General features: G+C 43.1%; 1 long non-coding RNA gene across 2 annotated transcripts; it reads left to right on the plus strand.

Annotated features, from left to right (window-relative positions):
• The first annotated feature begins 575 nt into the window (after positions 1-575).
• LOC134473674 (uncharacterized) lies at positions 576-43,327 on the plus strand. 2 transcript variants are annotated; one of them, XR_010044047.1, is made up of 3 exons: positions 576-940; positions 20,081-20,185; positions 39,939-43,327. It is a non-coding gene; the product is annotated as an uncharacterized LOC134473674 (long non-coding RNA). The 2 variants fall into 2 exon arrangements; XR_010044046.1 differs by lacking the exon at positions 39,939-43,327 and adding an exon at positions 21,007-25,093.
• The last annotated feature ends 28,762 nt before the right edge of the window (positions 43,328-72,089 follow it).

Raw genomic sequence — 72,089 nt, forward strand, 5'->3', positions numbered from 1 at the left:
AGAGTGTTGAGATGCTAAGTAGGAGGCTTGTCTCAATCCACAGACCTTGCTGAGGGTGACAGATGAACTTTTTCAGCAGTTATTTCTTCCCCGCTAAGACTTAGAGCAGCAAGATCTTTGTTCCTATTTCAAATCTCTCTCTGAAAAGTTTCAAGAAAACCCCCTCTCCTTCGTGCTAGAGGATGAAAGAAAAGTGGCGCCATGTTCCCTATCAATTGGCTGGGTCATTGCTATCCTTCTCTTCTGTAGAGAAAATTTTCCAGCTCTGACTGAGACCTCTTGGTGGAAGAAATCATGAATTGTCACGGTCCTTCAACAATGAGAGGGTTATAGAGTCAGATTTGGGGAACTACACAGACTCCATTTACAGGTTGTGCTCAAGGTCAGCATGGGTTGAAACATTTCTGGAATCTGTGGACTGCCTGGTTAATCAGATAAAATCTTCAGAGGTAGAATCACAAAGGAAGTTTCTCAGGGGATTTCAAAGCCTCACTGTAAACAGCAGAGGAGGCTGTAGCTGCCCTGAACTTCCCCTTGACCCTCTCTGAATGTTGTCTTTGGGATAAACACCAGCCTCTCCTCCGACTTATCTCAAAGGACAGAGAAGGACTTCCTTGCCTGAAGAAGAAAAACGAAAGCGGTATAAGCTTTTTTTGTAGCATTTAGGATCTGGATTTCATCATATAATAAATTGAACAATTTTCTTTTATTTTGCCTGAAAAGTCAAACCAATCCAGGTCACGATTCTTAATTATGAACTAGGTTCAAACTGAAACCCAGCTGGCCATTACCGGCATCTATGACACATTATGTCCTTGTGTGTATACTGTCACGTTTACTCATGTTCATCTGCACAGCAAATGAGTGGAAGAGGAGTCACCAGTCATGCTCTGGAACTGAAGACTATCCTACTCTGACTGTACAGTTTGGTAGACCATGGGTAAGTCCTCTACTCAGGCCAGCGTCCAGTCTGCCCACTCTCTGAATCTTGTTCCAAGCCTGCATCCCGCAAGCCCCTTCCTGACCTAAGTCTCCTCCCTGTTTTCCTTTTCTCTGGTCCTGGGTGCTCAGATATCCAGCTAAAAGTGATTTGCAGTTGTCTTTTGATAGTTTGCCTTTTTAATGTGTATGTGTGTATGTGTGTGTGTGTGTGCGCATGCGTGCGTGCGTGCGTGTGTGTGTGTGTGTGTGTGTGTGTGTGTGTGTGTGTGTGTGTGTGTAGGGGAGAAATGGCCATGTGGGTATATCCTAGTGACCTAAGCAGCCACCAGCAGAATCACTCAATAGTGCTCATTCCTATCATTTCACCCCAGTTTTTCAGGAGGAGCCAAAAGAGATCAAGACCTCGTTACATGGCCTCAGAGCCAGTCACCTCTGTGTCACCATTCCCCAAGCCTTTTCCAGCACCAGTGGCTCTTCACCTGGTGCATGTCAGAGTCATCCTAGGAGACCAGCCAGTGTCTGGACCCTCATACCCAGACAGTGTGGTTATGATTATCACTGCCATTATTATTATTTTTATAATATGGTGCTGGAGATCAAATCAAGCCAAGGACCTTGTATGGGTTAGACAATCATTCTACCCCTGAATCCAAGCCCATGATGTCATTGTTTTTATGAGCATTGCACTTAGATTATTGTCTCTTTATTCCCTTTGCTGTGAATAATACTAAAAGATCAAACACTCTCATTTGATCTCCCATCGGTCTCAGTTATGGAACTTGGACCCTCAAACTTTGCTATGGTTTGCACTTAAACTTACATCTCTCAACTGTTGTAGATTGAGCTCGGGCCTATGTATTTATATAACAAAAGTGCGGATGCAGCTACTGAGAAGTGCCAGTCTCACAGAAGTGGCGTCATATCCTGCCTTTCTTGCATGAAAAAAAGACTCGGCAATGAAAGTGTTTTGGTAACTTTGCCCCCTAAGTTTAATTTATTTCGTCCTGCTTTCTTTCTGAACTTCCGGCTGCAAGTTACACGGTATCCGGGAACTTGCTTCTTCATCTAACTTCACCTCACGGACTCTCCTCTTTTTCTGAGGCAGCACAAACTCAGGCTAATGTTGTACAATTTGTTTTCTCTGATCAGTGCGTTCGTCTTCTCTTTTAGCTTCCATTTCACTCTAAGGATTTGGCTAATTGTATCCCCTTTCTCTTTTGCTTCACAAAGTCTTGCTCATTAATACAACTTCCACAGCTACTAATAATCTTCATTGGAATTCATCTTGGCTTCAGTACCTTTCTGTGTATTTGAAAAGAACTTTTTCCAATGATAAAATGTAGGAATGGGGAAAGGCAATACCCAGGCCCTAGGGAGGCTCATGGTGTTGGATCTCAAACCTGCAGTACTTGTTCAGGTTGGGGATTTAGCAGGAATTCTCTGAGCCTGCAGAACTGCATCCTGCTGACCCTCATGGAGAGAAGTGAGGTTTGTAATAGAGAGACAGCAGGAGAATGGGAGTGGGAAGGTGCCTTGCTCTCTAAGGATAGCGAAATTCGTAGAATACCAGGTATCCAGAGCTGGGAGGGAAGGCCAGTTCCTGACCTGAATTTTAGGCCCTGCCTCAGACTTTATGGCTGAATTATCATAGCCAGTGACCATTTGGTCATGGCCAGTTACCATTTGGTTGAAGATTACAAGCACAGCTGAATTTTGGAGATGTCTTTGGAAACATATTTTTGATGCTAATCTTTTTTTTAATGTTTTTGAAACAGGATCTCACAATGGAGTTCAGGCAGGCCTTGAACTCACTTTGTAGGTTGACCTTGAGTTCTCAGTAATCCTCCTACCTCAGCCTCCTAAGTGCAGGGGTTATAGGTATGCACCACCATACTCGGACAAAATTGAGTTTTTGTAATAAGCATATTTTCCTTGCTGTGAAAAGGTATAGTAAGAAAGGATTTGGCAATTTTGAGAGGATGTGTCATCATCTCACAAGTTAGAATGGTTTAGAAATTTGGCTGCAGGGCTGGGAATGTGATTCAGAAGTAGAGCACTTGCCTGGCATGCAAGAGGCCATGGGTTCGATCCCCAGCACTGCTGAAAAACAACAGGAAAAAGAACAAAGAAAGAAAATTAGACTATAGGCTAATGATCGGTTTTAGGGTTACCTACATGTAAATAATGACAGTTGCCCCTGGTAATCTAAGGAAGCATGAATGTCTGCCCTCAGCCATAAGGGCTGCCGACTTCACCCTGAAAGACTTCAGGAGAAAGAGGGAAAGGCACCCCAGTGCTATCGTACTCGTGAACAAAGGATGAGTTCTATCTTTAGCTCACGTAAGTGGCAGCTGCGAGGCTCATTTATTTGGCTTTTTCTGGTGTTTGTACAAACGGAAACACCCTCCAGGGATTTCAAACAGCAGATGTATTAAATATCAACACTGAAAACTTGTTGAACCAGGAAACAATGAGCATTAAATGGACAAAAAGTACAGAATAAACAGGATTAGGGGAATGAGCAAACCTTGGTCTGGAAAATGAGCCTCCATCAAGGTCATGGGTAGATTCAGGGACTCACATAGGGAGGACAGAAGACCCCACTCATTGCTTCCCCATGAAGTTGGGCAATGGAAACACTCCCTGCCTGGGCCTCTTGGACCCCTCTGGGGTGATTTTAGGACTCCCAGCAGCAGCGCACATGGGCTTGTGCTTTTAGGAAGGCTGTGGGTAGAGAGACCAAGGCTCTCTGTGCTGTGAAGTGCTCAGGACCCTACTGCCACAGAGCGCATCTTGGAGGACCCAAGATCCAGGAGATCTCTGTGCTAAGTGCACACACGGTGGAATTGTACATGGCAGCCCTGGAGAGCTTAATTACCCCCTCTAGGTGTGGCAGTTAGGTCTTAGAATTCTGGGCCATCCTGTTGTAAGTCACAAACTCAACAGGAATAGACATCACTTGGAAGACAAACCATTCCCAAAGAAGGCCTTGCTTGTGCATAGATGTTTGGGCTCCTACTGCATGTGGAGCATTTGGCTGGGTATGGTGTATGGCTCCCTAGAGCCTTGACATTTTCATGTGGTTTGGGGGTAAGGAGGGTAGTCTTGTGGGGCTGAACACTGGGGACCTATGAATGCCAGGGGGTCACAAGGAGAAAGGACTGGTCACTGTTTTCCAGTGTAGTCAGAGAAGGTTGCCCTGAGCATATGAGTATCAAGAAGAATGGAAGAATGGATAGAAAGAGAAGACAGAGGCCTGGAGAGAGCTGTTCCTTGGTGACCTCAGTGTGTCAGAGTGGGAAGTCACCAACCTGGGTTTCCACACCCTGGGTTTGCTCTCTGTGGGTGGTGTCCATAGAGGGAAGGATGTGAGATGTGTCAATGTGTCCTCCACCTACATAGTGTACACACAGTTTGGTGACAGGTTCCTGACCTACTGCTGCCACACACAAAGCACTTCTAAATGTTAGGGATTGCAGCTGGTAGGATGAGTTTACAGTTAACATTTACTGCTGTGCAATTCCATCCAAGATAGCAGCTTTAGGTAACAAACACTCGGTTATCTCCTGTGGGTTCTGAGAGTCAGGAGCTCTGAATCCATGGCTGGGCAGAGGTGGCTCTGGCTGTCCTGAAGTTGTAAACAAGACACTGGCCAGTCTGTGTCACTGAAGTCTGTTCGGGCTGAAGAATCTCTTTCTAAATTAGGAGCATGACCTCTAAAAGATCGTGTCGCCATGACATGGCAGCTTTCTGTGCTCTTGATGGGAGCAAAGGAAGAGCAGACAGAAAGCTGCGTCTCCACACGCCTGTTCCTTCTGCTATATTGTGTTGGTCACTTATTGCTTGCAATCCAATGAAGAAGGAAATTACACAATAGAGTAGATCCTAGCAGGTGTGGACCACGGGGGACCATCTCAAAGCCTGGGTATATTTGAGTTCATAGTTCAGATAGATAAGAACGTCTGTTTATTTTCTGGTTTCTGGAGACAAGGTCTGCTACGTAACCCAGGCTGACCTTGGATTTCTGACAATTCTCCTGCCTCAAACTCATGAGTGCTGGGATTATCAGCATGTACCACTATGCCCACCTCTAAAACAACCTTTTAAAATACATCACAGTGTTGACAAGAAAGCAAGGAATAAAATGAACAAATGAGGAAGCAAGAAGTCAACATAGAAGTGAGAGTTTCAGTGGAAGTTTTCCTGGGGCACCTCTGTTTATCCTCTTGTGCCCCAGAGAACTAGGTTTAATGCCTACCAACCAAAGCAACCTTGCCTGGTCCAAACTCGGCTCTGGATGGAGGAGGAAGAATTTGAGAATTTACATCCATGGGCTGGCTTTCCACAACTGGCAGGCAAATTATTACGGTTTGTGTCTAGATGTTCCCTCCAAACCTCATGCAATCATGGGTAGGACAGGCTTTTTACTGAATCTAGAGTTTGGACTGGTTCATTGTCTAGTGCTAAAATGCAGAGTGTGATTGCTACACCTGCCCTAGGGTGGGTATCTTGCATACAATATATGCTCCGCATCAGCTCTTACTGCTTTTGCCATCTTCTGCTGCCATGAACAGTTGCTTCTCTGCCACATGGCACGCTGACTTGGAGACAGCTGATTGAGGACTGAAACTTCCACAAACTGTAAGCTAAATAAACCTTTCCTTCCTTAATTTTGGGCATTAGTAATGAGAGAAAAGTAACTAATACACAAATGAACACTTTGAAAACATGGGACTGAAGGTGTGCTTAAAAGTGACCAAGAGCTGGGTTTCTCTCCATTTGGACCCACATTCCCTCCTTGTGAAGGAGCCCCTGCTAACTCAAGCCTCAAAGACTCTTGGGTAAGCAATCCCATTGAAGTGAAGCTCACTGTTACAAGAAGACTCATACTTGAGGAAACGGCATCCCAGAAAAACCAGAAGAGTGAGGGATAGTGCACTACACAGGCTGATGCAGTTTTCAGACATTCACTAACTGACTGGAAATCAGTGTTAGCCTTTTTAATATACTTAACATGAGAAAGACATTATCCAATGGAAAAGTAAAAAACTAAAACACTTGAAAACCAGAAGGCCTATTTGAAAGCCACATAGAATCTCAGCAAGTGAAAATTAAAATTGCTAAAAGTGAAAGTGTATGCTGGGAATGACGGCATATGCCTATAATCCCAGAATTTGGGAGGATGAGGCAGGAGGATGGTCATGAGTTCGAGGCCAGCCAGCGCTACATCATGATTTCAAGGATACTGTGAACTATGTAGTGAGACTCTGTCTCAAAAACAAAACAAAATGATAGCAACAACAAATCACAAACCAAAGCAGAACAAGAAAAAGCTCAATAAAAATTTTAAAATATATATTTAAAAAGATCATGTAAATACCCACACAATATCTTTCATTTTGCATCTGGGCTCAAAAAGCCTAAACTATTATCTGGCCTGTTCATGGAAAACCTTTGCCAGTCTCTGCTCCAGGGAACTTGTTCAACCTGGGGTTGGGTCCAGGGAACCCCAAAGTGGTTCAATCTCTGCAGAGCAGGGATCCCTGCTGGACACAGTCTTGGGCCTGGCAAGAGAAAGGAGGCTATTTTTAATCCACAGTGCAATCAGATGAACAAAAGGATGATTCCAGAGGAGGCCTTGTCTTCTATTACAAGGTAGGGATAATAAATCATCACAGCGCCTTGAGAATTTATTACCTGCTTTAGGGAGCCCTGGAGCCTAAAGCTATTGGCCCCTGCTTGTAATTGTTATGCAGCTGCGGATGGCACAGTACAAAAGAGCAAGACAAGAAGGGCAGGAGAAAAGGGGATCTCTGGTTCTGAGTTACATATCTTAGGGCCAAGTGACACTTAGCGTCCACTGTTAATGCAAGATTGGGCTCCCAAAATGAGTTTCTGAGGAGAGTGTTACCAGGTTCCCTCTGGTAGTCTGGGGTGGGGGGAGGGTTGGGTGGAAACAGAAACCTCAGTGATCACCCCGGGTGGGAGGAGCTGTAGGAAGACAACGGGGTCGTTTAGGGAAGGAAGGCAAAAGACTAGGGAGCATGAGCTTCTTCCTCTTCTTCTGGGGAGTGGGGGCGGGGGAGCGCACCTTGTCTGCTCTGGCTTTCTGGATGGGGTGTGCCCACCTCCGTTCTCTCTTCTAAGCAGGATTGAGTTGTGAAATAGTAGTTGGGCTGTGAGAAACCAGGTTCTTTTTTTAAAAATTAATTTCATTGGCACATTTTTGATAGACTTAGAATCACATTCGTCTTAGGGAATGTGCACCTGTACATGATATATCTTGGTTTTTCTTATTTTCCCATTCTCTTCCTCTCCCTTCTTCTCTTTCTTCTTTAGGAAAGTTTTGTTTCCATGTTTTTCTTCTATTCTTTTTCCCCTCCCCCTCTCCCCCATCTCCCTCATCTCCCTGCCCATTTGAACATTTTTTTTTTTCTTTTTTCCGGTACCGGGGATCGAACTCAGGACTGCCTACTTGCAAGGCAGGTACTTATGCCACTGAGCTAAATCTCCAGCCCCATTTGAACATTTTCTTACAGATTCCTAATACGATCCATTTTGTGCTTTCAGTTGCTCACACAAGAGAAACAATGCAATATATATTTTTTTAATTTTTATTTTTTACAATGCAATATTTAAACATGTGTGTTTGATTTATTTCACTTAAAATTATAGTCTCAAGGTGTGTCCATTTACCTAAAAATGTTTCAAGTTTATCCTTCTTTATGGCAGAATAGTACTCCATTGTTTATAAAACCACATTTTTTAGCCATTGATCTGCTGATGGACATCTGGGCTGTTTCCAAGATTTAGCTATTATAAGCTGTGGTGTTATAAATATAAGTGTGCAGTATCATTGTAGCATAATGCTTTTAATTCTTTCAGGAAAATACCAAGAAAGGGATTAACTGGGTCAAATCAGACTTCTTGCCCTAGTTTTCTGAGAAAGCTCCACACTGATTTCCACAATGGCTGCACCAGTATGCATTCCCACCAACAGTAGAGAAGGGGTCCTTTTTCCCCACAGCCCCTCCCATACTTGTCATTGGTTGATTTCTTGATAATAGCCATTCTTTCTGGGGTTAGATGGAATCTCGGTGTTGTTTTAATTTGCATTTCTTGAATGATCAGTGATGCTGAACATTTTTCATATGTTCATTTTCTTTTTGTACTTCTTCATCTGAGAAGTATCTATTCATTTCAGATGCCCATTTTTGGATTGGATCTTTAAATTTAAGAAATGTCTAATTTTTTTGAGTTCATTATATATTTTAGATATTAGTCCTTTGTCTGAGGAATAGCTGGTAAATTTTTTCCCCATTCTATGAGTTGTCTCTTCACTGTTTTTGGTGATTTTTTCTTGCTGTGCAAAAGCTTTTTAATATGATGAGATCCCAGCTATTTATTCTTTGTAGTATTTCTTGTGTGATCAGCGTTTTGTTCACAGTCATTGCCTAAACCAATGTCTTTGAGAGATTTACCTATTTTTATCCTCCAGTAGATTCAGTGTTTTTGTTTTAATATTTAGGTCTTTTAATCCATTTCAATGTTAGTTTAGTGCATGGTGAAAGATATGGATTTAATCTTTGGCATGTGGGAAACCAGTTTTCCCAGCAGCATTTACTAAAGAGGCTATCTATCTTCCAGTGAAGGTGTTTGGCTCTTTTGGCAAAGATAAGGTAGCTGAGTGTGTTTGGAGTTGTTTCTGCCTCTTTTATTCTGTTCTACTGATTTTCAGATCTGTTTAATTTACTATTATTATGCTGTTTTTATCATGGAAGATTTGTAGTATCATTTCGAGTTGGGGATTGTGATGCTTCCTGCCTTGCCTTTGTTGCCCAGAATAGCTTTTGCTATTTTAGGTCTCTCTTGGTTCCAAATGAATTATAGGATTGTTTTCTCTAGTTCTGAGAGGTATGTTACTGGTATTTTAATTGGGATTGTATTAAATTTGGATAAGAGTTTTTTGAAAGTGTGGACATTTTTCACTCTATTAGTTCTGCCTACCTAAGAGCAAGGGAAATCTTTCCATTTTCTGATATCCTTTTTGTTCTCTTTTTTCAGAGTACTATAATTTTCAATGTAAAGGTCTTTTACTTCTTTTATTAGATTTACTTCTTTCATTAGATAAGTATTTCATTTTCCTGGGTGCTATTTTGAAAAGTGTTATTTCCTTAATTTCTCTTTCAGTGAGTTTGATATTTGTGTACAAGAATGCTATTGATTTTTAAGTGTTGACTTGGTATCCTGCTATGCTTCTGAATTTGGTTACTAAATCTAGGTGACTTTTGGTAGCATTTTTGGGGTCTTCTACATAGAGTATCATGTAATCTTCAAATAATAATAACCTAATTTCTTCCTTTCCTTTACTCTCCTTCTTTCATTAATTTCTCTTGTCTAATTGCTCTGTCTAATGTTTCCAAAATGATAGTGAGTAAAGGTGGTGACAGTGGACATCCTTGTTTTGTTCCTGAGTTTAGAGTAAAAGCTTCTAGTTTTTGACGGTTTAGAATAATGTTGGCTCTTGGTTTGTCATAGATGGCCTTTATCAGATTGAGATAAAGATCTCATTCCAATTTTCTATAGGGTTGCTATCATGAATGGGTATTGGACTTTATCAAATGCTTTTTCTAAATCTATTGAGATGATCATGTGTGTTTTGCCCTTGGTTCTGTTAATATGGTTTATTATACCTATTGATTTTCATATGTTGAACCACCCTTGAATCTCTGGGATGGATCCTAATTGGTCATAATATATGATCTTCTTGATGATTTGCTGCATTCTGATTGCCAGTGTCTTATTGAGGATTTTTGCATCTATGTTCATTAAAGAGACTGGCCTGTAATTCTCTTTTTTGATTGGGTTCTTCTCTCATCAGAGTAATGCTTGCTTCCAGGAATGAATGTCACTTTCCTATCAGTTGCATTAAAGTATTTGAGAAGTAGTGGCATTGCATGTTCTCTAAATTTCTTATAGAATTTAGCAGTGAATTCATCAGGACCTGAGCTTTTCTTTGTTGGCAAGTTTTTAATTTTCAGTTTCATTGACTGGTATTGGGTTATTTAGAATTTTTATTGATTCAGCTTGGATAATTCATATATATCAAATAATCTGGGTATTTATTCTGTGCTTTCCTTCTTATTTGTGTGCAGGTTCTTAAAATAGGTATTGGTGGTCTTCTGGATTTCTTCAGGATCTGTTGTGTATTCACCTTTTTTGTTCATAATTGCGTGGACCTGAATCTTTTCTTTCCTATTTTTTCATAAGGTTGGCTAAGCACTTGTCTATTTAATCTTTCCAAGAACCAACTCTTGGATTCATTGATTCTTTGTATTGTTTCCTTAGTCTCAACTGCATTAATTTCTGTTCTTTATAATTTCCTCCCTTGAATGTGCTTTGGGTTTAACTTGCTCTTCTTCTTCTAGATGCCCAAGGTTCAACACAAAGTTATTTATGTGAGCTTGCTGTTTTTTTGATGTGGGTATTCAATGTTATAATTTTCCCTTGTAGGACTGCTTTCATAGTGTCCTGTAAGTTCTGGTGGCAGTATCATTAAATTGTGTATATTTTCTAGTTTATTTTTTAATTTCATCTGTGACCTTTTGGTTAGTAAAGTGTTATTTAATTTCTATGTGTTTATGCATTTTTTATTCCTTTTGCCATAATTTTTAATTTTACTACACTAAGATCTGATAATATGTATGGGATAATTTCAGTTCCTTTGCATTTACTTAAGCATACTCTATTAGCTAGTATGTAGTCTATTTCAGAGAATGTCTCATGTGCAGCTGAGAAGAATATTCATTATACTGTGCTGTGGAACACTCTATAGAGTTCATTTGTTCAAAGGTTTGGTTCAGCTGATATTTCTTTGGTGATTTTTTCTTTAGTTGACCTGTTTATTTGTGACAATGGATATTGGGATTGAGGTCTGCTATTACAAGTGTACTAGTACTTTTGGTATTTTTCTTTTTCTCTGTTTGTTTGTGTGTGTGTATGTTCGTGTGTGTGTGTGTGTGTGTGTGTGTGTGTGTGTGTGTGTAAGAATGGGTCTCTATGTAGTTCAGATTGGACTTGAATATGCTATGTAGCTCAGACCGATCTTGAACTCACAGCAATCCTCCCAAGTCCTGAGATTACAGGTGTGTGCTACCTATAATCTAATTTTTCAGGTCCATTAGTGTTTGTTTTATATAGTTGGGTGCCCTGATATTTGGTGCATATATATTTAAGATTGTTATCTCTTCCTTTTATATTGTTTTAGCAAATATGTAGTGACCTTCTGTCTCTTCTGATTAGTCTTAGCTTGAAATGCACTTTGACTGCAAATAGAATAGCTACCCCTGCTTTTTTCCAGGTTCCTTGTTGGGAACCAGGTTATGTAAGATTTAAATTGCTGACCACAGTGCTCTCTAGCTATAGAAAAGAGATCATATTCACAGCCTCTGAAGGCAAGATGAGACTGCAGCTGAGGACATTTGGCTCTCATTCTTATTCCAGGGCAATAACTGCTAACCTGAGAGATAAGACAGTTCTCTCAACTAGCAAGATGGACTGCTTTGAATGTCTTTGTTCTAACTTCTCAAGGCCTGCTCACTTTGTGGGCTTTTGCTTTGTGCTCTCCACTTCCTGCACCTCCCTGAATTGTTAAGCACCCAGTAAGTATGGAGAGTCTTGAGAGGTCTTTGTCTTAGCTTCAACACAGTTCTGACTTTCCTGGAGCCCAAAACCATATATTTTGTCTTTTTAAAAATTTAAACCTTTGCTGTACACTCATTTTAGGAGATTGGTGGCTTGGCCAGCTCCTGATAGTTCATGTCACATGCAGTACTGTTTTCTACCCTTTGATTTTCAGTCTATGAATTTATTTTTGAATTAAATATGTTTTTTTTATATGTAGCATATTGTTGGATCTTGTTTCTTGATCCATTCTGCCAATCCATTTCTTTCAGTTGGTGAACTGAGACCATTTACATTGATAGTCATAAATGGTATGTATTGTTTATCCTTGTCATATTACTTTCCTGTTGTTGGTTCCCTTTCTTCCCCTGTGCTTAATTGCTTGCCTTGCCTACGGACTCATTCTACTAGGAATCATTGAATTGTTGTCTTTTTTTAGAATATCTTTCAGAACTTTTTGGAATGCTGGTTTGGCTGTCAAGAATTTCCTTATTCTTGTGTTATTTAATGTGGAAATATCTTATTTATACATCAGTTTAGAAAGATAGTTTTGTGGAGTAAATCAATCTGGGTTGGAGTTTTTTTTTTTAGCTTGAAAACTTTATACTTTCCTCAATTTAAGGATTTTGGTTGAGAGTTTGCTATGATTCTGATGGGCTTTTGTTTAGAGTTTAGTTGTTTCTTTCCTCTGACGGTTTTTACTATTCTGTATTTGTTTTTTTTTTTAATTTTATTTAAAAGGAAAAAAGGGAAAAACACAAAACAAAACAAAGCGGTGTAAGGGTACAACTAATACAGAACTACAAAAAAAAAAAAAACAGTAAGAAATCACCAGTTAATAGATTACATATTATCATCTTAGAGATAGTTGCTCACATCACAGTATCAAAGCATACAAAGTGGACATTCAAACAGTGAGCCTGCAAACAGTTGTGTTCAATGATCCAACCAAAAACATTAATATGGTCAGCTATTTAACAGCCCTAAACACACTTGCTGTTGTATCCTTTAGAGCTCTTTTTTTCCCTCTCTTTTTTACAACAAAATTTACACATTTTGGGTTTTATTACTCCTTAGTTCTTATTACTTTTTTGGGGGGGGAGAGAATAAAGTCAAATATGGCAAAACAAAGCTGTCAGTCAAAACCAAGGATAGACATAGCACATGATGTAAAACAGAGTACAAAGTTATCAACAATGGTTATCAACAATGTCTCTTGTTTCCTTAAAAAGAATTGTCCATCTCATTAGATATTACAACGTTGAACAAAACAGTAGAGAACAAGACCAATAAAACTTAAGCATTGTAAACATTACAGGACTTCCAAAGGAGACAATAGTCAAACCAGAATGGGCATCTTAGTGAATCTTTTTGCCTTCAAAGTAGTTGCCTATACCCTCAAACTTGATACTATCATACAGAATGGAACAGAGTCTAATCAGTCAAAACAAGATTGTGGGAGTATTACAGGACTTCAAAACAAGTTGATAGGAAATCAAAAAAAGTTACTATTATATATCCTGCTAATTTAAAAAATTTTTCCCCTTAATTAAAACAAACATAAAAATAACTAAATATTTTTTTTAAAGAATAAGGGAGAGATTGAGATAAAATAGGACATAACAATATAACAATACAGGTCAAAGCATGACTGTTTCAGCAACCTAGTGTTTCACCACCAAATAACCCGACTTAATAGTAGTTATCATAGTGTCTGTCTTTTTCCTTGAAATATTTGAATAAAACTTCATATACTATAGCTTCAAATATTTCCATATCAAGAAGCCCAGAATAAAGCCTTTCCAATTAATAAGTGAAAACTTTATAAGGCTTCAAGGCCACATAATGGGGAATCATGATTACCACATATTTTTATATATTTGAATCATTACTTACATTAGGAAAACTATTCGGTATTCACACATGCGAGATTGATTTATTTCACTTATGAGTATGGTCTCAAGCTGCGCCCATTTATTGATAAATATCTCAATGTGATCCTTCTTTATAGCAGAGTAGTACTCCATTGTATAGAAATACCACAACTATTCTGTATTTGTGTTGTATTTCTGGAATCTTGACTATCATATGCTTTGGTGTAGTTTTTTTTTTTTCTGATCATGGCAAGTTGGAATTTTTTATGCCTCACTTATATGTGTGTCAAATTCTTTTTCCATGCTTGGGGAGTTTTCTGCCATTGCTTCTTTTTTTAAAATATCATTTGTGCTATCTTGTGGTTTTTCATTGATTCTTATCATTTTTATATTATTCTTCTTTTCATCATCTAGCAGCTGTTGGGTTGATTTTTCATGGCTCTTTGCTAATTTTAAGAAGTCTTTCATGATGATCACTGACTGCAAACTTGTCTTTTAGATATGATATCTTGTGAATCCAGTTCTTTCCTGTGTTGGGCATTCATAGTTTCTTTCACTTCTTGAAGCTCTTCTATGTTTTTTTTTTTTTAAATCTGTAGATTCACTAATCATGTCCTATATTATGGTCATAATCTCTTTAGTTATTTGTGAAATTACTTCTAACTTGTTTTTCTCTAGAGACTTACTGATTTGCTTTGTTACTTCTCTTGCTAGCATTTTAGAAAGTTCAACTCAGTGGCTTTTTATTTCTTCTACTTCAGTGCCCCTGGATTTGCCTTGGGTGAACTGGAGAAGACATGCTCCCATGTCTTCTCATTTTAATATGTTTTGAATTTTTTTTTCTGCATTGATGCTTGTAAATTGCTTATGATAGGTAGTTTTGCTACTAGTATTGAGAATTCCTTAGGAAATGACTACTTTTCAGAGGCGTCTTCCAAGTGTAGCTAGCTTTTGGCCTTTGAGTCTGTCTCAAGATCCTGCCTCTTTATCAGGGATGAGAAGTTGCTGCTTACTTGACCTAGCATCCAGTTTCTTTGGTGCTGGACTATGATATTATGATCACTGGACAATCTTGGTATTGGTATGTAAGGATGAAAAACTGATCATGCTTATGTCACCTTGGCTAAAGCGGTGCAATCAGTAACAACAGTAGTATCAAATGCAGTCTAGAAAATGAAAAACTATAGTAGACATTATTTGCCATCTTAAGCTGTAGGTAAATGACTTACAGTTATATAAAAAAATCGGAAACAAATCAGAAAATTATATACTCTCAATAGTAAATATCCTCTCAATAGAGCAATTTTACCCTCAAGGGAGATAGTATAAAAGGCTTATGAGGAAAAAGTAGAGAAATAATACAAGAGAAAGAGGTTAGAAGCAAGGCTAAAGGACAAGGGAAGATTGCTCAAGCTTTGGGAAACTGGTAAAGAAGTTAGTAGGGAAAGAAAGAAGGAAAAAGCAAAGACAAGGACTTGGGAGAAAAATGGCAGCTTCCTAGGGGGCTGGGTGCAGAGTCTCTGCGGAGAAATCAGATTAGATGCTAGAATATGACAACACAGAGAGGGCCACGTGAATGGATAATAATTCTTATTAACTAAGGCAGTAACTGAAGGGAAAAATAAAACTAGGAAGAGGAAGGAAAAGCACGGATGGAGAGCTGAAGCCCAATATACTCACTGAGCCCTGCGCACCCAGAGGATTTAAGGTTGTGCTGAGACTGTGGCTACCGATAACGGGAGTCTGCAAATCTCAGACCCTTAATGCGGCACAGTGAGCAGTGGATCCAAGGGGAAAAGCTGTACTGGTTCTTGGCAACTGCTGGAAATTGAGACCTGGGACCCTGCAAAGCAGCCAAAGCCACCTGGCTGCGCCGGAGGAGACTGCGACAAGCTCTAGAGCTCCAAAGCCAGACACCGTGCAGTTTTCTGACTGATCTGCGCTGTGCTGGGAACACAGTGAAGACAAGGGGTGCAGTGTGCAGTGGACCCAAGAGGAAGATCTGCATTGAGTGCCAGAGAGTACTAGGGACTGGGTCCCGCAGCTGCAGTCACTGGCTGGAGGACATCTTGGAATTGGGCAGAGCCCAGTACCACGGTGGCATCAGTGACACAGAGAGGACTGGTGGAGGACATCTTGGAATTGGGCAGAGCCCTGTGCCACAGTGACATCAGTCAGCCACTTCTGATGCAGAGAGAACTGGCAGGGTCTGCTGGGGCTGAACCACACCTCTGGTTGGGACCCAATAAGCAGATACAAAATAGTCTCGACTCTGTGACATCCACAAGGTACAGCCTAACTTGCAGATTGAATGGCACAGAGGCTGCAGGCTAGCCTTCACTGTTCCTGCATCCCTGCCTACCTCAGATAACAGCAAATTGGGGAGGGCAGCAAAAACTCCAGTCAGCATGCTTTGGAAAGACCCTAAGCAATATGGACAGGGCCAGAAACCCCCAGGATACCCCGGTCTGAAAGAAACCAGAAACATGACATGAGATAGAAATAAAAAAATTCTCCAGCTGCTGAACCTGGGAAAATAAGTCCAGGAGAAGTAAGCACAGAAGAGAATCAGTACAGTAACCATCTAATACTAGACACAGCATCAGCCAAAATAAATACCTTCAACATAGATGAATTTAAAACTGTACTTCTGATCCAAGTGAAGCAAGATATAAAGAGGTTAATTAAAGAAATGATAAGCCCCACCCAAGAGAACACAGATGGAAGAATGGAAGAAATCAGGAAAGAAAGAGAAACTTTTGATGAAGAATTTAAACATAACCTAGAATACATGAAACAGCTCCAAAGAGATTACCAGGAAACTAAAAACTCCATTGAAAACCGGCAAAATGCCTTGACAGAAACTAAAGTTAGCCTTTTGAAACTTGAAGGGAAATTTATGATATATGATCATGAAAGAAAAGACCTCTTAAAAATAATGAGGAACCAGAAAGAAACAATTCAAAGGCTAGAAGACAACAAAAGGATACATAACTTAAGAATAAAGCACATGAGTGAGGAAGCAGGAGTAACCAAAAATGAAATACAAAGAATTTCACAGATATATTAAAGGAAAACTTCCCAAGCATAGGAAAAAGAAATGATATTCAGATAAATGTGGCACACAGAACTTCAGCCACCTACAACCAAAACAGATCTACACCCAGACATATAATACTCAAGATTCCAGAAATACACCAAAAGAACAGAATACTAAAAGCATCCAGGGAAAAGAAGCAGATAACCTACAATGGGAAAATTATCAAAATGACAACAGACTTATCAACACAAACTCTCAAATCGAGAAGGGCCTGGGGGGGAATTATCCAAGCCCTGAGAGAAAATAATTTGCAACCAAGACTGATATACCCAGAAAAACTCTCTCAACATTAATGGAGAAATAAGATGTTTCCAAGACAAGGAGGAACTGTGGGAGTTCCACCAACCCAACCCTACAGAGAGTGCTGAAGGACATTCCAGAGAGAGAGAGAGAGGAAAGGGATACCAGGATTACAGCAACAGTAGCAGAGTGGCCTCAATGAATGGCGCAGACAGTGGAATGAGGGAGTAAGGTGGACAAATTATAGCAGTAAACTGGAGTAGCAGACATGAGGCAGAGATGGTAAGCTATAATCTTTAGTATAGATAGCTTTGATACACTATAAAAAAGGCAGAGGTCATTGTTAATAGTGATTTAGGATTTAAAAGTCACAGTAGTCTTATCGCTCTGTTTAGTTTGAATTTATTTTGTTTTGGTCTGTCCATTCATATCAGATTTGAGGGCATAGACATCTGACCCAAAAATAGCAGGTTATACCATGGTAACTATCCTTAATTTCCTATTAACTTAAACTGAAACCCTGTATTACTTACATGGTCTTACTATGACTGACCTTATTTGAATCTGATTTGTTAGATCGTGGTTTTGCCTTGGCTGATTTTATTTGAATTTGGTATGCTTGATAGTATCAGCTCTAAAAGTAGAGGCAACTACTCCAAAGATGACAAGATATAAAAGATATCTGTGCTGGTTTAGATTATTAACAGCTCTCAAGTCCTACAATGTTTTCAAAGTTGTGTTTTTATAAAAATAGCTATGTAATACTATGCTTAACTATATTAAGCCTAATGATGTGAACAAGTCTATTGAAAATATCAAGAGAAAGCATAGTAACTATGGTAGATCACCTAATATTGTGTCTTACATGTCTTTTTCATTGCATGTTTTTCTAGGAAGGATAGATATACATGCAGAAATTCACACATGGGAAGAATTTTTTAAACTATTTACAGGAACAGATTATATAATGCAAGATGTAATGAACAGATATTCTGAAGAAGAAGAGACACTAAGAAACCCAATGCTAATTCTGTAGCATTATGATATAAAATCTACAATACTATTATTCACTGTTCAGAGTGATATTAGTCTAGTCTCTTAAGTTCAATTTCAGCATACATAAAGATAAGGACAGCTACTACAAAGAGAATGAGAGACTCTATGGTAGTCATTATTGTCTTTCCCAATGTCAGATCTTGAAGACCTAAAAAGCCTTCATCATCCTGTAATGATTTGATTAGTTCTATAATATGCAGTACGTATTTAATTGTATGAAGATGGGGACAACTATTTGGAAGAAAACTAGAGACAATTAGATAAACAGTGAAGATCTCCAGTGGACTTGCTTTGAAATCTGTATTTCTTTAAATTGTTTCTTTTTGAACTGTTTTGTTCTGTTTTGATATTTTTAATTTTATCCTCTTTAAGATAAAAACAAGTGTGTAGGACTGATAACTGTATTACAAAGTTTTTGTTAGATTATTAAACAGAACTGTTGGCAGTGTCACTATTTGAATGTCACTTTACATACTTTAATTTTGTAACCTGACCAACTATTTCCAAGATGACAATATGTAACTTATCAACTGGTGATTTCTTCCCCTTTTTTCTCCATGTATTTTTTGTTTCTTTCTCTTTAAATTAAAAAAAAAAACAAAGTCAGCAATGAAGAAAAAAAGCAAAGACAAGAATTAAATATAACCTCCAAATCCCTAAAATCAATGTTCACATCAACAAAGAAAAGAGAAAATAAAGTAAAAAACTGAGAGAGAGACAGAGACAGATTTCTTTGTGATTTCAAGCCTGTCATTTTCTGGGGTCTACAGTTTCATAATAATGTCTAATTCTAGGTATATCATCACTATCTCTGGTAGACAAAAGAGGCAGACAGAGTCTTGATCCATCCTGGATGATCCCATCAAGCCTGCGTAGGAATAGGGCAGGATGCTGATTCTTTCTGTTTTAACTCCACAAGAGTTCAGGTTGATCTTGGCCTCTGATCATGGGTTTGGACCTGAGTTGTTCAGCTTACAACACTCCAGGTATCCTTTCCAGCCTGATCTTGATTCTCTGACCCTGGACATCTTCCATGGTTGTGCTTCATCCAGTTACTGCTTCCCTACGTGGAAGCCAATGCATGGCTGCCTTGAGTTCTGCATTCAGATGGCCCCTCCCTAAGCTGACACCTGGCAAAGCTCCCTCTCCAGGGGATGCAGGGACCAGAGTCACTCACCAGCCATTGTAGTTCAAAGCATCCATTTCTCTGTTCCACTACTGTGTTTCTCTGTGGAGTCCTCTGAAGTCATGTGGAGGAGGCCCACTGAGGTTTAAAGTGGTTTTTCACTGAGGTTGCCTTGGAGGCAACTCTAAAGCTCTATTATGATTAATAAGAAAAGGAAAAAATGAAAATGATATTAATTAAATTTGATAAGGTACTAAGATGATGTGTTTAAGACCAGAGTAAAATTTAAAATGATCTGAACTAACAGAATGGCCTGAGAGAAATAAGGTGACATCCACAGAATGTTTCTTCTTTTCAAAAACTTAAAATAGTTCAAGGAAAATTGGTCCTTATTTACGGAGGAAGATAGGTAGCACATTATAGCAGAAAAAGGGATTTTGGAGTACTGATAGATTTTATTCAAATATGATGCTGATCTATGGCATGGGGTAGGGATATTTTGGGCTCAAACCACAAATAGACATTTTGTTACTCTGTCTAATGACGAGTCTGGAAGAGATTAGCCCTAAAGTATACACAAAACTTTAGTGCTGTAAGAATACAAGTTGGATACCTTTGTAAGTTTTCTCATTGTCTCTATTAGACCCAACATAGCTTCAACAGCTTTAGGCAACAGTATCTCCTAAGACAGCTTCCAATGAAGATTACTGGCAAAAAGATGGACCATTAAATAAATACCATTGACCAAAGTAGCTATCTGGGCAAATTCAATCTACATCTTTCCTTCTGTTAAAATGTACCGCAGATCAATCTAAGATTTAAAAATGAAAGAAGGCTGGTGATGTACTTCAAAGGTTACATGCTAGCCTAGCATAACTGAGATCCTGGGGTTTGATTTCCAGCAATGAAAAAAAAAAAAAAAGGGAAAAATTTGGGGACTGGAAGAGACAATTGTGTTTTAGCATTTAGTATTGTTGGAAACATTAAAATCTGTCTATGGCTTTGAAATGAAAGAATTAAATAACTTGGGTTTTTAAATTTTTTATTTTTATTTTTCAGGCATGGTCTTGCTGTATTATTCAGACTGGCCCCTGATGTAGTCTAGGCTGGCTTTGAACTTGAGACGATCCTCTTGCCTTAGCCTCCTGAGTGCTGGGACTACGGGTATGTGCCACCATGCTCAAAATAACTTTGATTTTAAAGTCGGCTTCTCAAATAAGGAAAGAGGAAAAGGGACAGAGTAGGCATCTCCTTACTGCTCCACGGTTCACTCCTGTGAGTCAAGGCGAAAGCCTGTGGGTTGCTGTGATTGGCGGGGACTGCCTCACCCACTGTCTCCTTCTATACACTTCAATGGGGACTGAGAAGTCTAAGTCAAAGCATAAGCCACATATATTTAAAATCACTATGAAAGGAAGATGGCATTAGAATGGAAATATAGAGGAGTAGAAGGCGGAAAACGTTATTCTTCTCATGAAAGCATACCTCCATTAATGATGCAAAAGCAAGTAAAATAAAAATGCTATTTTGCCTGGGGGAGACCGTTGACCCTTGGTTAATTTTATTATGATCATATTTGTTACATTTCTGCATTATTTTTGAACCTTGACACAGCAAGCATTTCCTCTGCTATGATAAACTGCTTGATTTAATCCAACAGTTTTCCTTATTTCTTTCCTATTGTCTGCCCTTCCCCCCACAATATATGTAGAGAAAGAAACACTTTGTAGTTTGAAGGATCTTCTGTCCCCTGACAGTTCTGTGACCTTGGGCAAGTCTTCTCCTCTCTGTGGTCTGATTGTTCCTACTTGTAAGATGAGCTGGTTAAATTAGACAAGTTCTGTGGTCACTTTCAGTTCTGAAATTTGATGATCCTGCGGCTGGCATGGACTAGTGTGTGACCCCTCTCCAGCTCTGCTACCTGAGTCTGATCTCCCTCTCTTCTTACTTGTCCTCTTGTCCTTTCTGTCCCCTCCTTGACCCAGAACACAGCAAACGGAGTCTCCAGGTGCTCTGTGGGACGCCCAAGTCCCACTCAAAGCACTCTACAGGAAACCCATGAGCAACACACCTTGGATTTCCAAGACACAGATCTCCCTAGAATTTGGAAGAGGACTTGCTTTGATGACTTCTGGTTGGTGGAGACAGCAATGTGAACTGTGCTCAAGGGTCCATGCAATGACCACTTCACCAAATCCCAATCACATCCCCACATCCTTCTAGTCTTAGAGGGAATACCTGATGGTGAACTCCAGAGCCAACAGCCAGTCAAACAGCAATGTCTACTGTTTGACTCTGACTTAGGAGGAAAGTTTCCACCAGCTTTCTGATGGCCACAGATAGGAAATCAGTGATAAAATCAGTGGCAGAACCTGCTTTGGATGAGTGGATAATGATACAAGATGTGAGAGAGATTTTTGGACGGAGCAAGGAGGGGAAGCATAGAAAGAGCCACGTGGGCTATTTGAGCATTGGTTGGTGTCTTAGTTACTTTTCACTCATTGCTGAGACAAAATACCTGAAGCCCAAGGCTGGGAAAGGAAAGGTTTATTTCTTACAGTTTTTGGAGGTTTCAGTCCATACTCAGTTGGCTCCAAGACGAGCAGGCATGGCTGGGCTGCAGTTCATGGCGGCCGCCAACAGCAAACTCAAACCAGCAAAGAGAAAAACACACCTTCTTCCTGCCATTACATCACATCCTGGCTCCACCCCTATGTGGGTGGAGCACTGACACCATCAATCCAAGCACTATACAATGAACCATCACAAATGAACAATGCAAACTCATGAGGCCTGGGGGACACAAACATAAACCATGACATTTGGTGTCTTAGGCCACTTTGTGCTACTATAACAGAACATCACAGACCGGCTGATGAACAGAGCAGAAATTCATCAGCTCATGATTCTGGTGGCTACAAAGACCAAGAGACTGACATATACAGAGGACCTTCTTGCTATGCTAGAACATAGCAGAAGGCATCAGATGGAGGAAGGACAAAGGCAGGCTGAGAGGCAGAGGCTAAGGGGAGCCAAGCTTTTATAAGGCATTCACTCCTGCCTTGATGGCACTCATCCATTCCCTCCATCCTCATGGTATAATCATTTTTCACTGCACGTTGCTTCCTAACTCCGTTGCATCAGGAGTTGTTCTCAACACATGGGTTTTGGGGACACATGCAGCCCATAGTTGTTGATAGCTTTGAAGGCTGTGACTGAAGGGGAGGAAGTGGAAACGGCTGAGGATCAACAGGCCCTGACAATTAGTGAGGTCAGAACTCTCGGAGGAGGATGTTGACTAAAGGAGACACTGGAGGGCTCCCCTGGCTGGAGCTCAGGACTATTTTTAGGTGTTGTTATGGCCACAGCAGACACAGCTGGGTAAAGCTAGCCTCCCAAGGGGGCTCAGGACTTAGCTGATTGCAGGATGATTGGGACAGAGCAGAACTCACTGAAGTCTTATCTTCCACTATGAGAGATATCCCAAGGCAAAATCTAAGATATGTATTAGGAAAACAAATATTTGAGCTCATATCAAGATGGAAGAAGTGTAGAAATATCTGGTCAAATGACTAAGAACTCTTGAATTATACAAAAAGTCACATTTTCCTCCAAGAGCTCTGAAGGAAATCAACAGTAATAAACATACATGTAGCTCCTACTAGGCCTGCTAAAACATTGAATGTTGAGGTTTATTAGCTTCTTAGTTGTCCTAAAAGATGTCATGTGGCATGATGTGGGGGGGTCCTCAGCTGGGGAATCCATGTGATTCTTTGGGCCAAAACCTGCACCCATGAATATGGAGAAGTCCCCAGAACACTGGTAGGGGACAAAATTAGAAAAGATAGAAAGTATCTTGGCTGACTTGCTGGGTGATTGCTTGTTCAGTCATTCATTCAACGTGCATTGAGACTTGTTGCAGGGTGTGCCCACTTTCAGCTTTAAGGATGATGCCAAGGTGGCTTCAGTGGCACGTGTATTTACACTCCTGTGGTAAGAGACATAGATCTCCCCAGTTCTCATCATCCCAACACTTGGTCTTTGTAGACTCTTTGATGTTTGACTTTTAAATAATTTTATAACAGACATACCTGTATGTCTTCAATTGTACTTGTCAATTTTCTTATAGATGTATGACCAGATGTGTATAAGATGTCTACACAGCCTGCTCATTACAGCAAAAAAGCCAGGGATCACACAAATGGTGAACACTGTGCATTATTCATGCTGCTGTCTTACACAGCAGAGAAAGTGAAAGGGTTCCTACTACAGGTAACAACAGGGATGAACAAGCCTGACTAAAAAAATGCAAATTCTAGGAGAATACAAACTGTAACTTTATAAAGTTCAAAAATAAGTTGTTTGGGGAGTGGTCAGGGATATAGCTCAGTGGCACAGTACCTGCCTGGCAAACATGAGGTCCTGAGGTCGATTCCCAGTACCCCCCTAAAAAAGTTGTGTAGGCGTAAGCTGTTTACACCTAATATTTATTTTTCTTGTGGTTAAGAAATGAGAAAAAGAAAATTCGTGATGGAGGTCATCTCAGGGTGGATGGGTAGATAAAGGAACAAGAGTTGAAGTTACCAACCAGGTTCTCATTCATGGATCAGGTAGTCACCAGAGATTATTATAAAAATAAATAAAGTCAAGGAGAAAACCAAAGAGTGCTATTCATGGGTTACTGCTGATGCTGTTTCATGAACCCAGGAGAAAGAAGACTCGAATTCTGTGTGAATGCAAAAAGATGGGATCAAACTGATATTGAGTTTGGAGAGCCAGGCTTGATGGCCCACATTTATTCTGCAGTAGCAAGCAACCCTCTCTTTGGTGAGTCACAGCCTCAGAGTTGTTTTTCCCTAGATTGTATGCCAACCGCGCACCCACAGAGGGCCCACAGAATGCCAACCTCACGGGTGTTGCTGGTTACTGATCTTCTTGCCATTCAATAGAGTCCCAGCCGATTTTCCTTTAACTTAGTCTAGGCCTGCCTTCAGTGAATGGAAGGGACTTGAGAAGGTGTAGCTATGGGGAATACTAAATACAGGCCCACATAAGATGTTAGGATTGAAAGTTTAGGTTCAAGTACTACTAGATACATCCAGTGTCTCATGATGTTTTATTCATAGAGATAATCATGCTCTCCTAGGCACTGCAGTTATAATTTCCATAGTCCATATGGAAATACCCAGCTCTGGTTATACTGAATAAAGGATTTTTCAGTGGTAGTTTTCATCAAATACTTTTGAAATGATGCATTATTCTTTAGCACAGTATCTGGGCATAGTCAGTGTTGTAGTCAGGGGTTGTGCAGAGAACAATTAGAATCAGGACATGGAGTTTATAATATTATTTTTATAATAGTCACTGGGAGTTAACATAAGAAAATGCAGGAAATCTATCTGAAACACCAAAAACACAGAATATTTAGTCAAGGGCTTGAATCCCACAGCAATGTCCCACATGAGTCCAGATGAAAACTCAGAGCTCATGACAGTTCCTCCCATGAGTCCAGCTGGAGGTCCAGAGCCCACAAGGACTCACACCAGTCTCTTTTATGGATCCGTGCTGGGAAGGCCCAAAGGTCAGCAGTGGAGGCCAGAAAGTCCATGCTAGCAGGGTGAAGGAGCTGTGCTGGTGGGATGAGGGTTCTACCCTGGAGCCGAGAAGTCACACTCACAACAAAGACCAGGGCTGTCCTGAAAGGCACCACAGCCATCCTCAGTGCCATGGGGGCCCCAAGCTCTGACAACGGTAAGCACAGTCAAGTATACGCCAGCAAGCCAACATGAGGAGTTCATCCTGGAGACCAAGCGGCACATGTCTTCCCCTCCAAAGCCAGGAAGCAAGCCTCAATGCCAGGACCAGAGCTTCTCCAGGAGAACCAATGGCTCAAACAGCAACTCATAGGAGAACCCACAATGCCTCAATGCCTCAATGCATTAACGCCTTCTTTTTTCTTCTCCACCTCTCTATTTATGCTGGCAACTTTCCTCAGGTGGAGCATCTTCGCTCAGTGCCATGCTGATGTAATCCAGCTGGTGTTAAGTTGACCACCAGTTCTTAATCCATACCACTCAGGTATTTCTGCTAATTTAAAAAAATTATTTGCATATATTTGTAATATAGAATAAGTAACTTGTTTGGAAGATTAGTATATATAAATAGTATCTTGCTCATTTTTTGATCCCTTTCTCTCTCTCAATTTGTTTAACTTTTGCTTGATAATCCTTTCAGATCGATTATTAATTGGCCCAAACTAACAAGTATTTGGGCTTTACTGAGTTTTAGGATAACTTAGAAATGTTTCAATACAGGTAAAGGGTTATTTCCCATTTTTCCTTCAGTTATAGTCTGATATACATGCATACTAGGGGTTCTGTACCTTAGTAAGACTCCCTCTCACCTCTCTGCTAAGTGACTGAGGTCCATGAGATTCATCATCAGGTTCTGGCTACTTAATGGTGATTGGCAGTTACTTTTCAATAACTTGTCAATAAACATTTGCACTCTTACTGTCCTAAAAGTTACATGGGTGACGCTCGGCATGGTGGTACATACGTATAATCCCAGCACTAGGGAGGCTTAGGCTGGAGGATCGATGCGAATTCAAGACCAGCCATAGTGAGTTCAAGGCCGGTCTGAACTGCATAGTGAGACCCTGTCTCAAAAAACAAAAAACAAAAACAAAATCAGTTACATGTGTGAAACGCTACACAAATAGTAGCATGACAGTAGCCCTCAAAAACCATTCATATAATTATGAATAATTAAATGCAATTGGCCATTGCCACAGTGGACTTTACATGCTTCTCTAGTCTGGTGTAACTTTGTTCTTCAGTACCAGGAATTATTAAAGAGAGTCACACAGCCTAGCCTGAAGCAGGAGACTGCAGGCAAAGGAAAAAGCACCTTGTCATTTTGTGAAACGTGAGGACCCCATTCTTCTCCCTCCCCTGCCTTGTGGGGTGCCCACCTGATGAGCACCTTGCCTTTTAGAAATCTTGTTGTACCATCCTACGTTAGTGAAGTTAAGCGGCAGTTGAAAAATGCTCCTGTAGCCTTGCAAAATAGCCTTCCTGCTTGCGACAAAAGGAGCAACATGATTACTCTCCCTACTTCAAAGGCCAGAAACCGGGGACACGGGCTGTGTCTGGCGTCCCTGCTCTGCTCTGATTTACAGCCCGTCCCTCCTCCCACCCAGGCTCTCGTCTGCATACTTTCCCACGTGAAGTGAGTTATTTATCTTCCTTAACAGTCAACTCAGTTTCTTCCGAAAGAATGCTCCCTCAAGCGCTGTTGTAATTTATTCCAGCGCTGAATTGCTATTGTAATCACAAGGTTCTGAAAATAGCTTCTATAGCTCTTGCAGCTGCAGCCACCTCTCACACTGCCGGAACCTTTCCCCTCTCTTCCCTCTGCTTCTCAGCGAGAGGCTAACAACCCTGGAAGCCTCCCATGATCCAGCTGTGCCTGCCTTTCTGTCTTCTGTCTGGTGCTGGTGCAATCCCTGGTTGACCACATGGCCCTCCAGGGTTTAGTGCATTTCCTGCTCCTGGAACAATCTCTTCCTCCACCCCCTAGTGGCTTCTTGCTCTTCCATGGTCTCTCCTCTCCTTCAGGGAGTCTCTTCCGTACCCACCTAGGCATGGTGGGTCCTCCCTGTGTGTGCACACCACAAGCCTTCCTGGCTTATTGTTTAGATGGATATTTGTCTAATGCCTGGCTTCCTCTGAAAGCTGTAATTTCTCTGTGGACAAAGATCATTCCTGACCTGTCACTTGGTACCTGCTTCTTGCAGAATGCCTGGCATGTGATACATGACTACTATGCATTTACAAAAATGAATTTCTGTTCAGTTAACATCCAGATGGCTGGGAGTGGAAGGGTGATGATCATTTTCCTTATTTATGATTTACAGCATTAAAGGTATTTCTGATACTAGGGCTTATTTTTAAATAATTTTGTCAGATTTAGAGATAATGAGATTCAAATGAAATTATGGGAAATAATTCATATTTTCTTTATCTCCTTCCCCCCTGCATAATTATTGTAAGGTATCCCAGCTAGGAGACTGATGGTGATAGAGTGGTAATCTTACATTTTACTCATTTTGTGTATGCTGTTGTATTTCCTATGTATGTTCAGTTATTTTGAATTTTATCATATGCGTAGATCCATGGACCACCATCATAATGAAATATAGGACAGTTTCGTTGGAAAGGCTTTGCCTGTCTCCCTTTTATAGCCACATCCACCTCCCTGAATCCCCTCCTCCCAGCCTCCCCTCCGGCCATCAGTGATCTGATTTTTAAAGCCCTAAGTCACTTTAGGAATGTTACATAAATTGAATGATGCAATATATAAGGTTTGGAGATTTTTTTTCACTTAACGATTCCCTGGATAAGCACCTAAGTGGTTGCATAAGTCAATAGTTTTCTGAACTATTATTTTCTGAACTATTTATTTCTGAACTCTAGTCCATAGTATGGATGTAGTACTGTTTGTTTAGTCATTCAATTATCCTAGGATAGTTGGGTTCTTTCTTTCTTTCCCATTACACATATATCTGCTCTGAACAGTCATCCACAGCTCCTAGTATGAGCATAAGTTTTCATTTCTCTGGGATAGATGCCGAAAGAATATAGTTTCTGGGTCATATGGTGAGCATATGTTTAGTTTTTTTGTTCTTTTAAGAAATCACACTTTTTGAGTGGCTGTACCATTTTACAAACACACTGGCAGTATGTGAGTGATCTGGGTTCTCCAGATCCTTGTCCCATTTGGTGGTATCACATCCCACCCCCCCTGCATTTTAGCCCTTCTAGGAAGTTGTGTAGTTCTACAAAGATGTAGAATCATCCTTTCATGGCCTTTCTTGCCATTTGTACGTCCCCTTCAGTGAAATGTCTATTGGTCTTTTGCCCTTTCCCTACTTTTTGAGAAGTTTTAGCTGTTGAGTTTTAAAAGCTCTTCATGTATGCTTGACCCTAGCAACTTCTGGTCTACCACCTTCATTTTCAGATGAAAAAATTGAGGATCCAAGTGATGTGGGAAGGGACTTTCCCAGTCAGTAGCTGAGAAGGAGGAGGCGGAAATCAGCGTCTCCTGAAACTCACGTGATGCCTCCCCACATCTCGGCTCAGTGTCGCCTGACTCAGCAACCTGCCCCTGCTTTTGCCCACACAATTTAGGTGAAACCAACATTTCTTTTCTGGGCATGCAACCTTCCATGGTGCATGCATCCTATAAAGTTTCTTGCTGATTAATTATCTTGCCTGTATATCTAGTAAAAAAATGATAGCAAGGACCTCCATGCTTAATCCTGCACACAGCAGGATTTGTGTCTAGATGTCCCCCCAAAGCCTCATGCTGTCATAGGTGGGGGCTTTCTCAGAAGTGGCTGGATATGGAGTGTGTGAGTTGGGGTTAAAAGTGGGCAATTACTAAATCAGTCCCCTGACAGCTTTGTCACAGTTCTGGGTGTGAGTGCTACCGCCCTAAGGAACAGGACTCTGTGAGGCTGACCTGGTCTTGACACCGTGTCTCTTCCCAGGGGGGATTTGAAGAGCAGATCCAAAGCATCTTTCTCTTCCTCCACAGGCCTCCCTGGCAGTGGCTGGGCTCGGTTTCCATCTGGGTATTTCACATCGTAGAATCTCCCAGGGCAACTCCATCTGACCGCAGTAACTGAGACCATCCTCTTCACTAATTTAATTACAGTCCAACCACTTCCAATAAATTGCTTTCCACAGTACCACTTAGAGCCACGGAGCTTCCTCTCTGTTTTTCAATTCTTCTATTTAGTTCCGGGAATTGGATTTCCTCATGAAGGTCATTGCTCAACTCCATGCCCAAATAATGTAGGATAAAGCTTCTCTCTCAGCCTGATACGATGAGCTGGAAAACCCAAGCCCCAGTTCTCTGTGCAAAGAATTGGTGATACCTGTGCAGGCGGCTTTCTTGGTTCCAGCGGAGTGGAAAAAATCAGAGATTGGAGCCCGTGGCCTCCCCACCCCCATGGTTTGGTAAATTAGACTGAGTCATTTGCATTTTTAGCGTTTCAAACCATTGATAGAAACAGTTCATTTTGTATCTGGAAAGCGGAGTAATAATGTTGGAATAATTTGGCAGTGAACTGACACCCAGCTTTCTGATCAAAATAAATGGGAAGGAGAGACATTACCTATATCCGTTCTTTGGGGAAAAATGCATCTTTAAGGAATTATGACGGAGAAGAGTTCACTTACAAGCATTCAAGATTTTTTCTGACACATCATGCTTAATATCAATTACCCATTTTTCTTTTTCTTTGTACTATCCTTGGAATTCTCCCCAAAAAGCTAACTTTAATTTTCTGCTTTGTTTCAAGAGTATATTAGATTGACCTTTTTTTTTTTTTTTCATTTTGGGGATGAATAATTAGCCAGCAGAAATTCAATTTAAACAGTAAATTTTTGCACAGATTTATTCCACCTCCTCATCCCCTGTGGGCAGTACCAGTGGACTCTTCCCTGGGGCCTTCACTTAACACTGCACCCGACTTCCCAGAAAGAAGGGCTGCACTCTGTACAACATCAACTAGCACAACACGTTGGATGTTATAAATCTGTTCTTCTGTCCCTTCAGGGTGAGCTTTCAGTGTTCTCAAACTGCAGCGTCTTGGAAAGAGGACAAGAAATTTTCATAGCCTAGAGGACAAAGAATCTGAAAAGAAATACTGCTGATAATTGTGACATTTAGGGCTACAAAAGTCCAAGTACATGATTTAACTGCTTTTATTTTAAAGATGAAGAAAATGAGAAAAAAACCTAATAAGCTCAAAGCCTGCAGGTTTATGCAGGTCTGGTTCTGATCTCCTGTTAGTATGTTCTCTAATGCCCCGTCCTCTGAGTCTGTGCCCTGGAAGGTACAATCCGTTGCAACCAGCCTGTGGTGAATTTCAATGAATTAAAAGTGCTTCTTCTCGAAGTGTTTCCTAATACCATAGTTTATCCTTTTCTGATTTGTTTTCTTCCGTCTTCTTTTTCCTCCCCTTCCTTTCTTGCTCTCTAACTGCTGTTTCCTGTGAATAGGCACTCCTCTGAACTGTGGCCCTGACTCTGGTTTACCCACTCTCTTCTCAGGGTGTGTTAGCTGCCAAGCAAGGCAGGTGCCTTTAGGGGGAAACTCCCGCCCTTAGGAGACTAGGAGAGAAAGCTGGCACTTCTTTAAAAGACTGTTACTGTTCCTTCAAAATTGTCCTTTTTGTTTCCACTAAAATTCTTTTTGAGAAAATTAGGAGGAACAAGCAAAGGCCTCCAAGTCATGCTGACACATGGTCCTAGGTGACTTAGACCAAACTTGACTCCTTTACAGGACTGAACTGAGCAAATCCAGAAGTATTGGAGTCCATCTACCATCTTTTAAAATATGTAATCTATGACTTTAAACTGAGCATGCTCAGAAACATTCACCTTACACTGAGCATGCTCAGAAACATTCACCTTACACTGAGCATGCTCAAATGTGTGTCTGTCTCACATGCTTTCCAGTGTGAACATGAATTGGTTTGCAGAATAAAACTCCCATGATTCTTTTGCTCAAGGAGATTGCTGTTTTGCTAACCCTAGTGTACTGCGTGCTGCAAGTGATGAATCTTTCTCCATTCCCCCATCTTCTGGTTGTGCTCATTGGCTCTGCATGCACCAAAAGGAGAACCACTGTGTTCAGTTATACATCCTCCCACTTCTCCCAGTCCGAATGACACTTGCTAGCTCAAGAGAACAAGGCTCTTCAAGTCTTGCTATTAACAGACTCCAGTGAAAGAAGCAAAAGATGGGGCCCTGGTCCTATAGGGATTCACATAAATATCTTTACATATGACATGTTTTCAAAAGGCAGTTGGTGCTGTCCAAGAAAGCAAAGACATAAATAAGAACAGAGTAATAGATTTAAGGATGATGATAATGATGGTATTGATGACAATACCTGGCTTTCCAGTTCATCAAACTTCATTTACCATCTCACTGCATCATCATGACCCTGGAGATGAGTCAGGCCGATGTTATTTTCAGCATTTTATATACCTGCCAAAGTTTTGATAAATTAGCTGATGTGCCCAAGGATCCCACACCACCAGGGAAGGAGTTGAATTCAGGGTCCAGACCAATGCTTTAGGACTTAGAGACGTGACTGAACCACTTCTGTGGAATGCAGTCTAATCACAAAGTGAGTCACTGCCAGGTAGTACAAGCTGATTAAAGTATCACAAAGATCTGGGTAAACACATGAGAAAAACATGTATTGACCGACCAGTAAAACACGGGACTAGTTCTCTAGAGGAGGTATGTGGAGGGTTTACCGGCAGCGACAGGTTCTAATGCTACCAAAGCCTTTCCAAACTAGAAGACAGTTTGGCAGTATGTAGGGAAGGGAAGGAAAGCATGAATAACAGTAATATCAGGCAGATGACTCAGCGTCTCCAAAGCTTTTTGCTTGTCTGTGCCAGGGTGGGGGATGATTAAATACCGTGTAAAGTACCTGGCACAGACAGTACATTGAGTACACGTTGCCAGTGTTGTAAGTGTAAAAATGATAGTATTTTGCTTTGTGAGAGTAAATAGAAAACACAAAGACTTATCAACAAAGTTTTCCTTGGTGTATTTTTGTAAATAACGGTGAAAAGTTATAAATAACCTAATATCCAACAATAAGAAGCCAACAAAATATCTAGGTGCTGGCTTACTAGGCAATCATTTAAAAAGACATGAAACATGCTATCACCATGTGGTAAGTTTTGTAATTTACTGTGTTGAAAGTAGTTATAAAATATTAAGCTAACATGTATACATGCGTGCAAGTAGAGAGATAGCCAGGGATACAAATCTGGATGAGTTTATATCATTATGTTAACAGTAATTGAGCCTGGAGAGAGAATTGTGAGTGTTTTTTAATTTTTACTTTGGCTTATCCACATTTGATTTTTCAATAGCACGTACTCATGTAACATTTTCTGCTTCTTTTTTGGGGGGACTGGGGATCGAACTCACGACTGCCCACTTGCAAGGCAGGTGCTTGTGCCGCTGAGCTAAATCTCCAGCCCCATTTTCTTCATTTTTATATTTCAGGCTTTCTTGGCTCCTCTTTTCTTCTTCAGTTTATCAGCTCTGTGTTATAAGGTACTAGACATCATCAAGTAGTCAGTTGACGTTTGTTTGAGTAGTGTCTGCTGTAGCCCATACCCTGTTCTGTGCCCTGGACCAAGGAAGCAAGGTGGACAGTATTACCCTCAATGGAGTCACACTGGGCAGAGAGAAGACCCCAGAGAACCCACCTGGAAGGTTGAACGGAGCCAGTGTCTAGAGGCATTAGGGTGACTCATTTCCCCCTCCCCCAGCAGCACACACAGCCCTGCTCCTCTGGCACTCAGCATGGAGAGCCAGTGTCATTTATTTGGATAAAGGCTGCCTGTCTCTCAAAGGCACAGTCTCTCCTAGGTAACACACAGTGTCAACACTGGTAATTTATATGCCTGCATGAGTCACTTCCTGTGAGCAGGTTATCTGCCCTTGGGTGGGAAGGCCTGGGAGAGAAAGTACACCCCACAAGACAGGGTGGAGGAATCTGGTTTCATCAATCCCCCCTCCCCCTTCAACAGAGGAGAGGACATGAAGGTGGGGTGGCCTGGGGCCCCATGTGCAGGAGACACTCCCATGGTGATCAGACTTCTCAGCTTTCCGAGGTGTCCACAAGCTGACCTGGGTCCAGGTGCTGTCTTGTAAATCCAAAACACATGCTTCTTTTGCTCCTTTTTTTTCTTCCTTTCCTTGACTTCCCTGTGTGGTTTAGAGGAGAATCTGTGTTGTGAGTGTAGCTTTAACTCTGTCCAGGCCTTACCTCCTCGGCCAATGGCCACTCCATCCTTGTCTTGTTCCCAGCTGGACAGGGGCTCACTGGCTTCCATGGCATCCTTCGCCTATGATGTTGCTCTGTGCTGCTCCTATAGAGTTAAAAACACAGCCTAGAGCAGATGATCCTAAGGGCAGGACCCTGTCCATGGTGTGGTGACAGCATTAGGTGCACACACCAACAAAAGCAGCCACTGTCCCCCTGTGAGCAGGTCAGGTGCAGATTGGCTATGATAGCATTGTTGCATGAATTGAATGAAGGAGCACAGGAAGGCAGTATTTGCTCTGCAGGGCCCCACTCAGCTATCTACCCTGGGGCTTCACAGCAAGTCACCAGAGCAACACCAGCCTCAGTGCCCTGCTCAAGGTCTTCCTCTCACCTCTGCCCACTACTCGTGGAAAGAGCAGAACCCTGGGTTGAGGTGAACTGGAGGCCTGGGCTGGTGTTTAACAAAATGGTGAAAGATAGGGTCAAGCTGCCAGCCTGATTGGGTCAATGGGGCTGGAACTGAGGTGCCCATGTGGTAATCTGTGGGTCAGAACAGGCTTTGATTTCCAGAGGGATTGAGGTGAGGAGGAGAAAGAGAAATAAGCACAGATGTGCAGAGACATTTTCAGGGCCATCGAAGTGTTTAATCACTGAATTGATTTCCCTTGTGCCCGGCAGAGCCTCTTCTCTTCCCATCTAGCTAGACTCAGTGGTCATTAATGCTCCTGAGCTCCAGCCCAGGGAGGGCTTTGAACACTGGTGCAAATCTTTACAGGCTGTGGAGGTTTAAGAGTGATCACAGCGATTCTTAGAGTATGTTTTCTCCCTCCCTAGCTGGCATGGGTTCGAATCCCATCCCACCCTGGCTGTGGTTTTTCACCCACCCCTACTTACCAGCAACTGCCCAGCCTGGAGCCAGATGGAGACCAGTGAGTTCTAACAGAGTCATCCAGTGGGCACAACTCACCCCGGGGAGGGTGGAGGGCTTTACCCCCACTTTGAGTGTTTCTCTCTCTGTGTCTCCTGCTGCCCAGGGTGAATAAATTATAGAATAAACCATACCCATAGGTTTCAATAACTATGTAAAAAAGTTTTCTTCAGCCTTCCATTATTCATAGTATTCCGGCACTGTGGGAGCCTTTGAAATACACACACAGATGAAAAAGTCCACAAATGTGATAGACTACATGAGCACTACTTAAAAATAGCTGTGGGGAAAAAAAAAAACACCAAATAGAGGGTAAGGAAGAGGGGAGCATTTTAAAGTTAAAATAGGGTCTGGAGAGTGGACTGTGCTAACAAGGTGATGTTTGACCACCGGTGGAGGGAATGGGGGACACTTGATACTTGTAGAAGGGCATTTTGAACAGAGCCAGGCACTGCAGAGCCCTTGCTTGGGGGTGCATGTGTGCTGCCTTGAAGGAGCCTAAGCAGGGCGCAGACCCTGGCAAGGTCACTGAGAAGGCTTTTGTAATAATCCAGACCAGAAACAGGGAGGCTATCTGGGTGAGCGGTCTGATTCTGGTGCAGTTCCAAAGGATCGCTGATAGTCCTTCTTGATGGATTGGATGTGGAACACAGAAAAATCAGACCTCAATGTGCAGCAATTGCATGTTTGCTTGTTTGTAATGAAGCACAGCAGACAATGCAGACCATGCTGCTAGCAGTGGCTGCCTGGAGGGGAGAAAAGCTGGGCTTTACAGGAAGGTGCATATTTCGTATGATTTGCCCTATGGCAGATCACACTCTGGACTTTGTGCTTTGCAAATAATATCGAAAGATCCAGCCATGTTGGAACTTGGGGGACGGAGCACGAAAGCAACGCCCTCCTGCCTGGTAAGCAAGCGGCGGCACGAGCAAGTGGCGGGTGCACCAGGAAGAGAACAAGTTAGCATCTCCTGTGAGCCTACCGGCAAGTGGGCTGAGAATCAAATGTGCCCCCCTCCCCCAGTTAGCAACTGAGTGCTGCTGAGGACAGCCAGAGCTGATGGCAACCAAGGCACATAAAGCAACTAAATTCTTGTATTGTTGGGTTGATTATGCTGACCTGGGGCCAGAGGTCTGAGCATCTCTTGGGAGGATGACTGTATGCAGAATAGCAATTATGGGGGATTTCTTTCTATCTTCTCTTTGAAGGCAAGTATTGTTTTCAGTGTTTTGCTTTGTGCTGATTAATTATTTTGCTCTATTTATATTCTGTTTTGATAGAATGCTATATTTTTCATTTAATTTTGCGATACCTGATTGAATGGACAACTATTGTGAAGATAACGAGATATACTACGATACCTATTACTGTTATCCCGCTATCTTGCTCTGAAGTTCTGTACCAATTTCATTGCATTATCTCCATTGGCTTTGTTCTGTCTTGTTCTGTTGTACTTTACTATCATCAAAATAAAAAAAGAAAGTAATATTGAGTAATTTATTTGGAAAAAGGTTCTCTTCCCACTGTTCAGATACTGGCAGTTTGTTTTTGCCCCTAAAAGGCTTAGGCTGCCTGTAACTTCATTTGCCTCCCCCCGTCTGCTGAGTGCTTGGCACCATAGAGAATGATGTGTGCCCTTTCGCTCCATGCGTGTGAAATACAAATATGGAGAAGGAAATTTCATCTCCGCACTTGCTGTCTTCTGTGCCGGGGGCTGTGTGCAGCTTTATGCCTGTGGCTGCAGTTGATTCTTAATTCCTAGGGTCATTAATATAGACAGAAAAATTGAGGCTTCACTCCCTCCTCACATCTAAGTCACCATCTAAGTCTTCTCTACCCTGGGTTTCCCTTCCTACCCTGGGTTTCCCCCGCCTCTTTCCTTCTTGCAATTGCAATTCTGATGAGGCAAAGCCAAGACTCACCAGAGGCCACTTAGTCTGGGCTGGGGTTCTCCACAGCCATCCTTGCTGTGCTCAGAGTTGTAATCACAGCAAAAGGAAGGGATGCTTTCCAAAGTGCAGTGATACTCAGCTATTGCTATCCTGTTCCATGGGGCCTAGGAGGGCTACAGGGAGGGGCAAGCTGCTATCCATCCACATTCTGCCTAGAAATAGCTGTATGGTGTAAAAAAAACATACTTGTCACCCACATGGAGCCCATAAATCTTTTTTAGGTACCAGAAATTGAACTCAGGACCTTGCGCTAGCCAGGGAGCTGCATGTGCCCCTGAGTTATATCCCTAGTTGTAGATCTCCACAGAGCCCTGGAGAGGGAGCTACAGAAAAATCCAGCCAGGACTTCCCCTCGCCTGCCACTCGCAGAAGTCCTGGAGTGGAGAGTTCTCACTTCTTGGCCAATACCAGACTGGTTCATGTTTGTACCAGGCTTAGTTCTGTGTTCTACTGTCTGTATTTGAGCAAGCCTGGTGACATCGCTTCCCTCGACCTCAGGATCCTCTTGGGCAGGGTGGGCAGGTGGTACCCAGCCTCTTACCTGGAGTTGCTTCTCCTGCATCAGGTTCCAGAGCTGCTGGGACCCTCTGCCCCTTCCTCTCTGTGTGGGAGGTTCCCACTGCGGTCCTGTTTGGGACTGTGCCTGCCTTGACCCTTTTCTGTTCAAGCAGTTTTTGATGAGTTGAAGAATTTCCCTGGAATGCTTATAAAGGACTTCTATTTTTATACGTGTGCTTTTGTGAAAGATATTTCAGCCGCTGGGTCTAAGGTCAGCGTTTCTTAAATCATCAGATTCAAGTGTCTACCTTGAGCTCAGAGAACACCCTGGCTGGGCCCTAGACTCTCTTCTGCTCCCAGCAATGTCCTGCTTTGTGCTCTATTCCCCGCAGTGTGCACAAATCCAACCCAAATGCCAAATCCCTCAAAACAAACTTCTCCCTACTTCTCTTATTTGTGACAAGACTCTCAATGTCCCACTTGGTTTTTCTTTTGGATATTCATTCCATTTTTCTTTTTCTCATCAATTGGAAACACTGAAAGAGCCCTGAGTTATCTGTTTGTCTTACCAGAAGTTTGAACAAATTTCTAACAAACCACTCATAAATGTATTAATTAAGAGTATGCAGGTTTCACATCTGGCTATCCCACTTAGATGATGGGAGGAATTGAGTAATCTCTACCTTCCTGTCTGTAAACTGGAGATAATAACAATAAACAGAGGGCAGGCAGTTGAGACGATTTAATAATGGTCATCGTTTGTCCAGCAGGACCTGCTTATTAAAACCCCTTCTGTTTCTAAGCACTTAATTTGAACAATAACCCCAAGCTAAATGATGCCTATAAAGTCCTCAAGACTATGCTTAGGAGCATAGTCTCCTCAATGCATATTAAGACTCAATGATGTCCCTCTAGTAATTGTGTCCATAAAGATTTAGGGTACACCATGAAGCCAGCGAGCTTCAGAGAAGAATAAATAGTGCAATAGGATGGCTGTTATTTCACTAGCAGGCAATCTCTATGGATCTTATTTACAAGGGGAATTCACTTGAATTTGTCAACAAGCTCCTGCTAAGTGAAATTGGCTGGAAAGCTATAACTTAAGGCTGTAATTAAGACAGAATTAAAAACAACAGGAAGGCAGGTGGTGCCGAGGCCTCCCAGAACACCAGGTATACTTAACCTCTGCCCCACCTTCCTCAGTGTGACCCAAGAGTGATTTGGGTTAAATGGTGAAACAGCCGTTCTTGAGTTTGCGACCAGTGTGTCCAACAGGCCAGACACAAGTCCAGATGATGGAGGTCACCAGCAATGCTCGAGCTGACTTCAGTTTCTGGTCCAGTGTGTGGAGAGCTTGGACATCACTGCTCTGTCCAATAACAAGCAACAAGTTCAAGAAATTAGTGGCTCTCCTTGGCTCCCCAAGAAGGATGAGGTCCCAGGGTGACTGGAGAGACAGACAGAACAGAGAGCCCCCGGGGGCTGCACTCAGTAATTTAAAATAAATCTTAATTCTTAAACTAGGAGGTGGCCCTATGTCACACAGCTGGGAACCAGAGTCTGCATTCCTGCCTGACCTGTTACATAGCTCCTTGGTCACAGCTGGTAATAAGCCATGAGTCCTGCACACCCTGAGAATTTATGCCCGGGGCCACAGCCCTGCACATGTATTCAGCTTCAATGCTGTCCAACAGACTCCTTCCTGTGGAATTCTCAGGCAGAGCTCATGACTCTGCTAGTCGGCTGGCTAACTGACCCTAGGCAGCCCGTATTTAATCAGAACAAACAAGGAGTTGAGTGGACAATGGAGGAAACCTGAACAGGATCTTGGAAGGAGTTCAAGGACCCCTCAGAGCAAACTATCCAGAAAGTCTTCAGGTGGCCTTAGCTGTGGCCTATCTGGGAGGGGGGGTGGGGTGCAAGATAGGCCACAGCTAAGGCCACCTGGAGACTTTCTAGGTAGTTTTCCTTAATTAGGATCATCTGTTGCTCTGCCTAGGATTTCACTCCTCCTGCAGCCCTAAAGACCACGCTGATTGTCTCATTCTTTTGAGCCTTCACTATGCACCTGTTTGAGGAGTTGGGGGGTGTAGGCACAGACCCCAGTAGGAGTCAGCATCCTGCACTTTGGCTGTTTTTTTTTTTTTTGTCTTTTTATTGGTACCAGGGATGGAACTCACGACTGCCTGCTTGTAAGGCAGGCGCTTATGCTGCTGAGCTAAATCCCCAGCCCCCATCCTGCACTTTGATCTATGTAAATTAGGAACGAGTATCTAATGGTTTTATTTTGTATTCCCACAGTAGTTTGGATTTGAGGAAGAATTAGGGAAGGGTAACTTGGGGACCTACCATCCCACTCTCCAGCTGCATGCTGACGTAGGATAACCAACTTCTCCCATCTTGTTTGGGCTTCCTCAGAATTAGCATCAAATGTCCTATGTTCAGGCACCTTACTGTCCAGGCACTTACTGTCCAGGCTCCGGAGGGTGAGGTTCCTATCATGAGCTTGAAACATTCCTGCCACACTCAGGCTGGTGGACCCAAGACATCAAGAGTGGCATCATGGCCCAGAGTGGGTGTGCACTAAGCCTCATGCCCTTCCTGAGACACTTCCCGTGTTTTTCTGTTCCTCTCCCAGCACGTGGCCTCTCCTGTCCTGAAAGGCACAGGACCTTCCCGTAAGTCCACTGACCAAGGAGGCAGGTGAGATCAGGACTGAGACACTCATCTCGCCCAGTGGGTCCAGTCCTGGACTGAGAGAGAACTTCTTCCTTGCTTTTACCCTTGCTTCCATGGAGACTGGGGAGGTGAGAGACAGGTGAGGCTGGAGATGGTTTAGCCAAAGAACTGTGATTATCCCTTAGGAATCTGCAGCCAGTAGTAGACTCAATTGGCTCACTGTTTAAGAGTGTATTAGGTGAATATTAACACATTTGCAAAGGTTTTCCCTTTACCCCCTTAACATCAAGCCTGAATGAGTCACATGATTACACTAGTTCCTGAGCTTATGCTCAGTGGGAATCATCACTGTAAGAGGGAAAAGCTATTTTAAATGGCCTCTTTTTAGTGCTGTATGTATGCCAAGCCCCAAGTGCCTATGCAGCTATAAAACATTCAGGATGTCACTAAGTTGCTGTGACATCACTGGGCTGCTGTGGTTTGAGGGGTAACTCTCCCCCCCCCCGACCTCTGACCAACATCAGTTTCACGGGTTCTTCCCACTTCCCTTAGCTTTCATCTCTGGTCTCAGCTAGAAAATTACATCATGAATAGAAATGGGAACTTAAGTCAAGTACTCCATTATTTTTGTTTTCCAATTTGATAGCACAAACACATTTTTTTCTTAATAGTGAAATGCATACCTATATATTTCGTCACGGGATTTCATTAAACAGGCATTGTTTAATGAATACAGCTTGCAAGTTTTCCCATGGCTAATATAGTACAATGGTTTCCTTTCTAAGTTAATGAAGTGTTACGGTTTGGATCTTAATTGTCCCCAGGAGTCTCTTGTGCCCCCAAGTGGAAGGTGATTGGGTCATTCGGTGCCGTAGCCATCAGTGGGTTCATCCACAGATGAGTTCATGGAACCAGCACACCATTGACTGACCCTACCGAAACTGAAATGTGATCCATAACAACTCTCCTTTCCTTCAAATTTCAGATGTCAGGCGTGTTGTCTCAGCAGTAGGAAAGGGACCAGAAAATACAGCATCATTCTCCATGTGACCCTAAAGAGAGCCTCACTGAGAAGGAGGAGGATGACACTGTGTTGACCCACTGGCTTCCATTTATCTCCATCTCATACAACCACTTTTAGTGAACATTTGAAAGAAAAAGTCTGATTATCAAATTTGGAATGAGCAGTTATGAAGCATGATTAACAAGAACCAGAATCTTGACCGGAGCCGCGGGAGACAGGAGACCAAACTCGAGCAGGATCAGCTCTCAAACTTTATTACGTACAGCGAACCGGACCTAACAAGGTCCGCCACCCTCAACGTTGGTTCCTCTTCCGCCCGTTGGGGGCAGGAACAACCTCTTATAAGGGGAAGCAGTATCCAATCACAGAGAAGCGCGCCTAACAAGCTGATAGGCTAGCGTCACGGGTAACTGGGCAGATATGACAATTTGGCGGGCTTGTTCAGGCCGGGAAGAACCCGGAAGCAGGAAATGGGCGCCATCTCAGGCGGCTTCCCACATCTCCCCCTTTTTTATTTATTAAAATAGGATGGTCTGTGGGTCCCTCCAAGGTGTCTATGACCTTGTTGCTGTTAGACACCTAGGAGTGGGCCTACCTTGTAGGCCGAGGCATGAGAGAATGTAGAGGTCTATACCCTGCTGTGCATCACCCTGTTTTGTGCATATCCTTGCGCCAGGACCATGCTCAAGGTGAGTGGTTCATTTTTTCGCAGGGCCAGGCTTTTGTGAACCGAACCTGGATGCATATAGACATTCATTCCTGCCTTCCCCCCAACCTTTGGGGCGGATGGCACTGCAGTACCCTTGGTCTCACATCTCAATGCCAATAATTTGACTCCAGAAGGGACCCCTGGCCTTATAGGCCATGTATATCTGAGTGGAGCCTGTCTTAGGTTGACCGGGAGGGCTTTTCCCGTCTTACCCGTCATTGGCTTGCCCACTCAGCTCTTATAGCTGATGTTCTGCAATGTGAAGGAGATATGCGGCGGCCTGCTGGCCTGATGGGCCACCTGCTGCCATTTGCATGGCTGCCATAGCTGTGATCTTAACCTGCTGCTGAGTTTGTATGAGGCGATCTAACAAGCATTTAATAACCACAAGCCCTACTAGGATAGCCATGGCAATTAGGATCCAAAAAGAGGTAATCGTGGGACAGAAGGAAGAGAAATGGAGGGTCGACCGGAGTTAAGCGGGTGGGTCATAATCAAGGACTGTTTGATTGATGGTGTAAACCCTGGGTGAGGCGGGCGAGGCTGCCGAAAAAGGTGCCAATGTAGGCAGGTGGTGCCAAGGACCCCAAAGATATTGTGGTGGTTCTGTGGAATCTGAGCATATCACAGGGGTGATTAATAGGAACCCACAGAATAGAAAAAACTCCAAACCAGACATTTTAGTTTGTAGATGGTCTCGCGCGCTGAGCGTCGGTCCCAGAAGGGTCGAGTTGACTTGTGTCCGCGGGCTTATCCTCCTGTGCTTTATCAGGAACTGGTGGGGAGTTTACTGCTTGCGTCAATCTTTCCGGGACCCACAGCGGTTCGCAGCCTGGTTCCTGTGGGAAGACACAAACCGCACCTCGGGTCCAACTAACCACTGGATCCGGGCCCATCCATTGTCCTGTAAGGACATCTTTCCATCTCACCAGCCCTTTGTCGGCCGGGGACAGGTTATTGTGCTCCATGGCAGGGGAATGATTATTGTGATTAAGATTTAAAAAATTTATGGTAAAGAGTGCCAATGATATTCTTCCTTTGGGCGTTAGGCCATGGCCTATTCCCTCCTTTTGTTTTTGTAAGACATCCTTGAGTGTCCGATGGGATCGCTCAATGATGCCTTGTCCTTGGGGGTTGTCCGGGGGAGAGGCAGGCGCGTGCCAGCTGGGTCCAATCTCCAGGAGTTAAAAGCAGACCTGCCAATGCCTCTAAAAGCGCCATGGTAAATGGCGCATTGGGCCCATAAGCTGAAACTGCGTCCTTGATAGCTTTAAGTTGTTTAATTTCTAAGGGCTCATAATATCCTCCTCCTCCCCTGCCTCCTACTTGTACCGGGAATGCATGGAGACCGGGACACTCAAAGGGAAGCCGCGACCATACCCTCTGGTGGAAGGAACGTCCTCCTCCCTCCCCAGATGGGGGCGCAGAAGGCAACCCAGGAAGTAGCTCTCCCTCTAACCAGGGCGGTGCCATAGGTTGTGGTGGCAGCCCAGGGAGCAACTCCTCTTCCGGCCACGGCGGTGCAGTGGGGCCTGGCGCCCTGAAGGGAGCGACCATGGGTCGCGAACTTGCCAAAGGGTGGAAGGGCTTAAGCTCTTCCCGTAAGGCGGAGTAGCTCGGGCAGGGTGGTGTTTGGTTCCCCTTTTTATCTTCCCGAGCCCTAAGTTCCTCTTTTAACGGTGTAGGAGGGTCATGCTTAGCAAAGACGACCTCCTCTTCTGAGCCTTCCGAATCCGAATCAGAATTAGAGCCCTGAGGGTCCTCCGGAGACCCACAATCGGCAGTGGCTCCGGGCTCCACTGAGCATTCCGATCGAGCTCAAAAGCCTGTCGGGCTGTATTAGCGAAGCAAAAGCAAAACAGATGCAAAGGGAAAAGAAAAGAGAAAAAAAAAAAAAACCGGCGTCCACCCGTGTGGCGCTCAAAATCTGTTAGGTGCGTCCACCCAACCCAGGTGACCCAGTACTCACCTGTCCCGGGAACCGCTGTATCTCACGTAGCTGATCAGGGTGAAGAGAAGAGGTGCTCGCGGCCTTCCGTTGTTATTGGGCCAGGTCCTCCGTCGTACCGCAGGCGACAGCAATCGCACCTCCCGGCCGAAGAGGCACGTCGCTGAGTCTTTTACCTTTTTCCCCGAACGGGCCACCAGATGACCGGAGCCGCAGGAGACAGGAGACCAAACTCGAGCAGGATCAGCTCTCAAACTTTATTACGTACAGCGAACCGGACCTAACAAGGTCCGCCACCCTCAACGTTGGTTCCTCTTCCGCCCGTTGGGGGCAGGAACAACCTCTTATAAGGGGAAGCAGTATCCAATCACAGAGAAGCGCGCCTAACAAGCTGATAGGCTAGCGTCACGGGTAACTGGGCAGATATGACAATTTGGCGGGCTTGTTCAGGCCGGGAAGAACCCGGAAGCAGGAAATGGGCGCCATCTCAGGTGGCTTCCCACAGAATCTAGACTCAAAGTGATCTTAATGAGCTAGATTGGCCAGTAACTAATAGCTACCCTGTAAGTTAACTGTGGTACAATTCTATGATTAGCCAGAATAAAAAACCCAAGCCAAAACAACCCAAACAATTATGTTCATATCAAAAACATCTTTTGAAGAAGACAAACTGAAATTAAATTGACAACAAAGGCAATATGAGCCTTTCCCACTACTGATAAAATTCCAATGTGGCACTTAGGTTGCATTAAAGAAAAAAATGTGGCCAGCATAAGGCGGTGAGAGATCTGTGGGAGTTTTACCAGATTAGACTGCGTTAGAAACTTCTCTTATATTCTGGATCCTGCAGTCATGGATGGACAGAAGTGAACTAAAATATATTCAGAGGAGAGTGAGTATTGAGGGCTTGGAAAGTATCAGGTAAGCAACCCTTAAAAGACTAGGGATAGTCTGCTTAAAAAAAGATGTTTGGATGCTTTAAAACTGTTCTTAAATACTGAGACCAATCAAGAACTCCAGACTGACCTAGGGAGAGAGCGCATCAGCTCTTCTCCCATTGTCCATCACGTCTACAATTTTCCCTTGCCTTTGAGATTTGGAAATTGAAAAGGGATGTTATTTTATTAGATACATGCAAGGGTCAAGCAATTTCAGGGCTAGTTTGGATAATGTCCTTTCTGTTTGGCTATGAAAATAGTAGCTTTCTGAATGGAGCAAGCCTTGGGAAGTGGTTTTCATGATTCTGTAGGATTCATCCTGTCTGGATCACAAAGGAAGGTCTGATGTCCTGGATTATGACTCCATGCTCAGGAACCCATGCATCTTCTTTCTCCTTATCCTCGCATCTCCAGGGTCTTCTAGTTTATTCTCCCTGAGGCCACGCCTCAGGCATTGAGGCTTAGAGCCATGGAGTCTGCTTTGACTCATTTTCCCCTTCATGCTTTATATCCCATGTTGATCCAGGTACTGCACAGCATAGAAGTCTGGCCTCTCATGGGGACAGGACCTGTGGTCTGTGTGACACATGGCAATGGTATGAGTCAGCTACATTGGCTATTAAGTGCAAATTGGGGGCTCTACACAATGGCAGCGAGGCAGAAGGAATCTGAGGGGCAGCTCCTCATTCTGCGGGGATTGCCCAGCCCGGGGCTCTGTGGCAATTTCACCCCAGGAAAGGCCTGGCAGATGTTTAGAGCACGTCAGATGCATCTGTCCATCAGAGTGTCTTGGGAATGTGATGTTGTTCCCAAGCAATAGGCAGAAGGAGGGCCTGGGTGACCCTTGGGTTCTTTCTCAGTCCAAGAAGTGACCATGTGGCTTGTGATCCCTTGTCTGGGGAACAGCTGTAGAGTTGACAGGAAACTGCAGGAGATGGGAATGAGGCGAAATGGCTTGTTTTGCTGCTCTCAGCCTCCTGGGTTTCTAGGGCCCTGGGCCAAAGTTTGGAGTCTGGGAAAGCCAGGGAATGTTAGGACATGTGTCTGTGGCTCGTTTTCTCCAGACTGAGATTAGCCAGTTTCTAGGGTCTACAGTGTGCAAATGCTCCCTAGGATCGTCCTGGGGGCTGTGAGAAGAGCAGAATTCCCTCTTTGCTCCCTTGTTCCCTCCAAACATTGTTCCCAGGAGCAGGGAGCCAGCCTGGAACAGCTGAGGTCTCTACTGGTCTCGTCACATGGTCTACCATGGACATCGCAGCCGGGAGATCATCCTTTCACTAGACCTGTTGACCTTGGGAGCTGTCCTGGTACCCAAGTCCCCTAACAGGCTTCCCCTGGGAGCTGGGACATGCATGACCAATGCTCCACTTCCACATTGTGGTGCTGGGACAGGAGGAATCAGGGAGGCTGGGTAATGTGAAGCTTGAGCCGCAGCCCCATCCTGTCCCCTGGCCTTAGACTATCTGTCGCTGGCTTTGTGGTGGGACCTGTTCTCCCACAGAGGGAGTCTTCAGTGGAGATCCCCAGCCTTCTTGCCCTTCCTGACAGTTGATCTTTGGGGACTGCTGGGAAGGGAATATCAACTCCTAGAACATGATGGTCCTTTGGACTCTGGATCCAGAGGGCAGTTCTTTTGGAGATTCTGATGATGCTCATAGGGTGAATAATGTCACTGTTCATCTCATGGTCCCTTCTGTGGTTCCCAGTCTTCAGGGTGGCTGCTCATTCAGGGTTAATTCAGGATGTAAAGCTCTCCCCTGTGCTGCTGGATTCCTTGTTCCCTTCGGGATGAAGGGTTGTGCAGGAAGACTTCCATGACGATGACGACAATGGCACAATAACAACAATAGATGATGACAGTGTTTATTGTGTGCTTGCCAGTCAGCATGAGAACTGTTTGGTGCACTTATTTTACGTAACTCTTTACAATGGCCAAGGGCACATATGGAGGTGGTGTGTTCCCCTGACCTTGACTTGAGTCTCGGCTGTGGACACACCAGCTTCAGTGAGTTTGGCACAAGCTCCTGATCCTGAAGCCTTTCTCCAGCAACTTAAAAACATCTCCCCTACTTGATGATTTGTAGGAGAAGAGCTTAGAAATTCAGCAAATCAGAGGAAAGAGGAAAAAAAACGGTGAGGGCTCGCCATTCTATCACTGATATTTTGAGAGTATTTTCCCGAGTGGCATTTATCTAAAGCACAATGATTGAAAGATATTCAAATAAAAAGTGACAAAATACTTTGCTTAAACCTCAAACAGCTTCTCTCACCCTTCTGAGCATGTAGAAACTGTTTAGAAATCCAGCTGGGGGCAGAGACCAACAGGCTGCACGTGCTAAAAGGAAAAGGACAGCGTGGACGGGACGGAGCGGTGGCTGCAGGGATTCTGCACGCTGGTGTGGGACGCAGTAGTGTGACCTCCACACACAGGTGCCTTGGAGTCGCTCCTGTTCCACAGCTTTGCATGTTTAAACCAGTCACACACACACACACACACACACACACACACACACACACACACACACACACGAAACAAAACAACCCAAAATATAACGGTGGGCACTGCTTGTGTTTCTGCCAGTAAGGGCAGGAATTCTTAAAGTTTGAAACTGTGCAGATAGAGAAATAAGTCAAGCAGATCGACCACTGTTTTTGAGTCAGACATAAGAGGAACTTGTAAACTGTGCTAATGCATGGCCATTAGCAATTGTCATCAGCTGTCCTGATGTGGGGACAGCAGAGACAGGAATGATCAGAGCTGGCTTCTTTTCTTACACATTTTGCCCCATGTCTCATCTCAGAGCTGCTCTCAGCAGAATTTGGGCCTCAGCAAGGCAAAGAATTCTGGTGTCAGATCGTCTCTGGAAATTCGTGTTATGAAATTTCCTGTGGAAGACAGAACAATCCACTCTCTTCAGCTTGATGCAGATGCAAATTCAATTCCACTTCAAAACAATTTCTGAGAGCTCTTTTGTTTCCTTCTCTGCACTAGAAAATTACGAAAGTTTCTAAGTAAGTACGAAACTATATTTTGACTTTAAAAGATGTAATGAAGGACTCAAGGCACAAAAATAATAGGTCTCAAAATGACACAGTGGCTCTCTCAGAGATAAGAGACCACATTGGGGACAGAACCTCCCATTTGATGCTCCTCGGATACATGCTCTTTAAACTGTGGGCTTTGAGTGTTCATGGGTTGTAATACTGATAGATTATGATCACAGTTTGAAAACAGCAAATGTATTGTGTGTAGGAACTGTATGTTTCTTTCATAAAAATTTTTGAGCTATAGACACATACCTACACACTAAACACACATGTATGAGATAGGCTTCTTTATGAAATAAAGTTTTCTCTCATAGATTTCATTGAAGAAGTTTCAGAGATGCTCCAGTAATAATGTAATCATCTATAGGCGAGGTATTCAACACTGCTGTTTATGAAGGGCTTAAAAACTGCCAGGCACATTAATAATAATGCTTTAGAGAAAACATTTTAGGAAATTGCAATCACGCATGTTCCAGTATGGGAAGCAGCCAGCACAGTCTTTGAATGACAGCCACCATCTGCAGGATTCTGCTCACGTGAGGAGCATCAGTCTAACTATGTCATTTCCACATCTTATTTACTTCTCATATGTCTCAGCAGAAGCCACCAATGTTCCTGTTTTTCAGAAGAAAACATTGAGATCTCCAGAGTTACAAACCCATTAGGACTCAGTCCATGCCTGTCTGGCCCGAGCCAAAGCATCTCAGCACCACGTCACATTATTTTTCATGACTCAGTTGTTCACGGAAAGCCTTGTGATTTGCTATCTAGTGCTTGCTTTTGCTAGCTAGCACTTTTGAAACGAGCCTCATAGCAGCAGGCTAAGCCAATCCCTTCGGCTCCTATAGTATGTTGACTCTGCTGTTTCTATGGGTCATGTAGAAGGTAGCAGATTCCTAGGAGCCTTTTATCTCCTCCTCTTCCACACTGTGTCCTAGCAAGCCTGGTTCTTACTTAGATACTCAGGTAAACTCTCCAAACCCATGTTACAGAGAGATCTCTTCACATTCCTCTCTCCTCTCAAGAATGAAGTTTCCTTCCCACTGCAAAAACCAGACATCAACCAGAAAGCACGAGCAGGAGCCCTGCACGATGGAGTCCCTGGAACTAGAGCGAATTTGTCTGCATCAGCAGGCTTTTTTTCCCCCTGTAGCAGACCAGGTAGTAAAAGCTTTTGCCTTCAGGCACCCAGGTCTCTTCAGAACTACTCAGCTTGGCTACTGTGCTTTGGGAACAGGTGCAGAATCTTCTTACACAGGCGAGCATGGCTGGACATGGCCAGGCTGTGGTTTACCAACTCCTGCCTCCTCTTTCCTCACCGGGTCGGGGCATTGAGCACAACTTTGCCTTGTTAAAATTTTACAGTCACTTTGAATAGATTTTTTTTTCTTTTTTTTTTATCGGTACCGGGGATCTGCCTGCTTGCAAAGCAGGCGCTTATGCTGCTGAGCTAAATCCCCAGCCTCCTACTTTGAATAGATTTTTTTACTATATACCCTGATCCTTTAAAAAGTAAAAATTCATGTCAATTACATCTTTGAAATCATCAGGAACACTTTCATTCCAGTGCATTCCAGATTTGAGCTTTTAATTCTTTGGTTACACAGTGACAGGACAAATATCTCACGATATCAAGAGATAACTTCTCTCTCTCTCTCTCTCTCTCTCTCTCTATCTCTCTCTCTCTCTCTCTCTCTCTCTCTCTCTCTGTCATGCTTGCTCTTGTTCTCATCTCCATGCCTGTCTCCTTTCTCTAGTATTTGTATTATATATATTTATGGGAGGATTTCCCCCTATATATACATACATAATTTATAACAAAACATAACAAACATCTTGAGCCGGGTGTGGTGGCTCACGCCTGTACTCTCAGCATCTGGGAGGCTGAGGCAAGAGAGTCACTGCAAGTTGGAGACCAGCCTGGGCTACAAAGTGAGCTCAAGTCCAGCCTGAACTGCACAGTGAGACCCTGTCTCAAAAAAGACAAAAAAAAAATCTTAACAGTTAAGTTTTCATGTTAAAACGATGAACTGCTTTTAAAAATGCCCATTTAAAACATTTTCTAAATTTCTTATGGAGTATTAATTACATTTTCAGGGGAAAAAACAAAGCAAATAGCCTCCTTTCGGTTATTTTCATCTTTGTGTTTCCAGAGAGGAAGAAGAAAGCGAGAGAAGAATGCAGAGAACGCTGTGTCTGGAGAGACCCAAAGGGACTGTTAGAAAGGATCCGGCATCCGGTGCCTTCCCATACTCAGTTCTTACTAAGCGGGGGTGCTGGAAACACTGGGAAAACACACAGATATCATCGGGTTTCCTGTCTAGGGCTCCTCAAGGGAAAAATCAAGGAGTGGAGGAGAAAAGTGGGGGCTGGTGGGTGACTTTCCCACACCCCATGTTTGGAGGAGGAGGAAGAATGAAATTGCTTTTGATATTTGAAGGCAGAAAAATGAGTCTTCAAAATGAGCTCCACCCTCATTTCTGTTTTTCTGTGTTTTAGAATGCTATCAGCATACTTCTATTTCTCCAGCTTATGTGAATTTCAAATAGGGGATTTTAAATGGGGGAGAGATGATGAGTGAAAGAGGCTTGGGAATGAGACCTGGTCCCGGCCACAGAGACCCTGAAAATTAATTTGAATTTTGTCCTGAAGCCCATGAGGACTACTGAGAACATTTAATATTGAGACTAACTAGAGAAATATAATAGTTCATATGCACATGTGCTAAGAGCTCTTCTAGTTTAATTTTATGTGCATCAACTCCTTTAATCCTCATAAGAAAAATGCTATTACCTGTGTTGCAGACAGGAAAGCTGGGATTTGGGAGAAATTAAATGCTTTGCCCTGGTCACGTGTCCTGTAAATGGTGGGACTAGAATTTGAATCCAGGTAGAATGGTTTTCCAAGACCAGTTCCCAATTTATGCTCATCTGGAGCTCGGCATTTCCTCTGTTCCCCTTCTGTGGTGACGCCTTCTTACATCTCTAGCCTGCTGGAGCATCTCTTTGGAACTACAGTCCTGCATCTCCAGCAGTCTGTCCACGTTCCTGTGTGGTTTCCCTTTATTATCTCACCATGCCTAAGACCGAGCTCATGCTCTTCCCTGAAATCTGGGCTTCTTTGTTTCTGCTTAAAAGCCTACTACTCTTGGCTAATCCTCTCCTGTCCAGTCTAGGACAGGAGGTTAATTTTGGAGTCAAGGATCCATGTTATGTGGCTTTCTCCTTCTGAGCCAGAAACATAGGTGGATTATCCTGGAGACAGTGTAAGTCTGGGCTGTCCTCAAAAGCATGGCCATCTAGGTTCCCAAAATATATTTTCAATATTCTGCTAGGCCGAAGGCCACCAGGGGTCAGGAGTGTATGGGCACTCCCTGCGGTGGAGACTGACTTTGAGGATTCTTTGGAGGGTTGCTATAAAGTTAGTGACTTACTGAGCTATGGATGTAGCCTAAAGCTGGTGGCCCAAAACTAGGTCAGTGGTGGCAGACCTATAGTACACATGTGACAGCAGACTTTGTGTTATCAAAAGCTCTAAAAGGTTCATCACCAGTAACCTAGGTCATTGGGCCTGGAAATCCCCTTAAATGACATGTGGGGAAAGTACTGGATCAGGTGTTAAGAGACTTGAGTTGTAATCCTGACCCAGTTTTCTGAATGTTCCACCAGTCACTTTGTAGACAATGAGAAGAAATAATCCTTCAGTCTGTTCCCTCATCTACAGAATGAGAGTGATAGATCATGACGCCATAGCGCCAAAGCTCCAAAAAAAATCCTATGATTTTATGTCCTAATTAGAACTCAGACCAAGATGTTCAATGTCAGTTACACCTGAAATTGGCAGAGCGGTCTTAACCAGTATATTTATTAAAATGGATCAGTTGGTCGGTTCTTTTTATTTTCATTTTTAATTACTCCTTGACCCTAAAGCTGGCTTTTGTCCCTGCTATTCCCTGTCACCTGTTTATCTAGAGAACTATAATCTACAAATACTGCTGAATGCAAGCAGTTGTGGCTAGATTGGCTTCTTGGCAACTAAACCAAATAGCTTCCCTCAGTCTATATTTGTCTTTTCTTAGCCACTGTGGCATCAAAGACAAATTTCTCCCATAGCAATGGGCCTCGCTGCCAATCTGTACAGGTAGTGAGCTGCCTTTTTCCCTGGCAAGGGAGATCTTCCCATGAAAGGAAGGTCACACAGGTTCTATTATTATTTTTTAATGAAAACATTTTGAATCATTTATTTGATGATTTCTCCAGGGTTAGTGGACTGAGGAATAAGAGTGCTTTGTGAAGCATGCAGAGCCTCCTGGTCATTAGGGGAGGGCAGTTCTTCAATAGCAATTACCTTGCATGGTCAGCTCTAGAGTGACCCGGGAACAGTTATTCCATGTTCCATGCTTGAGTTTTGTTCCTGACATATACACATAAAATCAGACCAAAGCAGTCCAGTGTTTTGTAAAATTCTGGGAGGTAAAATAACATACCCAAGAGCTCCTCAGGGTGCTCAGGAAAGGAGACAAGGTTAGAAGTGCAGGGGCCAATTTCACAAAGAGGCATCTTCACTTGTACGGTATGCATCCAGGGTCTCGAGGCAGGCGCTGGGCACCTCCTAAACCCTGGTTTTCATCCAACTGTTTTCTACTTCTGTGTCACATATGATGGAGGAATGTCTCAGATACCACTTGAGACACGAGTCAGGGTGACTTAGGGTCTGAGTGCTTCCAAATACTGGAACTCATTCTTTATTTCAAACATGCTAAATCCCATTTCTCCATTTCTTCCGGATGCAGCCACTTTCACTTCTCTGCCACACTCCAGAACAAAAGTAGCTTTGGAAGAGATTAGATCTAGTTGTGCGTCTCTAGACATCATTCCTTAGACATGCAGGAAATAGACACGCAGGAAATAGGAAAAGGAGCTGCAGCAAGAGGATGTTCAAATCCCGAGGTTAGGAAGAATATTGAGAACCGCCCCCCCAACACACACACACACACACACACACACACACACACACACACGCACACGCACACGCACACACACACGCACACACACACGCACACACACACGCACATACACCATGAACTAGGCAGGAGAGCAGGTAAAGGCTTGGCAATTTTGTGATTCCCTCAGGACAAATACTTCCCATAGTTGCGCCTTTTTCTTTATATATTAAGTCCCCTTTTTCTACTGGCAGCTGCGTTTTCTCTAATAAGTATCAAATATTTGAAAAGCAAGATCCTATTCCTCAGGCTAAGTTGAATAGCACACATTTCTTAAGCTTGTCTTCCAATTTTTAAAGGTATTTTTTATACATCCGGGGAATTGTCAGTTTCTGCTGATTGCCAGGACTCTCTCCTTCCATGATGTTTCTCAAATTGTGAAGATTTCTCTCAGGATTCAGCAAGAGATACTTGTTTGTATAAGAGCCCCAAGTCACTCAGTCTTCTTCCTACCCGAAGACCCCTTATGTGGCATCCTAAGGACCTATCATCCTGACCACCATGAACCATAATCAGCCATGGGGACCACAGAAAAGCTACAAACAGCAGACAGGAGAGTCAGCCAGGGCCAATTCTAAGAGGAATAAGTCATGCTGTACACCGCTGCAGCCTCAAGACAACCCATGGGTTTAAAATACCACAAAATCAATCATCAATTTTCATAATGGTGACCATAAGTTAACTGGAAAATATGCTCTGGACAAGAGGTCTGCTCAGGCTCATCTGTGTGGGGACCGGAGGAGTGTGTATCTCACTCCCAAATGCCTTTCAACCAAACTTGTGCAAGTAAATTTAGTCTTGGCACGAAAAGAGGCCAGCTAGCTAGGCTATTTATTGATGTACATGGTCAGGAAAATGTAAGTCCAGAGTTGTTTTCGTTAACTCATTTGAAAAAAGACCAGAAAAGTAAGAACAAAGAGAAAGGGGAGTCCCCATGGTAACTAGGGATCGCTGAGGACTGGGGAGAAGCAGGACGGATTTGCCTGAGTATGGACTTCTATTTTCTGTAGAAATTTATTTTGAACACTCTATTTGAAGATCTGCAGCCACCTCTGATTAAAAATGGTACTGTGAGTACTAGAATGTGCATCCTAGGACAAATGTGAGAAATCAAAATAAGAGTTTCCACCCCAAAGTGCATTTCCATTGCCTGGACTGACACTGTCCTGCCTTCCAGCATGGGCTGTCTCTGTACCGCCAGAACAGCAGGCTTTTGCAGATCAAGGCGACAACTCAGCAAAGCCATTGATCTGAGATGATGCCTGTGTCCAGCTACTTGCTCAAGGTTGTTGATAAATTCATCCTTTATCAGATTTACTCTTTTGTTTGTTTGGATCTTAATGAAACATTGAGCTTTGACTCTTCCCTCATTGAGGTCACCCACTAGAACAAACCCAAGCTCCATGGACTTCTGTAAATGTTCTTAATTATTCTTTCACTGTTTACTTAACAAATACCTACTGAGAGCCAACTATGTATCAGGCGATGTTCTAGACCTGCAGAAACAACCCAGACTTCCTTCTCTTCTGATCTCTTATCCTGAGGACATATGAAGTTTGTACGGAATGTACTTTTTGTTTATAACTGAAAGGAAATCAAAGATCAGTGAAATGTGAAGCCATAACAGATAACCCCACCGAGGACGGAGGGCCAGACTGGGACAAGGGGCTCCACCAGGAGTGCTTACCAGAGCTGGCCGTGGATCAGAGTTAGGAGAGAGCTGTTTGAAAGCCAGGCTCTAAGCCCGGCTAGGACCCTTCCTCTCCAGGAATGATGTCAGGAGTCTCCATTTCCTGCAATCTTCACAGGTGACTCTGAGGATGCCAGTCCAGGGTGGCTTCCTGAAGCTGTTCAGAAACTGCTAAACTGGAGGTCCTCATCGTGACTGTGTCTGTTGAGGCTCCAACAGACTTGAAAGGCAGTTTCAGTTGAGTCATGTGAGGTGCATTTACAAAGGGATAATTGCAAATGCACGGACAGGCTATCAGGAAACCCCAAAGGATGGTGCAGAGAGCTGAGCTGAGTCTGAGGAAGCCAGAGGAATGGGGTTCCTCTGGGGCACCTCAAGACAGCAGGGCTCTGGACAGCATCCATGATCTTCAGCTGAAAAATACAACCAGCTGGTGTGAGCCCAGCCACCTAGAATCTAAAGGGCTGTGTGCCCGTGACTGAAGACCACATTGACCACTCTTCTGGGGCCCAAGGAAAAGAGGAAAGATGGAGGGCAAACAATAATCACTTATTGTGTTGTCCTTAGATAACTACATTTCTGACTTATTTCCCTTGACATTATGTTTCAAGCTCTACCCATTTTCCTACAGATTACATGATTCCATTCTCCCTTATGGCTGAAGAACATTCCCTTGTATGTATATACACTACAATTTCTTTATCCATTGGTCTGCTGATGGGCATCTAGGCTGTTTTCAGAGCTCAGGGATTGTGAATTGGGCTGCTAAAAACACGATGTGAATGTATCACTATAGTACAATGACTTCAGATACTCAGACTAGAGGCATAGTTGGCCAAATGGAATTTCTATATTTAGCTCTGAGAAATCTCCATTTCGATTTCTACTGTTTACATTCCCACCAACATTGGAGGAGCATTTCCCCTACAGCCTCATCATCATTTGCTCTGTTTAAATTCTTGATGATACCCATTCTGACCATGGTAAAACAGAATTCTAGCATTGTGATTTGCATTCCCTAGTGGCCAATGGTGATGAATATTGTTTAAATTTACTTATTGGCCATTTGTACTTGCTCTTTACTCAGTTCATTTGTCAGTGTTTTGATTGGGTCATTTGTGTTGTGAAGGTTAATGTTTTCTATTTCTTGATATAGTCTAAGTATTATTTCCCAATCAGAAAAGTAGCTGACAATTTTTTCCATCCTGGAGGCTGTCCTTTCACTCTGTTGATAGTTTCCATTCTCTTTTTAATTTGATATTATTCCTGACTCAATTTCTGACTCAAGATAATTTTTTGTGCTGTTGGATTTCTGTTCAGGAAGTTCTTGCCTGTGCCTGTGGCTTCAAGAGTTTCCCCTATGTTATTTTACAACATTTGGAAATTTATATATTATATTTAGGTCTGATTCATTTTGATTTAATTTTAGTCCAGGGTGAGTGATATGGATCTAATTTCAATCTTCTGCATGTGGATTATCAATTTTCCCAGCATCATTTTTTAAGAGGTTGTATTTTCTCCAGTGATGACTCTGGCCCCTTTGTGAAAAGTCAGATGGCTGAAGGTGAATGGACTTGATTTTATGTGTTCTGTTCGATTCCATTGGTCTACATGTCTATTATTATTGTGCCAATATCATGCTGTTTTTGTTACTATAGCTTTGTAATATAATTTGAAGTATGGTATTATAATTACTCTTTCTGTTTTGGATTGTTTTAGCTACTCTGGATCTCTTCTAGTTCCATATAAATTTTAGGATTTTCTTTTAGTTCTGTAAAGAACATTGGTATTTAATAGGCTTACAATAAATTTCTAGATCACTTTTGGTAACAAGGACATTTTAACAACATTAATTCTGCCTATCCAGGAATAGGGCATGTCTTTCCATTTTCCAATGTCCTTTTCAATTTCTTTCTTCAGAGTTCTGTAGTTTGCCTTGTAGAGGTCTCTCACTTCCTTGATTAAGTTGATTCCTAGGCATTTGACTTCTTAAGCTATTATTAAGGGAATTGTTTTCTGAATCCCTTTCTTGATCGATTCATTATTGGTATTACGCTACTGAGTGTGAAGTGCTGATTTTACATCTTTATTGTTGTAGGATAGCACCTCAGAGTAGGTATTATTTTACAGAAAATTAAAGCACAAAAATTGTGAAATTTCTCTTGAGCACACAGTAATAGAATAGAACAGTGAAGTCATTCTCTGAAGCTAAACCTGTCCTATATAAATGTCCATGCTGTGAACCTGTGTGCTGCTTTGTTAAGGCTTCCAGGAAAATGTATTCTCCAATCAGTCTTGTTAACTAAAATGCCAGCTATGTCCTAGGCATTTTGCTGTGAATCAAAACTATTATTCTTCGTGTCCTTACATACAGTTAAATGTCCATGCATGATCCGCATGTGGTAGAAATTGCATGTATTTGCATTTAGCTTCAGGAAACAATGTGAGCCTTGTCAGATTTTCTGCACTTCTGCTCCAGGGCTTATGAACAAGGTCTGACCCATTTTCTCTGTGTCCTGCTATCACAGAACAGGACTAAAAAGACCATGTTCCATTGGTCCATGAATGACGGCTTTCCTGGGGCATGAGAATTTCAGTGCTGGACCTGAGACTGTTCCAGCAAATGGGGCTGATTGGTAAATGCCAGATTTTTAAAGTCCTCCCAATTTTATAATGATTGCCCCAGAAGTTCTAGGACCACATTTTTAAAAACTTAAAAATTGCAATTTTCTGATTGTTGGAGCTATGGTTAGATCTATTGCCCTGGCATCTCGAAGCCTAGTTTCTGCCCTTCCTCGTGACAAGCTGAGGCACAGAGGCTGCATGGTAAAGGCAGGGACAGGGAACTAGAAGAAGGTTCAGTCCAGATGGGTCGTCTTGGCATGCACACACTGTGAGTGAGGCAGGATGTGGGTCATCTTCACCACAGCCAGATTCCCATGCCTTTCAATTTCAGTCCTGGGCATGTGGTACTTGGCTCAAGATTTCACTGTGTTGTAACCACTTGTTGATTGCATGTCTCCCTGGCTAGACAGAGAGAAAATTGAGGACAAGGATCCCAAGGTCTGGGACTTATAACTGGGTCTGCCCCATGATACTGATTGGTTCATCTTGGCATCCAGGGGTATGCATGGACATGAGACTTGTGTCTGATCTGCCTCCATTCAGTGTGAAATGGGGCTTTGGGGTCACCCTTGAAGGCATTTGAGGTGGGCAGGGGGAAGGACCTCACACTGTAGGAGAGTCTCCAACCAACTGAGTTTCTAGTCTCACTCTTGAAATGTTGGTCTGCCCTAGAAACTTTCCCAAATCCTGGACATCAGGATACAAGAGTGAAGAAGCTCCTGGGGCCTTTTTGACTATCATGTGGCCTAAAATCTTCCTTCATTTTAGGGGGTATTATAATCCAAATATTGAATATATAATCCAAGAATTTTAATCACTTTCCTAATCTTCCCCACAATTCAAAAAGTTCTAATTTAACACCACTGAAATGTTATTGGAATCCTGGCAAGTGAATTCCAATCTGTCATCTCCGATGCAAACCATGGCTGGAGTAAAGATACCAAGACATATTCAAGGTCAAGGGTGGCCAAGCTTGGTGCAAGTGAGTATATGTGAACAAAGACCTTGACTCAAGGCCTCTCCGAGAATAGAATTTATTATTTTATGAAGAAGGGTGTGGCTCAAGGGTGAGTGACAGGGAAGATGGCAAGAACTATGTGAGTAGCCTGAGCTGGCTAGCCAGGTGACGAGAAAAACATCTTTGTAATATGCAAGGAGATATGCAGAAAGACCTGTCTGCATCATTTGACTGTGATAGCATATGAATGAATTTAGGATGCCATTGTTTCAGTTTCTGATATTGTAAACTTTCGTGTCCTGGGTAGTCACAGCCTCTTACTTTGAGGCTGGTACCCAGCTGACATTCCTGGAGCTGAGTGGCTCTGCTGTCCCACTGTGCTTCAATCTTTTACAGAGAGCACTATGTGAGGAAACAGGAAACTGTCAGGCTGGCCTTCAGGATTACATACAGGTACCTTAGCAAGCCTTATCTGCATCACTCAGAGCCAAGTAAAAGGTGAAGGGAATACCATAGCCCGCTCTGTACAAATTGGTATGTGGAAATAAGACTCCATTTAACTAATGTTGCAGTGATTGTTCTGCATTCAAGGAGAATCGCTCAAATGGTCTCCTACAAGGGGGAAGCAAGACCATGGAAAGAAAATTTATTTTTTTAGAAAGAGAAAACTGAATTCAAGTGAGTGATGAGGTTTTTACAGCAAAAAAGTGCTGTACAGGTGCCAACCTGTATAGTATTAGTAGAGAGGATGGTGGAGAAGTAACTACCTTTACAAAATACTTACTTTGCTCGAGGCACATAAGTACAGTGTTAGTTTTTGTTGTTTTTGGACATAGCGCTATGTGGTCCAGGTGGGCCTTAAACTGACAATCCTCCTGCCTCAACCCAGTCTTGGGATTATAGGCATGACCCACTACACCAGGCTTACAGTGCTAGTTATTTTTATTTTTGAGACAGGGTCTCATTATTTCTCTCAGTTTGGCTGGCTTTGAATTTGTGACCCTCCTGCATGGGCCTTGGGGGCACTGGGATTTATAGGCACGAGCCACTATGCCCAGCCAATAGTGCTAGTTTTGTATAAGTCCAAATGAAATGGATTCTATGCCAAAATATTAAGAGACTGTATCATTCAGGTTTTACTAGAGAGACAGATATAACACAAGATATATACATGTATAAGACATCACAAGATTCACTCACCATGGTCAGCCACAGAGTTGGACAAAGAAGCATGCAGAAGGTGTCTGCATGCCTGAGGCTGAAGGGTCCAGCACAAGGTCCGGAGCTCACCGCAGTGTGCTTTGCAAGTCCATATCAGGAGGCCCATGGGTCTGCGCTGGAACCTGAAGAGTACGCCAGAAGGCCGAAGAGTCTATGACGAAAGCTAAGAGTCCAGGTACAAGCTGAATGGCCTGGACCAGAAGCCAGGAGACCAAGTCTAAGCTGAAGGCGAAGACTGGAGCTTTCTAGAAAAACCAACAAGTACTCCTTTTTATTGTATGCAGGCTACCTGCCCTTGGGAGATGTCCTTTACACTCACACCTCCTCTGTGCACTCTTCTTGCACAAGCTAAAGATGTTTACAAAGTCAGGACCCTCGCCTCTTGCTGAATCACTTAGCTGAGCTTCTAAACTTTTCACGTTGATACACTGTATCAACCATTCCACAGACTAATAATTATTTCCATTTATAGGAAAATTTCAGACAAGGCTGAAGTGCATTTGTATACTGTGCCCAGAGTCCCGCAGCTAGGAAGAGGCCTCAAAACTAGGTCTTTTAAACTCAGAAGCACATATCTTGGTGTGCTTTCTGTGTTATGTTGTCCTGAGCTATGTGGCCTGAAAATCTTGGGCCTCCCTCCTAGGATAACAGCTTTGTCTCAGTTTCCTGGTGTTACATACTGAACACATCAGTTAAATACTGGGTTAGTTTTCGGTACCCTCTACTAGCAGCTTGGAGGAGAAGGTGATGTGAAGAGCAGCGGGTGCCATGCTTTGGAGTTTCTTCTTTAATATGAAGAAGATACCCCATTTATAAGTGTTAACATCGTCTCTGGCTAGATTTCACAGAATGAATTATTCACTAACAACAGCTCAAGATTCCCGTTCTGCCGCCAGACAGCTGGCGCTTCCAGGTTTAAGGGTAGTTTTGGTTTTTTGAGGATCAGCGCCCCCTGGAGGTTGAAAGCAGAAAAACCGAAATAGCCACAATTTCTTGGCTGGATCTTTCCCTCTTCCTGGTGGTGTCTGAGTTCTTAACTTGGTAATGGGCATAGAAGAACCACCCACGTTTCCATCCACCCATGCGAGTGCTAGCCAGAGGGTATCAAATTATTAGGAGATTAAAGTAATACTCATTTATCATCTTTCATGCTTACTTTGGGTCAGGAATTCGGGGTGCCTTTCTGGGTGGAGCTCAGGGTCTCTCATCAGATCGCAGCCTGTGACTAGGCAGTGTTCCAGTCACTGAGGAGCTTCACTGAAACAGGCATGCCACTTCAGGGCTGCTTCTTTATGTGCCTGGCAGGAGGTGAGCTGCCTAGTGAACTTCTCTGCAGTGCCTTGAATGTCCTGTCACATGGTGGCTTCCTCCCTGAGTGAACAACCCCAGAGGCCAAGGTGGAAGCTACAATGCCTTTTCAACTGAGCCCCATTTATATTGTGTCCTACTAGTGTTAATGCATCAGTCTTGATTCAGTGTAAAAGGAGACTACTGAGAGCACCAGGAAGTGACGACCAGGAGGCGCCATCTTGGGGGAGACTACACAAGGGCCTGAGCACCAGGAAGTGATGACCAGGAGGTGCCACCTTGGGGGAGGCTGTACAAAGGCATGAATACTAGGAGGTAAGGATCAGGAATTGCCATCTTGGAAGCTGGCTTCCACGGGTCTACAAAAAAGTATAATCTATAAGAGGTTTAGGTGAGAAATATATGGAACAACAACAGGTTCAAATTATACTAAGAAGAGACTGTTGACTGGATTACCAGAAACATGTAAAAAGTTTTTCTCTTTCCGTGATTTCCCATAAAGCTGCTTACCACATCAGAAAATGATCTTTTTGTCAGACAGTCTACAACCACAGTGAGGTTTGGCCTTGATGTAGACCTGGAAATGTCTTAGAAATGTGTATGTCATTTTGTACTTCAACAAAAACAGATTTGCTTCTACTGAGGGGCAGGCCACTCTCAGATGGCCAGCCTTTTATTTTTATTTATTTATTTATTTTTTGCCCTTTTACTAAAATGCTAAAATCCACTCCACTAATTCTCAGGCATGGAAGTCCGAACCTTGAGCCCAAGAGTCAGGCCAGGGCATGGTCTGAGGACTGCTACCTGTGGGCATTTTCTGGGCCAGGATGTGGCTGAACAGTGGAGTGCTTTGTTCTGTTCTGGGCACAAAGATTGCTTCAGGGCTCACTTCCTGGATGGGAAGGTCCTACCACCTGGTAACCAATGTCTCCAAAATAAATAATCTTCTTCTCAGGACCCCCAGGCCTGCTAAGTCCCAGGTGCTGGGAACAGTGACCCAAGTGAAGCGACACAGAGGAGACCCAGGGTTTGTGTCAGTGCCAGTGGTACGACTGCTCCTAAGGAACCTTTGCATGCATTTAGTTCTGCTGCCAAAGGTCAAGTTCTTCCTGCAGAAATGAAACAGCAGACAAACAAAAACCTTAAGAGGCAGCGTTAAAAGGAACCAAAGAAAATAAAATAGCAGTGAGTTAGCATGGCAAGGCTTACAGGGTGGACATGGATGTAACCTGACGTGGCCATTCTTATCTTGTGAGAAGTCTTTTAAACTGAAGACGAATAGATAGCAGTGCTCTGAAACATTTGCTTCGTTTGCAATAGATTAAAATACATCATCTTTTAGTTGTCTCAGAATAACTTTCTGAGGTCAGTATTATTTTTCCTTTGGCCACACTATTCTTTTTCTCCTTCTCTGATTTTATTTATTTTTTGTACAGCTAATTACTATTAGTCATTATGTCCCTTTTATAATACTTGTTTTCTTCTGCCTGTTTGCCAGTCTAAAAGACAAGTTCCATGAGCTCACACAGTTTGCCTCTTTTGCTGTTTGCCACATTCTTGAGCCTGGTAAATGCTTCAGCAACATTATTTAAAAAAGAAAATAAAAGAAAAGCTTTTTGGCTGTGAACAGTGAAATCCCCCCACCCTCAGTCTTTTGAATTCAAACCTATGTACTTTTCCTTTTGCTGCACAGCCTATTTTCTGTGTCAGGAGCCCAAACTCCAAATTTCAGGAAAACAAGGCCACCAAGGTACAGAGCAGGATAATGAGGTCTCCTGATGTTAGGTGACTCAGCCTGTTTTTGCTGTCACAGGCAAGCTAAGGGTTGTGCTCCAGAGTGCAAAGTTAACCCTGAGGTTAGACACTGCTCTTGCTTTTCCAACGTGGCATGGTGGCCTCTTAGTTTATGAATCTGTAGATGCATGGCATGTGGATCTCAGAGTTGTGTAATCAGCCCTACGTTCTGTCCACTCCACCTCCGCTATCAGCACAGCCTCAAAGGCAAAAGTGTGGAGGACCACTCAGATCCAGTTATCCAAGGTGCAACCTGGGAAGCATTCGCGCTAACGCTCAGAGCCCAACACCTGAAGCAGCACAGAAGCAAAGTCCTGTGGAGGACGGAAAGGATCCCATTTCTTCTTATGCATTGCAGGGTCTTTTGACAATTCTGAATCCATCTTCAGTCACTAAGTGAAGCCGACCACCCCCTGTCTGGTTTCTCCTTTGCCTCTCTGCCTCCATTTCTCCTTAGGTTCTAATGCAGCCAGCAGGAGTCAGCTCACTGGCAAATGCTCAGGAGCTTTGATTGTCAAGCTGGGGATGCTCCTTATGGCCTTTTGTGGGGCTGAAAATCAGCCCTTACGGGGAAATGGTTGGAGCAGATGTGTCCTGGACACTGCTTGTTGCAGAGGTCTGGAGGAAACATGTTCTTTCACCCAGCTGACTCCACACATGGTGGATCTGTTACAGGGGCATGCCGCACCCGTCACTGCCTTGTGAATGGCCTCCCTGCCCTGCACCACAGTATGGACAGAAACAGCACCGCCGATGCAGAGCTGCTGTGAAATGCAGCAACCAGGCTGAAGATAAAAGAAGGGTTTGTTTGGTTGTTTGCTCCCCACATGCTAAGTCAAGTGCCTGCACAGTGTAAATTGTTCCCTCAAATTTGCCGTATTCCTGAATGATTTTGTCCTTGGGGGAGACAGAACCAATGGGAAGAACACGGCATTGAAATGGGAGTTCAAATCACAGGTCTGCCCTGCTGTTTAGTGACTGTAAAACCCTAGAGAGTCAGCTAATTTTTCAAAATCCCTTTTCTGGATTTCATCTGTAAATCAAGTATAGTAACGACTGGTTTCAGGGTCATTGTTACATTGAATAAGTGGCTGTAATGGCAGGGTCTTCACACAGGACGGCTCAAGTTTTTTACACTGACATTTTTTGTTAAGTGCCGTGGTGGGGTCAGGATTAAGGCAGCCAGGGACTCACTGAATGCCAGTGGAGAAGAGCCAGTCAGAATCTTTGTCACTACTGATTTTTGCAACTTTGAACCAGTCAACCTGCTAAGAGAGGTGGTGATTTAGTTTTTATATCTTACCAAAAATTATCATTTTCACTTAAAGACCAATGAATCAATATCTTGGAAAACACACACCTTATTACTTTAGATGCTTTTCACAACTTGATGTTCTCATCATTCTTTTACAAAGAATCAGAACCCCAGGAGAGTTACGGAATTTGGTCCATATCATAAGACTAGTGGTGTTGGATCTGCTAGTATTTGTACATTCAGCGTTTACTAAATAAAATGTTGAATTAGAACTTAATAAGTACTGGCTTTATTATTGTTATTTTAGTCAATGCATGGAAGTGCTGATTTTATTTTAAGTATAGGGCTAAGTGATTGGAATACAATGAAAATAGGAAATAATTTCTGGCCTTGAGGGACTGAGTATCTATTAAGGATCCTGTGTTCTTTTGCACATCAAAATTGCCTTCCTAAAATAGAAGTAATGTTCTTGTTACAATAAAATGGCATTAAAATTGAATGAGTATTTCATCTAGAGAAGGAGGAAGGAAAATAGAAGAATGTGAGGCATTGAGAAGATAAAATGAATATAAAAGGTGCTTGAAAAATAAAAATAGTACTTTAGACCTAAGACTGTATTGGCATGGCTTTGTTTGCTGTTCTGGTTGCTTTTATTGTTATTACAGCAGCATCTAACATACTATAGTCTGTTCAGAGAGATGATATATCACTCACACCGGAAGGTAGATACGGAAAGTATTCTGAGAACAAGACTGTTGGGAATACAGAGAAGGGAGCTCCATGGTAATGTCCCAGGTTGCCTGGAGAGAAGAGATTTTTATATTAAAACGAAGGATCTTGGATGTGACACATCTTCTCATGATGTTCCCATAGGAAGACCAGGGCCTTCAGTCCCCTGCTCTGTCCTGGGAGAAGGGGCTGGGAAGCAAAAGCACATACAAGTTTATCTCCACAGACAAGCAAATTATAGTCTACTGAAGTTTAAAGTTAGAAACAAAGGGAGAGGTAAAGAGCAGAGATTTCCAATTTTGGCCAGTGAAAGTGGAAAGGAAATAAGATTAGAGCCACATAGACCCACTTTGACATTTATTTCCTGGCTTAACTAACACTGTCACTTCAGGAAAATTACTTTGAACCTTTCCTGACTGGAGGCTGAGAACGAACACCCGGGGTATCATCAAGGTTGGCATGGCGTAGAGAAAGGATGCTACTGAGTCCAGTCCTTGGCATTTTTCTCCCTGTTTCTCTCAGTTGTGGTAATGATTTTAACCCCTTCTTTCCCAGGCTAATGCCAATAGGCAGCTTACATTTAGCAGGATAGAGGGAAGGGAAAATTTTATAGCCTTCTTGTCTTGGAAGGAAATTGTCACCTGCTTCAAAGCAGAACTAGTTGGGCTGGTAGATTATCATAGTGCCTGGAACTTAGAAGACAGGCCAAAAATATTTATTAAACTGAAAATACAACCAAGTTGTCAATAAAACTTTAGCTTTTTTTCCTAGGCACTCTACACTGGAAGAAATATCTCACCAACATCCTCTGAGAGAGGTTCACACTTCTGCCTGGTCAAGGAGTTTCTATAGAGCTGACTCTCATAAAGGTAAGAGCAGAAATGGTGAATAACATTGCTATCTTACTTAATTTTCTCATTGCTGAGACAAAATGCTCAATTCCCAAAGTCAAAGGAGGAAAGATTTATTGAAGCTCACAATTTGTAGAGATTTTAGTTCGTGATTGGCTGGCTCCAAGGCAGAGCAGCATAGCAAAGGGTTAGGGAACAAAGACTTAGGGAACAAAGCATCAAGCTACAAGCAACAAACCTGGCCCTGTTTTTGTCCCTTATATTTTATCTGCTTCATACCCAGGGTAGGGTACCCTTAATCCTACCCAGGACTAGATCAAACCAATCAGAGGAATAATCTACTAATCATACACCCTTGATCTCAGTGTCACACACTCTAGATCCAACCCACTCTGAGAGTGTCCCCCATGACTGCGTGAGGCTTTGGGGTTACACCTACATATAAGCCATAACAATTACTTTTAAAAATAAATTAGTTGAAGGCACAAGAGAGTACAGCAAAACAGAGATTGAAGGAGAGTTGATTCAACATGAATTACACTGGATGCATTTGTCTTTTTATATTTATTTTTTCCAAGTTAGTTTTCAGCATTCCACAAGAGGGCAAGTTCCAGTCTGTACCCCATGGAGTGAATTAAACCAGTGGAAAATGATGTTTTACTGGCCACAAGAACCAAAGAACAGAATTCAGGGTGACCAAAGCTCCTGGATAGCCAGGAGAAAAATCCTGAACATAAAAGAGTTAGAGGAAATCTGTGTATAAATTGCCTGACTCTCTGATGGACTCCTTTATGCCCAGGGAACTATTTTAAAAACAAAACAAAAGTCAACACTCTTCACAGAAACATAGCAGAATCCAAAGTTTCTATAACACATTTTTCACAATGTATGGAACATAATCCAAGCTTAATTGATGTATGAATAAACAGGAAGACATAATACATCCATAAGGAAAAAAATATGATAGCATAATATGGTGTTTGTAATGTGTGTAGATCTAATATATATTAGAACCATAGTATAAATGTCATGGGCTTCTAAATTTAAGACTGAATTATACAATGTTAACTCTAGATTGATTGTGAAAAGTTTAAAATGCATATTTTAAGCTTGTAAATAAATGGCTAAAAAATAAAAGAAATAAGGAAAAATGGAATATCAGCTTCATTTGATGTGTGCCTTTCAGATACATTGCTACTACGGATTTCTAGGTCTACTCACTAGCAGGCTTAGCTTAAAACCACACAATAAAAGGGTGTCTCAATCCAGATGTGAAAGCTCCAATGTCTCCCCAGAGACATGACTTTTCCAACCTTAATGAGAACAAGATGAAAAGAAATGGAATTCAGGACAGACAGCCCAGTTCAGGGACACAAGGAAAGCTTGCGGCATGTAAACAGACAAGGGAAGAGCTGCTCCTGGGTGGAAAGCCTGGAAATCCACAAAGAATACCAGGTGTGAGACTGCTTCAGTGCGGCTGATGCCCAGGAAGGCCGAGGTGCCAGCGAGGCCCGCTGCTACGGGCACTCTAAACTACTGTGTGTAAACAGGTGACTCAGAGTGTTGCTAACCACGCTTGCTCACTGGTCTCTTGTTCAGCCTGGTGTTCTGCACCTGTTCTGGCGCATCACGGAGGAGCAGAGGGAGTGTTGTAACCTGGCTCCACTCCCTCTCTAGGTTAGTCACACACTCCCTAGGGACACAAGTATCCAAGCCAGCCTCAGCTATTTCACAATCGATCAGGAGGGCACGAAGGTACCCAAAAAGCCATAGTATGCTGGCCACAGAATTCCACATTCATTTTGTTTAGACAAGGAATTGCAAAGACTGGGTACAAATTATCCCAAACTCTAAACCATCTGAAAGCGTATTAGAAACTCCTTCCAGTGGCTTTCTGGAATCAGCGTGCTCGGATCAGTCCTAAAGATAAGCACGTCTGGCCTGGTTCTGACTCAGCACTCACAGCACGGGTGCCCTTCCCGGAGGGATTACGGCTTGAGAAAGAGTTTCTTATTCAGTGCTGGACTGGGAAAGCAGAAGGCAGAAATGATAAGGTAACACTAGGGATCCAGGATTTCCAGATATTTAGTGGTCTATTCTGCAGGGTGCAGGTGAAGAAGTGGGTGAGGGGGGGGGTACGGGAGGGGTGCAGAGCTTCCCTGGCCTCTCTGGCTGTACCAAACTCAGGGACCTTTACACTGTCAGGTCTGCAGAGACTTCCTTCTGGGTGTTGGAGGAGATTCCATGATCTGTCATGACTGATCACATCCTTGGACACTGGTGATCAACTAACCTCCAGCCAAGGACAGACCTAAGGGTACAATACAAGCTGACTGTGGGGGCTGTTGTATCATGGGGTTCTATTAAACCCAAAGAGTACAGAGACCATTTAAGAGAAAACAGGAAACCTTTCTCCGTAATCAACACAAATATTCATCAAATCAAAATTCATGTAAAAATCCACAATAAATAAAATATTTCACTTCTCCACTGAGGTGGGCTGTGGCTCTTTTATTGAATGACCCTGTGTTACTGAGTGACAGGAAGGCTATCATCCAGCAGCCCCTGACTTCCCATGGGATCCTGGCCTTGGCTGCTACACTAGGAAAGTTAAGTGTTTCTCAGAGTTTTGCTGAAAGTCCCCTATCCCAGTAAATCTTATATGGAAGCCATAGAAAGAAGCAGGACTGATCTGTTGGAACTTGGAGGTGCTCTAGTATGAATGTTTCCACTCCTCCCAAATTCATGTGTTGAAATCCTACCCTCAAGATGATAGTATTAGAAGGTAGCGTCTATAGGAGCTGTTTGCTTCCAGGCTGGAGGCCTATAGTACGGATAGTGTACCTATAAAGTGGTCCAGGAGAGGCCCCTGCTCCTTCCACCCTGTGAGGACATGGCAGGGAGTTGGCATGGGCCAGAAAGCAGCTCTCAGTAGCCCTAGACCCTGGGTCACTCAGCCTCCAGTGTCAGGAGAGATACTGGAGTTTTATCTGCTTCCCTGTTTATTGATGGGACATCGTGACAGCTGCCCAGGGACCTGCTGCTCAGCTTTGCTGACCCTGACACAGGGCCCTGTGGAGCTCTCATCCGCTGTCCAGCCTCCTTGGAGAACAGCTGGAAATGCAGAATCAGAGGAAGTTGGATGTCTAGTCTGGATCTAATGCTCTCTTCAGGCCCAGGAGAAAGCCCTGCCCATGCTGCATGTTGAAATCTGACTGAAAAGTTTACCCTTGTCAAGCACCCCTGTGGAGTCTCCTGTCGTCTGAGCTTTGGGGTGCTCCCTGCTCGGTCTGGGGCCCCTCCTGCCCCCAGGACCATGGCATTAGCAGAAGCAGCAGTAGGATTTCATCAACCTTGCCTGGCTGGTGCAGTTCACAGAGGACGGGGCGCACTGCCAGGTTTTAACAAGAAGCAGGCGCCTGGGGACACTGGCAAATGGTTGGTGCTGTCTGCACAGGGCCAGCAGCCAGCGGCAGCCAGCTGGTCTCAACCTCCTGATGTGAGGGCTCCAGACCTGAGAAATGTTCTGGAACCGAGAGTGAGAAGCTCCTGGTTGTCTTCAAACCACAACTAGGTCCTCGTCACCTGCAACAGGGATATCATCCTAAGCACAGGCTGTGGTCCTCAGGCCTTCAGTGGTATATGTTGGCAGGGACAGGGAAGGAGGAGGCCAGAGAGATCTTCAGGGACCCCACATCCTCCTGGCAGAGCTGTGTGACCTGAGCCAGCATTCCAGACACCCCGAGCTTCAAGTTTTTTGTTAAACCACGGAAATGCAGCAGCTTGCCAGAGCAGTGGATCATCCGGGAGATGATGGTATTAAAGTGCATACAGCAGGTGCTTGGAAAACAAGCTCCCCTTTTCTTCTGTAATTCCCATATCCTTGGAGAAATACAGCAAGAAACATTTTCTGCTCAAGTCAACTTGAAGATCTGTTGTGTGGGATGATGCTGATTAATCTTTGCCTTTTTCTATTTTTCAAATTCTCTACATGCTCCGGGTGTTCTAAGGAGTCTAATAGTTGAGCAAAATTGAGGTTCAGGAAAACAGTAGTCCTCAAGTCCCTTCGAAAGAATAAGTTTTCTAGAACATAAAAAGGTTCCTAAAAATGCATTTTTTTGAAAAACAAAAATCCAACAGAAATAAGTAGCTAAAGAAAATGGCTGGACAAGTCGTAAAAAAGGAAATCCAAAGGATCTTAAGACATACAAAATAATATTCAAGATCATTCAGAGTAAGATAAATATAAATGCAAATGGCACAACAGTACAATTTTCCAGCAATCCAATTCATCAGACTACCACAGTGTGACCATAAATTGTGTCGCACTTGCCTATGGTTCCAGGGAGAGCAAGTTAAGGTTTCCCTACATAGCAGATGTATCTGAAAGCTCTGAACATCTCCCAGTAACAAAGTAACAAGGCAAGGAATAGCCAGTGTGGAAAATAAGCTGCCTTTTGCATGAAAAGGGTACAAAAAGGAAAACATAGATTTCCATTTGCCCGACAGGCCACACAATTCATCAAGGAAAGTGGTAAGAATTTGGCAGATGGCAGCTGTAGAAAGCATACTTGTCACTACCTCTACTTTAATGCTGTGTTATTTTTAATTTTTAAATGTTTTAAGTTTAAAATAATTTTAGTTTAAAAATTATATTAAGAAAAGATAAGGATGGTGGTATAGAGGTTGGACATTGAGTACCATCGCATATGCTAATTTCTAAGTAGAGAAAATAAAAGACTTATAAAAAAAAAGATGTCCATTTCCCAACTTTGGGAACTTTATTCCTGAAATTTAGTTTTGGTATCTGGTCTCTCCAGTCTCGGGCTCCTGCTAATACCATGTGACATGGAAACTCGGTCTCAGTCTAAGTCAAACTTTGTTCAAACGGTGATTTGTAAGAAAGATAAATGTCTCTAGACTTGGCTGCTAGGCTCGAGGTGCTTTTCCCAAGCAGCCCCAGGTCTCCTTGCTGAGCCTGCGTATCCATGGTCATCTGGGCAGGTGTGGACTGCAAACCATGGCACCTGCTCCCTTCTCCCTCAGATACATGCCCGGGTTAACTGGAGTCATGGGGATCATCCCATACCTCTGCCCAGGGGCTGCCTAAGGTGCATGGCGGATGAGTGTAAAAGTGGTCTCTGTTTCAAACAGAAATGATTCTTTCATATGATTCACAAGCCCGAACTCCCTGAGAATCTGGATTAAAGCAGAGCTCGGTGAACATCCCTCCTTGCTTACCCCCTTCCCTGCCTTTTCTCCCCCTTTGCCTGAAGAGAGCTCCCCTGATGGATCCATGTACTAGAATCCTTGCTTCAGGCTCTGCCTTGACATCTGACCAAAATGGCGCTAACGAAAATTATCAAGCCAAGTTAGGGAGAAATTTCCCAGCCATCTGTGATGCCTCACAGACCAGAGACACCTTGTTCATATCAGAGAATTCATGAAATTATCTATTATTACATAGCCTTTTAGCGTATCCCCTGCCCTACCATAAGCCCTCCATTGTCATCATATCGCCAGTGGTTTTTCCCTATTTAAGGATTATTGATTAGGCACATACCATATGTCTGGCATTGTTCTTAAGTACTTTTTCATGCATAACTCAGTCCTCAGAGCAACCCTATCAAATGGGTACTGTTGTGAACAAGGCAACTGAGTCTCAGAGAGCTAATAACAACCCAAGGGTAATCAGAAAATAAGCAGCAGAACTGGGAACATTAGCCATCTATACCATCACTTCACTGATTTTGAAGCCAAATGCCCAAGTTTTGGGCAGGACACATTGCTGAAGAGCTACAAGTCCGTGTGATGATTCACACGGACTGGGAATAATGAGCTGGGAATAATGAGCCTCTCTTCATCCTGGGAAGCCCCCCGGTCATCAATCGGTGGGAACCCCTCTTAGGTGGTGCTTCTTGGAATGGCTTCACCTCTTTTCTCTTGTCCAAATCCTACCTGTACTTTATGATTCACACTGAATCTTATCTCTCCAAAGAGAGGTCGGCACTCTCGTGTTAATTACTGCACCGTTCTGCAGCTGAAATGCAGTAGCCATGAAATATCTACCTGTGGACAGTGGAATTTAACGTACTCTACACACATAGTGAAATCTTCATCTTTAAGAAAATGGAAACCTTGAAGCATGCAATAACATGAAAATGTCCTGGGAGACATTATGCTGTGTGAAATGAGTCAGTTGCCAAAGAGCAAATACTGCAAGGTTTTCTTTACAGGAAGCCTCCAGACTGCTCAGTTTCATGGAACCTAGATGGCATCCAGGGGCTGGGGCAGATGCACCCAGTTATTAATCCTGTAATGAATTCCTCTGGTACTTTTTCTGATACACAAGTTAGTTTTTCCTTCTAGCAATCCCTGCCTCCGTGAGCCCAGCTCACTCTAGTAAGACAGCATGTATTTATGGATGCATTTGTGTCACCCACCCAGCAGCCAATGTCTGAGGACAACACCAGGACTTGCTTATTCATTACTCTCTAGCATCTTCTCCAGTGCCTGGCATGGGGCAGATTGTTGATTAAAATATGTTGACTGCATGGATGGGTCAGGGAATTATTTTGCAGGACCATGTATCCTATCTTTGTCTGGATTGTAAAGATCCAGACCTAGTTTTTGATTTCTTTGACTTTCCTAATGTTTAGCAAATGTTGGATCTGAGGCAGAAAACTCCACAGACCTGAACTGCAGTTGTCTGGCCTGCAGGATTGGTTGTGCTTTGGTCTTGCTGGGGTAAAGGACAGCGCTCTGTCAAAATAGTCATTTCATGTGAAAGCTTACATGGAATTAGCAGAATTTTTAATCCCTGTTGCATGACTGGTCATATGTGTATGGTTTTCATAACTGGGTGTGACTAAATGTCCTTGACTTGACCTTGTGGGAATATGTAAACCAAGGGTTCCAGGGGGGTTTTGTGGGCGGAGAGAATCATGTGATGTTGGGTGGGGGAGCTCCATTTGCAATTCCCGGACTCATGAGGATTTCTGGGAAGTACTAGGAGGTGACTCTAAGGAAGAACATTGCTACCCCTCCAGAGACAGACTTTCTATGGAGCTGGCAGAGCCTGCAGAATAGGAAGTTCGGAGCCCTGGGGGCTGGCTCTGGTTCCACTGACCAGAACCAGCTTCTCCACACTTGTGATCAATAGGAAGCCTCGTGAGGAGCTGAAGGCTGAGCTAGGGAAGCCCTGGGTATCTGAAAGTCAGGCTTTGCACCTAAAGGTCAGGTTCAAAGAAACAAACTGACTTTAAAAAATTGTTGTCCAGAGCACCCCAGGGATCACTTCAGCAACATTAACTCTTTGACGACCCCTCCTCCCCCAACTTCATCTCTTCTTATAAACCCATGTGAAATATGGGGGCTTATGTGAAGAAATGTTAGTTTATCTGCAAAGACACAAAGCTGTGAGATGCAAGGGGTTGGGAAAGTCCACAAGTCTTTGGAGAATATTCCTGTCTGGCTTTTTAATAGAGATGCTTGGATGGGTTCAAGGTCAGCCCTCGGACCCTTGTATATATGCTGTTTTCAGCCAGAGGGATGCAAGCAAGGTCCCCAGGTCAGGCCGGGGTTGGAACAGGATACAGAGAAATCCTGGAGATCAGGGCTGTAGGAAGTGCTTGTTCTTTCTTAATTTTGTTTACTTAAGAAGAGAAAAAAGCAATCCACATGTCTCTTTGAAGCCCCAAGGGGCTGTTTTCACTGTGCACCCAGAAAGCCTCTGCTTGTTACTGGAAGGCTGGCCTCACCAGGGCCACGTATTGTCCTTGGATTTATTGCCTGCTTTGCATTTGGAAGAAAGATTCATTCATTCCCATGCCAGGAAATAAATAATCCTTTTGTCTCCCTGCCCAAATTGTTCCAAGACTGTCTTTTTTTTTCCAGAGTCCCACATGCCCAGATAGCATCTTGCTTGGCCCCGAGACATAGTCTCCAAGGCTCGAGGGACCCTTGCTGGTCAGGGATTTCTCCCACCATGTTCTGTTGCACGGAGCAAGAACCCTGCCCTTTCACAAGGTCCTTGA

The sequence above is a fragment of the Cavia porcellus genome, unplaced genomic scaffold, assembly GCF_034190915.1.
Source record: "Cavia porcellus strain 051 isolate PalLab524CR breed Dunkin Hartley unplaced genomic scaffold, mCavPor4.1 scaffold_28, whole genome shotgun sequence".
Lineage (NCBI taxonomy): Eukaryota > Metazoa > Chordata > Mammalia > Rodentia > Caviidae > Cavia > Cavia porcellus.